The sequence below is a fragment of the Sorex araneus genome, chromosome 2 (genome assembly GCF_027595985.1).
Source record: "Sorex araneus isolate mSorAra2 chromosome 2, mSorAra2.pri, whole genome shotgun sequence".
NCBI lineage: Eukaryota > Metazoa > Chordata > Mammalia > Eulipotyphla > Soricidae > Sorex > Sorex araneus.
In genome coordinates this window covers 104,074,839-104,146,927 of record NC_073303.1, presented here as the reverse complement: position 1 = coordinate 104,146,927, position 72,089 = coordinate 104,074,839, and positions in this window count along the sequence as shown.

Genomic DNA, 72,089 nt, shown 5'->3' with positions numbered 1-72,089 from the left:
GCAGATGTCATTTTTCCTATGTTTTTTTGCATCCCCAGGATATAGTCTCAGAAGTGATATTGTTGGGGTCATATGGAAGCTCAATTTCAAGATTTTTGGAGAATGTCCATATTGTTTTTCAAAAAAGTTGTACCAGCCAGCATTCCCACCAACAAGTAAATGAGAGTCCCTTTCTCTTCGTACCCATGTCATAAAGTATATGAGAAAAAAATGTAGGCATAACCTGCCATGATATTGAAGCTAAAGGCATCTTTAAGGATGAAACACCACTGACCAAACAAGTGGAAACAAATGGGACTACATTAAACTAAGAAGCTTCTGCACCTCAAAAGAAGCAGTGACCAAAATACAAAGAGAGCCCATCAAATGGGAAAAATCATTTACCCAATATCCATCAGATAAGGGGTTAAATATTCAGGATTAATAAGACACTGGTAGAACTTTACAAGAAAAAAGACCTCCAATCCCATCAAAAAAATGGGGAGAAAAAAAATGAACAAAAACTTCCTCAAAAAAAGAAATACAAATGGCTAAAAGGCCCATGAAAAAAGTGCTCTACATTGCTAGTCATCAAGGATTGCAAGTCAAAACAACAATGAGACATCATCTTACATTACAGAAACTGGCACACATCAAAAAGAACAAGGATAGGCACTTTTCTTCACTCTCTCTCTTCCACCTTCTCTCTCTCTTTCTCTCTCTTTCTCTTTGGTCCTTATAGTTTGCAATACAGATAATGAAAAGTTATCTATCTTTACCTACTTTCAACATTCAGTTTCTGCCCAAAATGATCATTTCCAGCTATTATTGTCACCGTCATGTTTTCTTAACCATACCCAAGGCTCATGTGATTCTTAAATCTCCTCCCAGTTCTCCTCCCTGAAGAAAGCCCCCAATGACTTTTAAGATCCTTCAATGACCCTTCAATGTTCCTGGGATTATCAGGACTTTCCAGATGAGAAGTTGCCACTGGCAAGAGATATGACCCATCTTATTCTGATCTAAGATAGCTTATGCCCCTGCCTGCATATACTTAATTCCTTAAAAGCTGGTTTGGGACTCACCATTGATTTCAGTTAGTCTAACTCAAGTGCAACTGATGAAGAGGCAGTCAGGTATGGCCTTTGTCCAAAGAACTGATTTTCTTGGGCTGTCACCCTCCTAGAAACCTGGCCTCTCCTGCTTTACTTGTCTCCCATTTTTGTTGCGCTTTATTGTACCTGCCCATGTTGAAATGAGAGCAAAGGTCATAATGCAAAATTTCAGTTCCTGTTAAGCTTGCAAAAAGGTGATGAAAGATGGTAAAATTATCATCAGATATGCTCATTTATATAAAAGGCTGAGTTATCATATCTTCTCTAAATAAAATTATGCAAATTCTTTCTCTGCAAAGAGGGGGGAAGATGGCCTTTGGAGAATGAAGATAAACTAATTTTAGCTCAATTTGCATTTCTAGTACATTAACAACTTCCATTTGGAGTGTGGAGGGGGATTACAGAGGCTGACCCAGTTACACATTCTAAAAGGGGGCAGACCAGGGCTATGTTGGCAGATACTTACGTTGGGCATGACGCCTTTGCTTTGATCACCAGTATGTGGGTAGATGACGTTGCTTCCTCTTCTATACCCTCTCACCCAGGCCAGCTAACCTTCTACTTGAATTCTTAGAGGACCACCTAAAACAGAGAAGAGATTTCTTGCCTGGAGCACTATATATAATCCGCAGATTGCTGACACACAGCCCCTGAATTCCTCTTGATTTTCTGTCTTAAGTGAAAAAGGCACTAAGAGCATCATCCTTTGTTCTAATATTTGGTCTTTGGTGCTGGTTCCTGACCCCGGATATCTAAGTCCCTTATGCGATCCCTTCTTAAAATGCCTCTTAATCAGATGATACGAATGTCTTTTACTTAAATGAGGTGACTCTGGGTAGGCTCCTGGGTCACTCCAGGTTGGGAGCTGGTGATCACCAGAAAGACCAGAAACTTGGAATGTTTGTCTCTGCCCCCCATTCACTCACTGCAGAAGAATAGAAAATAGACTGAGAGATGTGGTGAAGCATCGGTAAGAATCTTAAGAGAACAGGATTCAGAGAGCATTTGGGTTGGTTGACACACACATCCAAGTAGTAGGAGGATGACACGCCTGAATTCTATGGGGACAGAAGCCCATGGTCTCAGAATCTTCCCTGACCTCACCCTATAGCTCTCTTCTTCTCTTCTTCTGGTGTTCATCTGTATCCTTCATCATACCCATTGATGAACTAGTAATAAGTATTTCTCTACAATCAGTGCGCTGCTGTAACAAACCAAACTTGAGAAAGGAGTTGTGAGAACCTCTCGATTATAGCCAATGAGTGGAAGTTAGGGACTACCTGGGGACCTACCACTTGGGACAGGTGTTTGAAGTGGGGTGTGGAGGAGGGGGAAGCAGTCCTGTGAAGGTCTAACACCGTCACAACTTTTGAGACAGTATCTGAGGTGATGTCAAAAAGTATTGTAAAGCACATGTTGTAAAAAACATGTTGTAAAAAAGTGTGTTGTAAAGCATGCCAGCTGGCATCCTGGAGAACTTTTCAGTATTGGGACAAAACCAGAACGGTCATAAGTGAGGTGTTCTGTGTGTGAAGTAATAAAAGATCCACAGGAGGAAGGGGTTATGGGGTCCCCCAGCCCAAGGGACCACGACTGCTGTGGCCCTGGCCCCCTCCTCAGCCCTTGGACGGTGCCATCTCCAGACTACTGTCAGCAGGGAGTTGCGTGGAACAGATTCAAATACATGATGTTCTGGAATGGGATGGATTCCTGAAAAGCCCTTCTCTCTTCCAAATTGTAAATTAAATAAAATGATACCAAGTGCACTCTGGTGCTCTTGCTATTTATAAATAGATTAATAAAAGAAAATCCACTGGGATTAATTTTATAAGGTGAAGCCTCAGCCCCTCGTGTCTCCTCATTTTAACTTTTTAAGTTTTCATGTAGAATAATAGATCCTCAAAATAAAAGAAATACAATGCTGTCTGAGAGGTTATGGATGGAGGAGTAAATAAGTATTCTCCTGTGTGTTACATACAGACTGAAATGAAACAGTCAAATTCGTCTATCTTTCCCACTGTGATTTTTTTTTTCAGAATAGATTTACAGTTTCAACTCTAACATGTAAAGAACTTGGATTTTGGTACTGAAGCGATAGTACTTGCCGTGCACATGGCCAATGCAGGTTCATTCCCATGTGGTTCTCTGAGCCCCACCAGAAGTGATCCCTGAGTGCAGAGCTAAGAATAAGCCCTGAGGACTGCCAGGTATGACTCCAACCCCTATGTCCCAAGAAAGAAGGAAAGAAGGAAAGAAAGAAAGAAAGAAAGAAAGAAAGAAAGAAAGAAAGAAAGAAAGAAAGAAAGAAAGAAAGAAAGAAAGAAAGAAAGAAAGAAAGAAAGAAAGAAAGAAAGAAAGAAAGAAAGAAAGAAAGAAGGGAGGGAGGGAGGGAGGGAGGGAGGGAGGGAGGGAGGGAGGGAGGGAGGGAGGGAGGGAAAGAAAGAAAGAAAGAAAGAAAGAAAGAAAGAAAGAAAGAAAGAAAGAAAGAAAGAAAGAAAGAAAGAAAGAAAGAAAGAAAGAAAGAAAGAAAGAAAGGAAGGAAGGAAGGAAGGAAGGAAGGAAGGAAGGAAGGAAGGAAGGAAGGAAAGAAAGAAAGAAAGAAAGAAAGAAAGAAAGAAAGAAAGAAAGAAAGAAAGAAAGAAAGAAAGAAAGAAAGAAAGAAAGAAAGAAAGAAAGAAAGAAAGAAAGAAAGAAAGAAAGAAAGAAAGAAAGAAAGAAAGAAAGAAAGAAAGATTTTCTCTTCAGTCCCTTCAGGAAGAATATCAGTTTCCGAGCCCCCCGAACTGTCTGAGGTGATTTTTGCTGGGTTCACAGAGGGCCCTGCTCAACCCATGATGTCTGGTTACTTCTAGCTGCCATAGCCACCCCCTTTGGCAGAGGCATCGCTGTCCTCCAGTCACCAAACTACATGGACTGAGAGCAGTTGTGGCTCCATGACATTGCCAGGAGAACAAACAAACATTCAGCCATCTCAACAGGGCCACCTCAACACACACCGCCTCACAGAAAGAGTCGGACAGAGGGAACGGACCCGACCCCGCAGGCCCCAGAATTGCACAAACACAGGCTCTAGGTAATCAGTAGTCTTGGGTTTCTTGGCGGCTTCATTCTTTTTGTTGAGCAGATTGGCTGAAAAATAGTCTAAATCTTTCTTTGCTAAACTCACTGGTGCTAGGGCCATAATTATCTGTATTTTTTGAAGAGTTGATGGAGGCAGATTTTTAGTGAGATCCCTGAATCGTTATTTGAATTTAATGATTATTAAATAATGTAGGCTCTCCTCTAAGATCTTCAAAATAAATGCATCCACACTTGAGAAAGCGACTCTTTGAATTTATTATTTAAAAATTCAGCCTCACAGCGGAGTTTTCTAATTCTGAATCTGGATCACCACCAATAACCACTGGATGAGCCAAACCAGGATGTTTTTAATCGAGTTCTTAAATTCTAAAGCCTGTGGCTTTAGTTGGAGACACATCTTAACATTCTGAATAATTAATAAGAATTGAACTTTGAAACCTCTGAATTTCTTAACAACATAGCATTTTAGAAAAAAATTATTCTGATGCACTTCGGCAGGCACCTGCTGAGATTTCTCTTAAGATCCTTTCTCGTCTGCTTGATGGAAGAAATAATTCATTAATAAGGATTATATCATGTCAATAGTTTGTTGTGTGGGGGGGAGGGGGGCTCACACCTGCAAGTGCTCAGGATTTATTCCAAACTCTGTACTCAGAGGTCACACCTGGTGGTGCTCAGAGGACCACATATGGTGCCAGAAATTGAACAGGTTCTGCCTTAACCCCTAAATACCTCTCCTGCTCTTGTGTTGATAGGTCATCGAGAACCTATAAACCAAGCACTTGAGAGAGTTGTTTCTAATCTTCATGCAAGAGGAAAGTATTTTGGATCCAGGTTTCTCCCAGGTATGGATCCACTGTTTACAAGGATGATTGATGCTGGTGAGACTTCCAACATGCAGGGCTAAGAATAGGAATGGAGAAGAATCTGCTTCTTGTCTCCCAACTCCTTCACCTGATTTGAAGTCAAGACAGACCAAGCGAATATATATATAAAAAAAAGAGAGTGATAACCTTCTAAACTCAAGCCGAGAGTGGAGGATTTCAGAGGGCCTGGCTGACTTTTAGAATGACTTCCGTCTCTCCCACCTGTCTGGGTCGGAGAATCCAGTGACCATGAAAGAAATTGCTGTCCCTTGCTCTTGCCTGGATCCGAACTTCCCTTCTCTGATTCCAGCCTTGGTAGATCCCAAAAGAATCGTGCTAGCACAGAGGGATGTGAACAGCAAAAGTGGAGAAGATACAGACGTGCTCCTCCTTCCGTGTTCATGGAAGTTCGCCTGACAGGAGGAGGAAGGTTTGAGGCTGTCAGCATCAGAGTTTGGGCTCCCTACAAAGATTCAGATGTACTGCGTTGTTGAGTTTGCGGAGATGTTTTCAGCCTTTTTGATTATCAACTGCCAAAATGTTTGCAAATAGACTCAGGCATGTGGGTTTGTCACAGGCTCAGAGACTGGCCCTGACCCTCTTCCCACCCTCTTGAACTCCTGACCACCACGCAAGGAATAAAGTTCAAAAGGATGTAGTAACAACAATGAAATCACTGCATCCACATGCTTGTTTAGTACCAACAGCATCATAATGCATAAACAATATCAACAAGCATAAACCTCCCATTTAATAGATGGGAAATAAAGGTCAGTGTGCTAAAATAGTGTTTTAGTTTTAGCGCTTTACTAAAATAGTAAACAAATATAAATTCACCGGTTCTTTTTTTTTATTGAATCACTATGTGGAAAATTACAATGCTTTCAGGCTTAAGTCTCAGTTATACAATGCTAAAACAACCATCCCTTCACCAGTGCCCATATTCCACCACTAAAAAAAAAACCACCAAAAAAACACTATACCTCCCATCTCTCCCACCCTCACCCCCCACCCCTGCCTGGGTAACTGATAAATTTCACTTTACTTTATCTTTACTTTGGTTACATTCAATATTTCAACCAAAAACTCACTATTATTGTTAGGAGTTCCCCACTAGAATCAGACCTGCTGTGAAGAGATATAAGGTCGCACGGCCACAATAGTGGCTATGCTAAATTCACCAGTTCTTCAGTTCTTCATTATGCTGTATGACTTATGATTATTCTGACAAAAGGGAAAACCATATGCTAGAGATTAGACATAAGAAAGAAATAGATTTTTAGCCAGGAGAAAGAAGTTTCCCCAAAGAAATTATTTTACATATCACTCATACTTTTAAAAGTCTCATTTTTGAACCAAAAGAAAAAATTAGAAAGTTAATACATATTTCATAGGAGTCTATCTTTAACCATTAGGTGAATGGCTATAGAAAATTCATGCTTTTCTTATTTTAGCAAAATGTTACACCAAAAAAAATTTTAATACTAATGGGAATTACCAAGAGAATCATTATCTCCCATAAGGAGCTCTAGTTATTCCCACTGCTCAGTGCAGTCATGCCTTTGGTTTAGACAATAGTCTTCTGCATCCATAGTAAGCTTATTCCCTTCATTCATGATAATCTAGAAGCAAGAGATTAGAAAGTCAAGATATATCTTCCCAATCAGCATTTTTCTTCCTGCAGACACCAGTTTGGGACAGTTTTTGTTTGTTTGTTTTGATTTGTTTGGCTTTTTATATCACACCCAGTGATGCTCAGGGATTACTCATGCTTTGCACACAGGAATTACTCCTGATGGTGCTCAGGGAAACATATGGAATGTCCAGGATCAAATCCTGGGCCAGCCATGTGCAAGACAAATGCCCTACCCTATGTACTATTGCTCTGGCCCCAGACTTTTTAATGGATGGCATGGTACTTCCTAACATAAGATTCCCATTCCATTTCTAGAGATCCATGGATGCAGGAACTCAGTGAAAAATCTGCACTGATGTATAAATGATAGTGAATATTCATCCCAAATATCTCTCCTAGGAGAGAAGAGTTATGTGAGCACAAAGGACCATAAAGAAGGGATGACTCATGCAATCCTGGAGTAAGAGTAGGAGAAGAAAGCTGAAGAAATGTCCATGACTTTCCCCCAACCTTGTTCAATTGCCAGCTCTCAGAATATTGTTCCTTTATCTCTCTGAACTAAAACTTTCCAGTGCCAGAGAGCTAGTACAGGGTTGACTGCAATGAATTGATGAGAGTAGTGTAACAGCACAGGCATTGTAACAGATATGACATAGGCAAAGTCCTCAATGCTTCTGGGCATTTCCTCTTTGGAGGAAATGCCGGGGTGTCTCCACAGCTGGGTGAGCATGGAAATCTGGGATTACTCAGCCGTGCTGAGAGGACTATGGCTATAGTTTTCTCTGTGGGGTTTGTCTGGAGCAGAGAAGTTATTGTCTATGAGTTCTGCCTTGCTGAACTGCTAGTTCTGGGAAATGAGAGTCAGTCTTGCATATGGCTTTTGAGTCTATGCCTAAGGATGTTTCTAGGTTGCTACTGTGGCTCAAGTCTGGGTTACCTGAGACAAACAGAACAAACTTTCAGACAACTCACTAGCCGTCACTGATTGGGTCCCTTTAAGAGTCTTCTTGGCTTGTTTTATGTATTACATCCAGGGGTTAGACTTCACTTAGCGGGTAAAATGTTCAATATTTTCAGACCCAGAAAACCACCCTCTGTTCTTAAATGTTGCTTTCAATGAAGCAACTTCATATACAAAAAACATTGCTCACATTATTATTATTATCATTATTATTATTATTTCCTTTTGGGGTCACATCCAACATTGCACAGGGGCTACTCCTGGTTCTGCATTCAGGAATTACTCCTGGCGGTGCTCTGGGGACCATATGGGATGCTGGGAATTGAACCCAGGTCTGCCGCATTCAAGGCAAATGCCCTACCTGCTGTGCTATCGCTCCAGTCCCCATAGCTTCACATTATTATAATTGTTTGATTATTATGCTATATTGATCAACAGTATTTTGATTAAATCAACTTTCACCAATGAATGTCTTCTCTATATATAACACTGAAGTAAACATCTAACTATCTAAATTCTTGTCCTACTCATAATTATTTCTTTTGGTTTCATTTACAGACGCAGCACTACTAACACAAACAACATGTTCTTGTTAAGATGTCTAAAATAGTGTAGCTTCATTGTTCTCCAGAGATTCATAAAAATTGTTGTAAATTATGCAACTGCCAGAAAACTTCTACACCTTCAGATAAAAACTATTATTTGTAATAGATAATCCAGTAAGCTAAAACACTATCAATTTCCAATAATTACCTTTACTTAGTTATTTGTGAAACTCATTTCTTCTTTATATTGTCATTTATTTTTAAATTGATTGAAGTTTTGTGATGTTTGATACTGTTAATGATGGTTTCTCATGCACAGATTTCTAACACCACACCCATCACCCATGTACCCACCTCCTTCCTCCAAACACCCAATGTCATTCCCTTTCCACGCCCACCAAACTCAGTTGTGTGGTTCACTTCTATCATTATGATGCTTTTTGTCATTGTTGCTACCTTTCTGTATATCTGTATCACATATGAAAGAGACTATTCTATATCTATCTTTCCTTCTCACCAATTTCAGTCAGAATATCTTCTAGTTCCATCTATGTCACAGCAAATTGCATAATTTTATTGTTCCTTAGAGCTAAATAATATCCCATTGTGCATATATACCACGACTTCTTGATCCATTCATCCATGGTTGGGCATTTGGGCTATTTTCATATCTTGGCTATTGTACTAAATACTGCAATGAATCCATTCAAATTAATGGTTTCTCTGTGTGTGTGTTTGGGGGTATAAATGCCAAGAAGTTATTTTACTGGGTTATGAGTGTTCTATTACTATTTTTTGAGAGATCTTTATATCGCTTTCCATAGAGGCTGAGCCAGATGACATTCCCACCAATAACGGATGGCGGTTACTTTCTCAAAACAGCACTGCCAACACTGACTGTTTTCAGACATTTTGTGCCACTCTCACTAGCTGATATGACATTTCATTGTTATTCTGATTCATCTAATCATGAGTGATGATAAGAACTTTTTCATATGCCTATTGTACATCTGTAAGTCTTTGGGAAAGTGTCTGTTCACCTCCTCTCCCCATGTTTGGATGGAATAGTGGATTTTGTTATTGTTGAGTTTTGTAAGTGCTTTTTTGGTCTTGGACATCAGTTCTTTATCTGATATATTGTGTGTAAATATTTTCCCCTATCGAATAGAGTGTCTTTTTATTATAGCTTGAGTTTATTTTTCCATGCAGAAGCTTTTTAATTTGATGAATCAATCCCATTTCTTTATTTTTGTTTTTGTTGTCTTTTCCTATGTGGTCATCTACTTGAAGATTTCTCTGAATTCAATTTCCTGGAGAGTTCTGCTAATGCTTTCTTTCATGTATTTAGTGAATTATGGTCTAATGTTGATATCTATAATCCACTTTGAGTTTACTTTTCTAAATGGTACAGTTCTACTTTCATTATTTCACATATGGTTATCCATTTTCCCCAACAATTTGTTGAAGAGATTTTCTTTTCTCCACTTCACATACTTAGTTCCTATATTGTAGATTTTCTATAAGTCTGAAGGTTTAACTCAGGACTCTCAATTCCAGTTCTATGAAATTCTTGGGTCTTATAAAAAAAAACTTCCACCCCTCAGAAATAAAGACTTGATCATTAATTGAAAGCATTGCTTAATTCTTCTAACTACTGACTTAAATATATACAAATATAAATATGTACACACAGAATCTGGGTCTGTTATAATTCTGTTTTCTTATTCTATGCCACAATGAGTCATTATCAGAATACAATTAGCTTGTTACAATTGGTTTGTGGTCAATCACAGAAGATATATGTGGTATAAAAGGCTTTGAGCCTGGTAGAAAGAGAAAAAGGCTTTTCTCAACAACTGTTACCAATACCCTCCTGGATTTCACCATCCTGGCAGTCAACAAATTAACAATAGCAATAGTGATTGACTTATATTTCCAAGTTGTTTTAAATCCCAGGTCCTTGAGGAAACTAAATCACTGTGTTCCCCATTCTCAAATTCTGGCTAGTAACTGCCTCCTATAACTACTACACTCATATCATCTGGACCCTATTGCTTTTCATCGAGTTGCCTACACTTTGTCATAAAGGTGACCCACCCCTCTTTGCTGATAATGTTGGCACCCAAGGACGATTAGTATCCAATGCCTTAAAAATAAACTTGCTTCTCCATGCTGTCTAATCTGGAGCTATTCTATTTCATCAGAACAAGCTGTGCTAGAAGTGCTAAAGAAAAATCTAACCCTTTGGAACATAAAGAACATGATGTCCCCCACAAAGAACAACTCACTCCTTGAAGTACTTCTAAATATTTTGGTCTTGCAGACAAATCCACAGATAAACGGCATAAAAGGTTTTAATTAATATTATTTTTTTCAACTTCTATGAATAAAAAAACCAAGAGAAATGTATAATTGTGTACATGGTATGTAACTTATTCCTAAAAGAACAGTACTTTCATTTTTCCACTAACATTAATGAAAGCAAAATATTAACCCGCATTTGTATCCATTTGATGACTAGTATAACTGAACACAGAGTAGCTTCTGGTAGCTTGTTGGTTGTTTCATGCCCATGAATTCTTCCCCACATTCTTCCTGGGCCAAGCCCAGGAATCTGTAATCCTATGACAATGCAGCCTCTGCCTCTGCCTCTCAGTTAGTGCTGAGGGTCTGACACAGAGGAGCGGAAAGATGGGAGGGCATTGTGACTTGCTCTTTGAACCTAGTGCACAGCATGCTGGGCACTCATGTCTCCTTATCATGTTCCCACAACTTACCTAATCATGTCCCCAACCACTGTCTTGATGTTTCACCTGATTTCTCAGCCCTGGTATATGATGTAGCTATTTCCACAAGAAAGAAATGCAATATATCCCCAGAGGTGTACCTATGCAAAGATGTGCAGCTCTATGACACTCTCTAACCTCAAACTTACCAGGGTGAGTTTTGCACTTGCAGTCATTGATCACCAGTTAGCTGTCAATTCTAAAACTGGCACAGGATCCCCATTCATCTCTATGGTCAGCACTTAAGTGCTCAGACTCTAGGATCAGGAAAAATGGGCTCTCCATACTTTAACCTTCAACTTCTCCAGATTTTATTAATTTTACATATATAGGCACTAAGGTTCAGGGGAATTTGTCTCAGAATGGCATAACCCATGAACATCAGGAGAGAGGCTGGGTCGAGACCTTCATCACCGTGGTCCCCACATTCTCTTTTGCTCTTTTTCTTTTTTCTTTCTTCTCCCTCCTTCCTTCCTTCCTTCCTTCCTTCCTTCCTTCCTTCCTTCCTTCCTTCCTTCCTTCCTTCCTTCCTTCCTTCCTTCCTTCCTTCCTTCCTTCCTCCTTCCTTCCTTCCTTCCTGCCTGCCTGCCTGCCTTTCCAATAAAGAGCCTGCCATTCCCAAATTCCCAGCTCATTGTACACATGACATCATTTAGATACCAACTAAAATCACGCAAGATTTGGATTCAGGCTGGGCCTGAAGTCTTCTCCACAAGTTTATCAATCAACTTTGTAGCTGTGCACATCTATAATGTTGTATCATGATCTCCATTTCACAGTTTTTGATGATGACAAGGCATCCTATTAGACATATGAAACATAATTTTAATGAGCTGATACTAGCACATTTTTAAATAATTTCTATAGTTTAATCTATAGAACCACTATTAAAAATACTATGATATCATTTTAAGTATATGGCTTTCCTTATTTGTCTAAGTATTCCCAAGATATTAATTCTGAAATGGTACCCACATCAAAAATTACTAAATAGTAATGTCTTTAGGATTTTGGTCTGAACTGCAAAATTGCTCTCTCAGCTATGACGCAGCCTCCTCCCACAGAAAGAACAGGAGGGGGGAAGGAAGGAAGGAAGGAAGGAAGGAAGGAAGGAAGGAAGGAAGGAAGGAAGGAAGGAAGGAAGGAAGGAAGGAAGGAAGGAAGGAAGGAAGGAAGGAAGAGACAGAAAGAGAGAAAGAAAGAGAGAAGGGAAGGGGAGAGGAGGAAAAACATAAAGTGTGTTAGGAACAAGTTACTCTCAAAGCCCAAATTCAGGAGGATTTTGAAACTCCTACCTAAAGTTATTCCTACATGTTCATTTGGACAAGTCATTAAATTCTTCGTAATATCTTGGAAATACTCTGGAAAATGTCAATTTTCTCATTACACCAAAAGAGAACATGTAATTCTTTCTCTTTTGTAATCCAGTAGGTTGCACTAAAGAACTGCCTGGACTCCTTCGAGCCCCAGAGGACACCTGAGAACCAGGCGCCTCCTTCAGAACTCAGTAGCAGCTTCAAGTATCTCTCTAAGAGTATGAAGACCAAGAGTTTTCTTGACACTGACACAATATTCAGTTCAACTTAACACAGACTGTTATTGACTTGTGCCAAACACTCTGGTAGGTAGCATTGCCATCACAATTAAGAATAGGAGGAACTGGAGAGATAATACAGAGATTCAGGTGCTTACCTTGTACACGGCCAACCCAGGTTCGATTACCGGTGCTGACACAGTCCCCTGAACACCACCAGGAGTGATCCTTGAGCACAATGCCAGGCACTTCCGATTAAATCCTCACTCAGTTTTGGTGTGACCCAAAACCAAAGAAAAACATCTGGAGAAGGGATCACTAAGTCAACAATGGTTGGAGGAATCGACCATTGGTCAAATGGTTGGAGATGGGAGATGTGTGCTTAAAGTAGATAAAGGACCAAACATCTCAGTATCTGCATTGCAAACCATAATGCCCAAAAGTATAGAGAGTATGGGGAAAATTGTCTGCCATGGAGGCAGGGGCGGGTGGGAAAGGGGGGGTATACTGGGGACATTGGTGGTGGAGAATGTGCACTGGTGGAGGGATGGGTGTTTGATCATTGTATGACTGAAACTCAAACATGAAAGCTTGTAACTGTATTCAATTAAAAAAGGGGGAAAAAAGTTCTGAGGCCAGCACGATAGTACAGCAGGTAGATCGCTCCCCAATCCACAGTTGGGGTTGGCCCAGATACTTTTTAAAAATTCTCAAACTACAATTAAGAGGGTGGAGAGTAAAGAGGACAGAGTCTGGAGCCAGACATTCTGGACCCAATTCATTGAATCTCAGTCATCTTGTCTTTTTTTTCTTTCAGTTTTTGGTCCACACCCAGTGGTGCTCAGGGCTTACTACTGACTCTGCATTTGGGGACCACTCCTGCAGGGCTTGGTGGATCATACGGGGTGTGAGGATCAAACCTGGGTGAGCAACCTGCAAGGTAAGTTCCTTATCAGCTATTTCCCCAGCTCATTCTTCTGTCTCTGAAATGGATGAGTAGTCAGGGATGAGTGAGATACAATAACAATAGCAAAAAAAAAAAAAAAAGCAGGAGTGGCAAAGACATTCACTCAGTGAATGTGGATCCCAATCACTTGCAAAAGATGCAGGCAGCATGCAAGCTGCTCAAAATTCTTTTTGCTATTTCAAGAGTCACTGATTTTCCACTTGACATTAACATGAAATTACATGCAAATAGCTGGAAGCAGGGGAGCATTTGTTCTCAGAAACAAAAGGTCCACTAACTGTTAAAGTGAAACTGTGCTAAGTTGGTGACAAGCCATTTTCCCTTGCCTGAACTGAAGACAAAGGAGTAAATAAACAAGTGGCAGCTACTCTCTTCTGAAAGTGGCTGGGAGAGTGCAGCCATGTTATTCTGTATCTGCGGTTTGTCTTCCCTGAGGAGTCTTTGCAGACTCCTTTTCCCAGAAAACTTGATACCTTCTATGATTCTCGGTGTTCTGCTTCTCAGAGGCCCGGACAGTTCTTGGATGGTCCATTTCGGTGGACCTGCTCCAGCCAGGGGAAGTCAAGCTGCCTTGACACCTGAGTCTTGGTGATACTCCTTAAAGTGGGCATGATAGCAGTTCCGGCCTTATAAAACAATTCCAAGTATTAAGTGGCACTTGCAAAGTCCTTAAAACAATGGTTAGCTCTGCATAAATATTTAGATTTGCTGTACACAATTGTTTCCTGAAGCAACTGCTTGCTGGAGATTTCATCCTCTCTGCAAGATCTCCAACTGCACACCCCGTTTACGCCACTCAGTGAGGTCCAGGTGTCTTTCCTGGGTTTAATAGTTCAATTTATAGCCAAACCTAACTCAGGAAGACAAGAGGAAATGCATTCACCGTCGAGTGCAATTGATAATAGTTTTTCTTTGGCTCTCTTCCAGAGAAGCTGTGGTTTTCTAAGTTTTGAACTTACATAAACCCTGCTTAAAATATTTCAAGTCAAACAAATCTAGACTTCAATAGGAGGAGATTTTGTTTGCTTGATGGGGGGTTGGGAGGGGTCACATCTAGCAGTACTCAGGATTTAGTCCTGGCTCCAAGCTCAGTGATCATTCCTGGAGGGACTTGAGGGCCCATATGTGATGCCAGCAATCAAACACGGGTCAGATACATGCAAGGCAAACACCCTACCCACTCTCCTGCCTTTCCAGTCCCTATAGGAGGGTATTAAGCATGAAAAAAATGGACCTCTTGACTTGGTAGAGCAGACAGAGGCAGAAGTTGAAGGAGTTGTGGTACTCCATATTTCAGTGTGTGCTTCATGGCAGCTGTCCTTGTGGTCCAACTATTCTACAAACAGCTATGTTTAGTGACAGGAGGAAGTGTAGTGGTTCCCACTGAAAGAGGAGGCCTCAGTTTCCCCTTGCCAGCTGCTGTGAGCAGCTTTTGGCTGGCCCATCCTATGTTTTTGACTCCCTGCAAATTCCTGGGCTTTTCTGATAAACAGGAAGTTAATGATTGCTTTTCATAAAATTCTTCCCCAGAGCTTAAGCTAAGATAATGGACAATAGCTGAGGCAGATGGCCAGAAAGACTCAAACCAGTCCGACCCCCTGAATATCCCCTGAATTCTCTGTAGTACTTGTCGATTGATAAGAAATGCAAAGCGCCTTTTAAAAGGCCTACACATGGGCTGGAGCGATAGCACAGCGGGTAGGGCATTTGCCTTGCACATGGCCGACCCGGGTTCGATTCCCAGCATCCCATATGATCCCCTAAGCACCGCCAGGGGTAGTTCCTGAGTGCAGAGCCAGGAGTAACCCCTGTGCATCGCCAGGTGTGATCCAAAAAGCAAATAAATAAATAAATAAATAAATAAATAGGCCTACACAAACCCTTACTTTTAACTTAAACCTTTGTTAAGTTCCTCCCCACACAGAGGGCTCTTTTCCTTTTTCCTCTTACTTTCCAATAAACTTTTCTACTTTCCAACTCTGAATCTGAGCATCTTTTTTTATGAAGACCGTGTCACTGTCACTGTAATCCCATTGCTCATCGATTTGTTCGAGCGGGCACCAGTAACGTCTCTCATTGAGAGACTTATTGTTGCTGTTTTGGCATATCCAATATGCACGGGTAGCTTGCCAGGCTCTGCCGCACAGGCTTGATACTCTCTGTAACTTGCCGGGCTTTCCAAGAGGGGCGGAGGAATCGAACTCTGGTCGGCCACGTGAAAGGTGAATGCTCAACCGCTGTGCTATCACTCCAGCCCATAAAGAACCTAGGAGTCACAAATGAACACAGAAACCCACCACCACTTCTGCCTCACCTGCATCACCACTAAGTGGATGCTACAAGTCGAGCGTCAATTAAAATCAGAGGATCTGGTAGTCTAAAGTTGTTCTCTCAGTTGAACCATGACAAGACACCAACTATAGCTGCCCCTCTTCTCTGAGCACCCCTCCTTACAGTCACACATAAATTAAGAATCTTAATCTCCAGGCGTGAATACTTCCCAAACTTGAACATGATTATGAATAGCTTGAGAAACCTGCATAATGATATTGGGTACTGGGAACGATTTTTCAAGTGCATCCTTAGAGATTTCTTCACAATATCTATTCACGATGGATGTTTATAAAGCCAGCTTTATGGACGATGAGAACAAGGCTCAGAGAAGTTGAGCTTCTTGGCCAGAGAGACGTATGAAGAAAAAAGTCAGAGCCAGCTTGCCACCATCCAAACAGCCCTCCTACTCTCTTATGTGAAATACTACCCCATTGCCTCATAAAGAGTTACTTTTTTTATTTTAGGAATTTATCATTAAATACTTAACAGATTGAAAGTATTAAATGGATAATTTACCTGTCCCAAGTCCGAAATATGGACATGTCAGAGAAGAAAGGCCTTCAAACATTCAGACAGCAGAACGTTGGGGGAGGGTGGGCGGGGGCAAGGGAATGACATGTTCACTGACATGGGGACGATGACCTGACCCGGAATCTGGAGGTCACTGGATGACATGGGTTTGTAGGTCTCTGACTGATGGTTAGAGATCTTGAGCTCCATTTTGTGTCCACCGTTCAAGTGTTTTAGAACATCCTGTGGCAGGATGAAGAAGAAGGCAGCAAGAGACATGAAGAACAAGAAAAGGCTAGAGAGAACAATGGCTATTTTAACACTCCTGTCTTATGTGACTGTTTCAGCCTAGATCACATCAGCATGCAATAAATACGGAAGTTTTTGAAGAACAGTAGGACTCTGGCAATAGGACAGAGAAGCCAGCTTGAAGGAGCCAGGGCTGGCTGAAAGCCCGGACAACTTCAGCATCAAAGTAATGAGTAGTAATTGATTATTAAGCCACTGCATAAAATAGGAATCCACGAACCCATGCACATAAATGAGAGGGAAGGGAAATTTCCTTCTTAAATAAGAAAGCCAACTAAGGAGTGCAGCAGGAATGATGGAAACAGAAAAACACATTTTGGCAACTAGCATCATAAACATTGACTCAGACATACATTGATATAGATATTGAAACTAATGGGTGAAAAAATTGATTAGTACAAGGGTATTAAATAGCTTCAAAACCTCCCCCTCAAAGGTAATTATCCATTACAAAGGCTCTCAGTAAACCTTGCCCATTTGTGCCTACAGCCCCCCACTGCGTACCTACTGGTCTCAGGGGTGACAGGTGACAGAGGCAAGAGCACATTCTACAGTGCTGTGTTACTGTTTGTTTTGGTTTGGTTTTGTTTTTGTTTTTAAGCTGAGGTTAATCACCTAAAAGCTTGGCTCTGAAAACTGGCTCTGCTGTTCTTTCTTTCTTGCACAAATTTAGACCAGTCAGTACATCTCTCTGAGTTTCTATCTTTATCCATAAAACGGTTTCTATATAGCCTGCCACTTTGTCTATCTTTCAGAGAAAGGATGAAAATAATACTAACAAGAACAGCAGCAAACGGCACGTTTGAGATGCCTCGTTTGCCTTGGACGAAGCCTGTGAGAGCTTTTCAGAAAAGTGAACTAGTGCACACAAGTAAGATTTTCAATCCAGAAGGAGTGTTTTTTTCTAATGAACCTTGAGTATTTTTGCCCACCTGGAAATTCCATAGGCTTGTGGGCTGTATTTACAGTAGCAAATCATCAGGGAACACTGAGATTGTGCCCAATGCTGACCCGCTTAGCTCTCAGCTCTCTGAACAGCAGCAAGAACTCCGAAGAGAGAACGTGACCCACAGTCTAAGTAGAAAATCAGGAGAAAACGTGCTCCACTGCTCAGTCAGACATCACAAGGATATCAGGGCAAAATACGGCAGAACCCACCAGTTATCCTCTACCAAGTCTTTCTCTCCCTTCCCAGCACAGACACAAGGACAGAGCCCAGAGCTCATTGCTAGTATCCCGAATTTCCCCAAGGAGGTATGCTAATATCTCTACTTCTACTCTCCCCATCACTGAACTCCCTTTTCCTCTTTCCACCCCTAGATCCCACTTTTCTCTCTGTACCTGTGAGTCACAGAGAAGTGTGCCCACTATTTCCTGGCCAAAGCACCTGTACCCATTGTGAATTACCATCTTTCTTGTACAGAATGATCTCTCATATGTGGGGCATGAATAAACACAGTTAGGGAGTAACCAGTAGTCAAAGGCAACAGAACATGAGAACTGATCCATAGAACTGAGCTTTCCAAGGGCAGAGGCAAGGTAGTGGGGGAGGGCTGGCGGGGGGGGGTGGCGGGGGGAGAGACTTGAGATAACAGTAGAGGGAAGTGGACACTGGTGGAGGGTGTGTTGTTGGCATGTTGTATACCTCAAATCATATTATGAACAGTATTATAAATCATGGTACCACAAATTTTATTTATTTTTTTTTATTTTTATTTTTTTGCTTTTTGGGTCACACCCAGCAATGCTCAGGGGTTACTCCTGGCTTTGCACTCAGGAATTACTCCTGGCAGTGCTTGGGGGACCATATGGGATGCCGGGGATCGAACCCGGTCGGCCGCGTGCAAGGCAAACGCCCTACCCGCTGTGCTATTGCTCCGGCCCCACCACAAATTTTAAAATAAGTTATCTTTCTGGGATTTGGGATTAGAGAATTCCCAGCTTGCACATCCTCACCACAGTCACGGTCAGATTCTTTCCATTATTGGTGTCTCTCTGCCTTCATACTTTCAGTCATCTTTGTATGCCACTGACATTTCTATATACTCAATAGTTTTCTTTAAACCCCGTTACTTTCTTTAACTTCTTTTTAAAAGGAAACTGGAGGACCAGAGAGATAGCGCAGTGGGTAAGGCACTTGCCTTGCATGCAGCCAACCCAGGTTCAATTTCCAGCCCCACCAAGAGTGATCCCAACCACAGAGCCAGGAGTAAGCCCTACCACAACCAGATGTGGCCTTAAATCAAAAAAACAAAAATTAATAAATGAAATAATAAAATAAAAATGTATATGTCATCAAAAATGTAAAGCCAATGTTGAGAAAAGTTTTACCCTGTTACTGGAATTCTTACAGCAACTGGGAGTAGCTGAGAGTGATGATTATGAAAATTGAGCAATGTTATTAGATTCTAACTAGATAGCTTTGCTCGTTGAAAAGACTGTTCCCCGTGCCTGCTTTTTCTAGCCATAATTGAAAAGATTGAAAGAAAATTGAAAAGGGAATTATTCCCTCTCTCTATTCAATATTGTTACATGTCTTGCCTATAAATCATCTAAAATTAGGAGGAGAAGAAGAAGAATACGTCCTATGCTTTGAAACTCCTGCTTTAAAAAGTGAACATCCTGTCCAGAGAGAAAGTAAAGAAGGTTGGACCCTTGATTTGCATACAGCTAACCTCAGTTTGATCCCGGGCACCTCACAAATTCTGCTGAGAACCATCAGGAGTGATCCCTGAGCACAGAGGAGCTATAAGTAAGCTCTGAGAACAGCCTGGTGTGGCACATAAACAAAAATAAAATAAAAATAAAAGAGAGAGATGAACAACCTTCTTATCTTCAGAAGGATGGCTTGACTTCCACAGAGCCTCACACCAGACCAAATTCCTCTTCCTTTCATTCTAAAACTTCCCACTTCCCCCTTTTAATAGAACCTGAGAGACCTTTCAATCAGCTGCTTCATCCATTACTGCCAGCTGTAAGGCTTCTAAAGTCCTTTAAGAAAACAGTAGGGGGCAAAGCAATAGTACAGTTGATAAGACACTTGCCTTTTACCCTGGGTTTGATCCTTGGCACCCCATATATTCCCCCTGAGTCCACCAGGAGTGACTACTTTTGAGCCAAAAGTAACACCTGAGCACTGTCACATGTAGCAAATATACCAAAATACCAAAAAAAAAAATTCTAAGTATAGAAAACTATGGTTTTCCACCCTTTTAGGATAAAGATGATTATTGTTGGGCAACATGCTCCCACATTTTTGTGGGGTCTCATGTGTATTCTCGCTCTTTGAATTAGTGTTTCAAAGAACCTCAGTGTTCCTCTCTTGTCCTCCAGCTTACTTTGCTAATAAAGCATGGGGGTGGGGGCGCGGTCCTCTCCTGGAGATGCCTCTTCCCTGAAGAAAACTGGGGAGAACATTCAGTCAAGTCTGAGTTGGGTCTTTGGACACACTCTCATGCTTTTTTTTTTTTTTTGGTTTTTGGGTCACACCCGGCGATGCACAGGGGTTACTCCTGGCTCTTCACTCAGGAATTACCCCTGGCGGGGCTCAGGGGACCATATGGGATGCTGGGATTAGAACCCAGGTCGGCCGCGTGCAAGGCAAACGCCCTACCCGCTGTGCTATTGCTCCAGCCCCTCTCATGCTTTTTTTTTTAATGTATTTCCCTCACCACTGAAGACACCAAGTTCTTGGTTGTGGTGGTATGACAGAAAGACCCCCAAACCTCTCAGTCTACCTTCTCTCGTCTCCACATTTTGATGTCCCTGCTAGAGAAAAGAAAACACTCATGTGCCTATACCAGGGTTTCATAAAACATGGAAGAAAAGTTGCTGCTGAAGAATGTCTTTAGAAAGATGGCACTCATCCGTGGAATATAAAAAAACAGAATGGGAGACTAACACCCAAGAGTGGTAAAGATAAGGACCAGGAGGTCTGCCTCATAGCTTGGAAACGGGCCTCACATGCTGGGGGAAAAGGCAGCTGAGACAGAGAAGGGATCACCAAGTAGAGGATGTTGGAAGGACCTATTCAGGTTGAAAGATGCATGCTGAAAGTAGACTATAGACCAAACATGATGGCCACTCAATACCTCTATTGCAAACTACAACACCCAAAAGGAGAGAGAACAAAAGGGAATGCCCTGCTGCAGAGGCAGGGTAGGGTGGTGGGGGATGGGGTGGGGGTGATGCGAGGGATACTGGGAACATGGGTGGAGGAGAATGGGCACTGCTGGAGGGATGTAAATGATCATTGTGTGACTGAAATGCAAACACAAAAGTTCATAAGTTTGTAACTGAACCTCACGGTGATTCACAAATAAAAATTTTTTTAAAAAAGAAAAGAATGTCTTGTGCTTTCTGGCATTACCCATTACACATATATTTCCTATGGCTAAAACACTAGTGATTTGGAGATCATAGGTCCCAAATACCCTCATTTCATTTGGACATTACCAATGTGTATTTATTTAAAAATGTCTGGACATACACAAAGTGTACCATGTGAATTTCCGTGGCATGTCAGGTAAGTTTTGTTTTTGCATTTAAAGTATTTTATAAATCTTTATATTCCATGGTGATTTTTATTTTCCTTTCACTGATCTGTATCTTCTAATTTTACAAAAAATTATTAGCCTAAAAAAGTTTAACTGTCACTGTGGTCATGACAGTAATATATAACCTTCTGTAGTATAAACACAAATTTCTTTCTGGACCCTAATGACAAACTCTACCATTTTAATTTCACTTTTATAATCATGTTAACTCTTATAGGTTGCAATAGGGCCATTTCAAAAATTCCAATGATAATTTTTCAAATCTAGGTTTGTTTTTGGTTTGATTTGGATTTGGGGGACAAACACCTGGCAATCACTGGGGCCTAGTCTTTGCTTTGTCTCAAGATTTTCCCCTGGCAATGAGCAGGGAAACAAGCATGATCACCCCCGGCCTCTTGCATACAGAGCAGGTAAAGCATATATTTAATCTGTTGAGCAGTCTCTCTGGCTGTAGGTTCTTTTAAAATCCCAGATCTTTGGGGTCAGAGAGATAGTACAATAATAGGGAACTTTCCTTGCACATAGCAGATCCAGGTTCAATCCCCAGCACCACAAATAATCCCCTGAATTGAACACACAGTATGGAGGAGATCACCAGGAGTGATCTCTGAGCACAGTCAGGAATAAGCCCTGAATACTGCTGAGAGTGACCCCAACACAAAAACAAAATTAAAATAATAATAATAATAAATCCCAAATTCTTTTGTCCCATACAATCCCTAGCGAAAGCACATCAAAATGAATGCCCCAGAAAATACAATTTTGAAAAGATTGATCTGGTCCATTTTCCTCTTCTCTTTTGTAGCCAATACAACTATACCATTGAGAGATGAAGGGACTCATTCAAAGATTCTCAGAGGCATGACGAGATGGAATCAGAGCTTGACCTTGCCTTCATGCAAGCTCAGTGTATGTGTATGACAGATATGCCCTCACAGCTCCACAGGACACAGGCACATTGCAGTCTCTGAATAAGATGCCTCCTGGAGTTGTGCAGAGCACAGCTGTGTAGCTATCTGGCACTCAACACACAGCATTACTGCCATTCAGGGGTACATCTGAGCCTTGTTTGTCTGAACTCACAGTAGAGAAAATCCTGGATTGAACAACTGAGCTCCTTTCTACTTTTATTTGAATCAATAAAATGATTTCTGACAGCTTTGCTCTTCTTCAGTGTAGCAGTGTAGGATCTGACAGAGATGGTGCTTTGAGAATAACAAAAATGCTCTTTGTCTCAAGGGAGTTGAGGCAGAGAGAGAGAGAGAGAGAGGTGGGGGGGGAGTCAGGAAGGCAGAAAAGACAGAAAAGAAGGAAAGGAGGAAGGGAGGATGGGAGGGAGAGAGAGAAGAGAACTATGGCATACTAAAATGTGTGCCGCCAGCAGGTCAGCCTGTACCTGTAGGGCAAGTGCATTAGTGGCCTAATGGTGCCTTCAGGCTTCCTGATAAACCCTAATTTCCACTGTGCCTTTGGCCAGACCTCAAAAACTTGGGTTAACTTTACCAAGAAATTAAATGGCCAAAACTTAGGTATGTGGGAGCTACACCAATAAACTCCCTCTGGCTCAGCTATACAAGCTCATTTATTGGCCTTATTTCAGAGACCCTTAAATAAACCTCAAAAAAGATGAAAAGTCGCAGTAAATCTCAGACCCCCACATAGCTGAAGAGTCTGGGGTAAATCCGAGCGGGGTGGATTTGTCTGGTGCCTGCCCAAGCAGAGCCCCCTGCAGCCACTTGCCTCCATAATCCAAAATCGCCACCATACCCCTGGCCTGACTCCACCATTTCAGGAATGACCTCACCAAGATAGAGTCTGCTGAAAATTTGGGTATGTGGGTTTTGTGACTGAAATCTCCAGGTTTTCACGGATTTGGGATGGGCTACCTCTCCCCACCTCCCAATACTCCTGGAAACACTGGCAGTCAACCTCATGAACCAAATCCAGCACCACTATGTAAGCTCCACTACCGGCCTTGCTTCAGAGACCCATAAGTAATTCTCGAAAGAGATCGAAAGCTGCAGCTAATCTCTGACCCACACAAGGCTGAACAGACCAGGGTAAATTGGAGGGGGAGGGTCAGCCTGGAGCCTGCCCAAGCAGAGCTTCTTGCAGCCACTTGCTCCCACAATCCAAAATCGCAGCCATACCCCCCGGCCCGACTCCACCATCTCAGGACTGACCTCACCAAGACAGAATCTGGTGAAAATTCTGGTATGCGGGTTTTGTGAATGAAATCTCCAGGTTTCTCAGGGTTGGAAAGGGTTACCTCCCCCGACCTCCCTGCACATCCAGAAGCCTTGGCAGTCTCATTCACACCCCAAAGTGACCACCAATTGAAAAGCTACTTCAGCCTTACCATCCCAATAAAAATACTGAATGCCCTGAACAAACCTATGACCTCTTGGCACCTGTATTGCAAACCATAATGCACAAAAGGAAAAGGAGAGAAAGAGCAAGAACGGGGTGGGGAGGATGTTTGGAAATGGTGGTAGGGAAATGGGAGACATTGGTGGTGGGAAATGCACACTGGTGTAGGGATGGGTGTTGGATCATTGTATGACTGAGACCCAGTTATGAACAGCTTTGTTCTATCTATCTATCTATCTATCTATCTATCTATCTATCTATCTATCTATCTATCTATCTAATCTATCTATCTAACGGATTCTCAATTTTAAAAGTTTTTTAAAAAGTAATGTGAAGTTTGATTCAATCAGTTTAATCAATGGCTGAATAAATAGCAGCACTCCTACATTAAAATAATAATAATGTGTGCAAAGCTTTGTGCTCTCAGACAGGCCTCCACAGAGCAATTGTCACAGTCATTTACTTTGGAACAAAGTTAACCAACCCTTAAGAAATACCAATTTCAGTGGCATTTCACTAAAATTTCACTAAAGTTTCCATTTTCTTTCCCCCTGCACCAACTGTGCTAAACCTTCCTAATGGCAATCAAACAACCAAGGATATTTTATCATATTTTTCCTCTTCTAGCTTACCTGTCTCTGTTACAAACAGGCCACAGCATCCCTGGCATTCATATCTTTCTTCATCTCGTTTTGTCAGCCCAGGCTTGGAGATGACACACTTCTCTAAACGAAGAAATCAGGCGGGTGTTCCCTTTTTGGGGGAGGGGGTCCTTTTTGGGTCACACCCAGCAATACACAGGGGTTATTCCTAGCTCATGCACTCAGGAATTACTCCTGGCAGTGCTCGGGGACCATGTGGGATGCTGGGAATCAAACCCGGGTCAGCCGTGTGCAAGGCAAACACCCTACCTGCTGTGCTGTCGCTCCAGCCCCAGTGGGTTTTCCCTTGCCACCATTTCTAACCCACATATAAGTGCCCCAGAAGCCCCCTCCAGCAGGTCCATGATTTCTCCTATTACTCATGGCCCAAATCCAAGTGAATGCCCACCATGGCCAGGTCCTTGTTATGCCTCTGCTTGCCCCTGGTTGGTCTCCTGCTCCCGGTGGGCACACCCCTGGGTCTCTTCTCCCTTCACCTTCTACCAATGTCCATCTCTTTTCATCCTTTAGCCTTCAGTTTAAGTAGGTATTTTTCTCTACTGGCAAAAACCCCTCCACACTGTGTGTTCAATCCAGTGCATTATTTGTGTGCAGGGAAGCCATTTGCCTTGATTGGCTTCCTACACTGAAGCTCAGCACCAGAAAAAGCTTAGGGGTCTCCTGTCACTCTGTGACTTAGAACAAGTTAATTAAGTTTGCTCTGTCCTCTGTCTCTCTCTGTCTCTCCCTGTCTGTATATCCTCTCTCTCTCTCTCTCTCTCTCTCTCTCTCTCTCTCTCTCTCTCTCTCTCTCTCTCTCTCTCTCCTTTTAACTTAAAAATGGAGTAACTGACCCCTATCTCCAAGCTTATTTGGAGAAGTAATTAAATTCATTTTGCAACCTGCCTATAATCATGTTTGGCCTTAGGAAATATTTGGTTCTTTCCCTTTTGCCTGGGAGAAGAGGTGAAGTGGGATTAATAATGGTTATTAGTGAAACTCATTTGAGCTAACTGAAGCCAGAAGAAAAAAAAAAGCTATGTGTCAGTGTTTCACAATCACTGAAAATGTAAATAGAAGGTGAGACTAGGCACTTAACTGCTCTCCACTGCCCCCACTCTCTCCCTCTTGCTCTGTATGTGTGTGTGTGTGTGTGTGTGTGTGTGTACATGTATGAGCATAGTCTCTGCTTCTCCTTGTTATTTTTATTCTCTCAACTGTCTGCCCTCCTAAAACAATAAATTCCTCTCTGCGGCACTTTCCCTCTCTTAAGAGTTTCACTTTCAGAGAGATATAATGCTTCTTTCTCCAGAAACCCCCCCAGAAAGAACTCTGATCACCTTGACTTGGGTCATATCACCAGGGTCAAGAAAGTGAAGGCATACAGATTTTGTTCAGAATAGGGGACGGTGTCCTCGAAGACCAGCTTCGAACTGTCAAGGAGGTAGGACAGTTCCAGGCATACGGAAGAACCAATGTTCACCATGAGAAACTCAACATAGCATAAACAGTGTGTCCATGGCACAGGGGTTATCTCTGTGACCTCTCCAAGCTGTACATGTGTCCCCCATGGGTTTTTTGCTGGTATCTGAAGCTTTCCTTATGCCCAGCATAGCAGGGGTGCCCGAGGCAATGAAGGCAAGTGTGCAGCTTCAATAACAAAGGAACAATATAAGCACCAGATCCTAATTTCATCTTATTTGTGCTTTTCAGCTCAAATGGCTTCTCGTATCCTGGTCCAGAAAAAGGGTTACATAATGTCCTGCAAAGAAAGTCCAAGAAATTTGGCTTCTCTCTCACCCGTTATTTGCATCTTAGAATGGTCTGTCTCACTGAGACTTGCCCATTCTCCTTTGCCTCGCTTGGCTTCTTCTATGAGTTTCCATGTTCCTATTTATAACTCTCAACTGAGCCCAGTTCTTGGGCCTGATTTGCTCCTCTCTCCTGGCCTTCCTCAGAGGGCAGAATGCTTTGGCTGTCCTGAAGTGGAGTTCATTGGACTTCCCACCATTCGTGGCAATGTGCTATAGCTCTATCCAGCTCTAAACGTCTTTCCTATTTGTCCAAGTAGCTTCTGCATCAAGGACCAAAGGACCACTTGGCCACTTGCCCATTCGAAGCTCAAAGATGATAAGGGGAAACTGGATCAGGGTCTCAAAGTCCCAGACTCATCCAGTTCAAGGTCTTGTAAGAACCAAGAGCAGAGCCATGGCTACATGTGAATACTTTTCCTCATCCCCTATAAATGAAGTCTGCCACTTTCCAAGAGGGAGAGGGGTTTTTTTCATCCAAGACCTTGCATGGGGAGCTGGGACGTTGTAATGACTTGGTTCAGATTTTCCCCTCAAAGGTTCACATTCAAAGCAAGAGGTGTCAAAGGGAAGCCCCAGAAGGCTAGATATCCTGTAAGTGGTGCTGGAATGAGCTTAGATTGATCATAACATTCCCCAAGGGTGCAAATACCAGGAAATTGAAACAACTGAGGAAAAAATCTTATAGTTGGGGAGATAGCTCAGGATTCTAGGGTACATGCTTTGTATGCACAAAGACCTGAACTTTGTTCTTAGCACTGTATAGCCCCCAGGCACCACCAGGTATAGCCCTGGAGGCCTTTGAGCACCAGTGAATGTGGCTTTAGTGGACATGAGCCACCACTGTGCCCAAATAGCAACACATTGCAGATGTAAGCACTGAATTGTCTAGCCTGATTGGTCAGGTATCATTTGGGGTGTTTCCAAGACACCCTGATCACTTCTTTGGCATTCCCCCAAACTAATAAACTTATTTATTGTAGCTATTAGAATTTTAAATCCAGAAGGATCTTGATTATAATCTGGTCCTAGAGTTCATAAGACAACAAAGCAGAATTACAATTGTCCAATAAAGTAATTACCAGGCTGTGCTAACTGCTCCCCAGGAGGCAATCATAAACTGAATATCATTTTCAGTTGTAGAAAGAAAAATAAGCATTAATGCATGAAACCCTGAGCCACAAATGCCTTTGTCACATGATTCCCCAATAATGACAAGGGTGGGGTTTTGTGGTGCTGGTTGTTGCTTTCAGTGTCAGGGACCTAGTAAGGAATGTGCCATAGTGCTACAGTCCTGAGCTCTATCCTGCCTGAAATGAGTATTTTCATTTCACTTACCACTGAGAAAAGGGCAGCACATAGATATTAAGTGACAACCCCAAGGTCACTCCACTCCTCTGGTACATGATGGGCAGGGGATTTGAACTCAGGCTTATTTCCAATACCTCTATTTTAATAAGAATGTAGTGAAATTGTGTTTAAAACCCTGAGTTCTTTTCCTATATTTGTAATGAAGAAAATATATGTGTGACCTGGGACATGTCTTCTCATTTCACTGGGACTTAATTTCCTGTCCTGCACAAGAGGCAAAGTGAGCTCGATTGGCAATGGCACGGATTTGGCCCACCAAAGGCCATGCTCTCATCCTATGACCAAGACAGATATGATGATAAGACCAGGCTCTGTTTCCCCTGGTGTTCAAAGTGAACTTCTACAGCCCAATTTCACACAACCACTCCCAGGCAATTGCACAATGGTTGGCCCAAAATGACTTCTTTGTCACCTTTTGGCCCCATGAGCTCTCAAGTCATTCCAGCTCTCTTTGGCCCATGCAAACTCTGGTCTTAAAGTTTTAAAAAGACTCTATTCTCTGCACTGCTGGAAGAAAAATGGGATATTTAAGATTCTGCAGACTGGGATCTGGTCAGCTGAAAAACCCTACTGTCCTCTTGACTGATCACAGAGCTGTGTCCAGGACTCCAGAGGGTCCACACCACCTGGGAAGGAGCTACACTTGGCTCCCCGTGCTGACTCTTTCTTCATGCCTGACATTTACTGCACCACCACCTCGTTCTCTTGTGAAACAAATCTCTATTGCTGAAATGGCTTACTAGCAAGAAGGCAGCCTGAGAAGTATATGGAAAAACACCAGCACCCTCCTCTGCGCTGATTGGCATTGAGGCCAGAGGGGTGGTGGCAGATGGAGGAAGGGAGGGCCCGGTCAGAGAAGCACTGCAGAAGAGATCCAGAAACGCCAAGCCAGGTCAGGCGGCTGCGCCTGGGATGAGAAGCGATGGGCATGGAAAATGAAAAACAACATTGACATCTGACACTGAGCTGACAGGGGCTGTCAAATTCCATGCACGAGGGCTGTCAGTCGGGTCATCCCTGTCCAGGCCTCAGCACTGTCCCTTCAAGTAGCAGGCATGGGGCAACCCACCCTGCCAACAACGGAGGGGACATAAACGTCCGCTCCTGACAGTGTCGGTTTGAGTCCAGGGCGAAAATAACTCAGGTGCTCGGTGAGCACAGACATAGCCCTGGTCTGGCCTGGAGGCGAGTCTGCCCCTGAGGAAGACAGCACCCCTGAGCCAGGGAGTGGGCAGGTTCTACCCTGAGACTGTGTGGACGAAGAATCCCCTTTCCAAATGAGCTCAGGATCCCCTGGCTGGCCTCACTTCACAGAGCTCTATTTCGGGGTGCTGTCTTATACCCCCTTTCCAAGTTAGCCTACTCCCCAGTAGCAGAGACCATGCCAACACATTTGGTGGGTCCGTGATTCCTTGTGTCCTGGGGCGCCAGGATAAAACCTTGAGGTGATACTTGAGGGTGACCCGTAGTGTCCACAGGGAGCACGTCACCCAGGCACAAGGGAGAGGGAAGTGTGAACTCAGAGTTCCCACTGTCCTCCGACTAGAAATGTCAGTGTGTGCCTGTGAAGATGTGTAAAGGGCATTACAGGCCAGAGTTTCACATTGTGTGTTTGTTCCTTTTTGAATCGGGACAGAAACGCTATAAAGCCTGGGTGTTTCTTCTGTGTTAGGTAGGTTGTTTGTCTCATTGAATCAAACAGCACCTCAGAGCTGTTCCTAAAATTATTCCTCCTTAGCAAATGAGGACACTGAGGAGTGCCTGTTAGTCAAAGTGTAAAGTAATGCAACTAAGAGGTGGCTATGGTGCACATTCAAATATCCATGGCAGGCTCCTGAATCCATAACGATGTTAGGTTTTGTGCCATGGGGAAATAAGATTGTACCTGGAATTATGAAGTTTCTTATCAATTAATCAAGAGATTAACCTGGAGAATCAATCTGAAAGGCCCCGTTATAATCTCAAGGGTCTTTAAAAGGAGAAGAGGGAGACTGAAGAGGGAGATACTGTGCCACAGGGGATTGTCGGAGATGTAGCACTGGCTTTTAGGGAAGACAGGACCATGAGCCAAGGCAAGCGAGCAGCCCCTAGAAGCCAGACAGGAAGTAGATTGTCACCTAGAGTTCCAGAAGGCTTGCAGTCCCTCCACACACTGGCTTTAGCCACCCAAAATATGTCATCTTTCTTAGCCATCAAATTATTTTTTAAAAAGCCATTATTGTTTCCAGCCACTCAGTGAGAATTTATTATGATACTAGACTGGAGCCATAGCACAATGGGTAGGGCGTTTGCCTTGCATGTGGCCAACCCAGGTTCGATTCCTCTGTCCCTCTTGGGGAGCCCAGCAAGCTACCGAGAGTATCCCATCCACCACAGCAGAACCTGGCAAACTACCCATGGTGTATTCAATATTCCATAAATAGTAACAACAAGTCTCACAATGGAGATGTTACAGTGCCTGCTCGAGCAAATTGATCAACAATGGGACAACAGTACTAAAGTGCTACTATTATTACTATCATAATAGTGGTAGCAATGATTACAAAGAAATGTTTTTTTATTTAAACTTGTAAAGGTTCACTCCTAACCATTAAATAAAATTGACCTGGCTTTGAAACTTGTTTCTACCGTTTGCTAGATGTGTGATGTTGGCCAAATAAAGAGTGAATTGAAAGAGATCTTAGTGGATTTATGTGGACTAGGGAATATGTATTTGATGGCATTCCGTAGGTTTATTTATCTGCTGATGGAAGTCTATTCTTAAATTGGTAATGCTGTTTAAAAATCCAGAGTCACAGTGCATAGTGAATATACCTCTGGATTTCAGCTCTTTGAAGCCAATTGATAGTTTGTAGGAAAACGAATCTTGCTAGAATGAGTATCAGAAAGATCTTTGGGATTTGCATTAAGTCCTGATAAAAGAATCATATCAGAGACCTCTAGTTTTAGAGAAAAGTCATGTCTCTTATGCAAATAATGATTCTACTCCTGGACCCAGCAAGAAAATTCATAAACTGGCTATGTGGCACATTGCAACTAAAACAGCTCATCATGCACTAAGTTCAGATTATTCACCCAAAAAAAAGAAGGAATATTCTGACCCAGAAATTTCCTTGAGGTGTCAGGAGCCTCAGGTACAGACATTTTATCAAGACATAACTGTCCTGGGCCAGAGCTATTGTTCAGCATGCAGAGTGATTGCCTTGCACATGGCTAACTCCTGGCACCCCATATGGTCCCTCAAGCACCACCAGGAGTAATTCTTGAGCACAGTCAAGAGTAACCCACGAGCATCACAGAGTGTGGCCTAAGAACAAAAATAAAAGACATTTTTTCTTATCTCCAGTCTTTCTACAGTATATCATCAATGTTACAGATCCCCCTGCTAGCCTGGGAGCGAAAAGTTGGCAAATGTACTAAGTTACAGCTTAGTAATGTGGGAAATGAAGAGTTGGTAAATATACAAAATTATGGCTGATTTGCAAAGTTCATATAGCCTTGAAGCAGGATGATGGTGTTATACTACACTCTCTTATTTGGTAAAAACAAACCAGTTTGTCTCAACTTTGTATCCTTTTTGGGTTATGTTTTTTAAAGTCTTATAAATTAATTGCACAGTATCAGGATCCAGGGGCTCTATTGCTTTGCTGCAGCAAGAAAATTTTGTCTGGCTCAAGTACTGCAAAAGGAGTCTCATCCTCATCGCTTAAGCTTTTGATAATCCTTTGTTCTTTCCAACCTCCAAGTATCTTTCTGCACCCACGACAGAGGTGCTGCATTATATAGTGATAGGACAAAAACAACCACCTCTGTATATTTTTATTTTTTTGTTGATGCAGTTAATTTTTGCAATTTCTCTGCAATGTGTGTCTGCTTTTGATTTGCTAGTCTATGGGAGAGGAAAAGCTCTGGGGCTTCTATTTTATCTTTCCCACAATAACATCCTCTATTTCATGGTTGGAGTCAATATGGGATTCCAGTAATGGCTGAGTCAATGTATTCTAATTATACACTCAGGGTCTGGAAAATAACCGCAGGGTAAGTTCAAGACCCTAATGAGTTCATTGCAAAGAGTATAAAATTTAAATGGAGTACAAAATTTAAATTAACCGACACTGGGTAATTATCTATTTGGGGGGTGGTAATTATCTATTGAGACATATCAAATGACCCCAAAATGTAGTAGCTGAAAGCAACAAACACTTGCTGTCTGATGTTGTCTTCAGGTTGGGAACGAAGAAGCTACCTTGGTAGAGGTCCTCTCCCATGGGTCACAATGCTATCTCCCATGGGTTCCAGTGCTGGTATGGGTTGTGCTATAGTCATGCTAAAGGTCTTCTGGGGGATTGGCCAATTATAAAGCTCTTATATAAGGCACCAACTCCCTTCTCCATTTTCTCCATTTCAGGACCCTTTGTTTACACCAATTATTCAAGATCTGATTATGTCCACTTTACATTCTATATGTTCCAGACTTGCCTTACCCAGTGGTCCATCAGTTGAACAACTGATTTTTTCCAGGACACTGACCACATCTTACTAATCTCTCTCCCTCTCCACCCCAGCCCTAGCTCTGATATATAAAAAATGGCCTCTCAGTAGCATAAATGACTATGTAAAACCATCCTCAGCAATATTGATGACTTTTGATGAAAGAATCAATTTTAAATTAGAAAAGTCAATACTTGTCCATTATTAATTTAATTGACTAACTCACATAAATTTTCTCTGCTCCAAATTAAAAGATTAAGTTGGATCTCTTGGGGTGACCCACATTTTTAAAGTTAATCTTGCTATAGCTATCATCAGCTCTTCCCTGAGCGCATACACAACAAAGAAAGGGAACTAATGAGTGATAGCTCCATTCGTCTGTCACCTGGCAACTTGTTAGTCTGAGTACATCATGCTAATGGCTAGTGTTGGCATCTGAAGCTCATTGCTTAGGCTCTGAAACCACGTTGATTCTAGTTGTGCTTGATTCCTCAGAATTCCTGAAAACTGAGAAAAAGATCCACAGCAAAGTGAAGTATTGGTTGTCAAATGCCCCACTCTGTTCAGAGACATCTCCCTGGTCTTCCAAATGCCTTTGCTTGGTTAATACGAAGTTAGAAATTCAGTGTTCAGCAAGGATTATTACCTCATTGTCAGCCAGGAGTAGTAACAGAGATAAGGTGCAGGCTTTATCTTAGATTTAACATTCACATACTCTTCTGCCAGAAATAGACTAATGTTCTCTTCTCCTGACAACAGGAGAATGAGAAGATGCCTTTAGTTGGCTATGAAAAATGTCTGTGAACTCATTAGATACCAACATTTCCACTCTCTTTAGCATATAACCGTGGTTTCCTCTGTGGAAATTTTGGTAACTGGAATAGTTTTTGTTTGAACTATTCAGTAAATCCCAAATTTAGAGCTGAGAAAAAAGGAGAAAAATTCTTACAATGAAGTGTTGCAGTGTTACAAGAGGACTCCAAGCAGCCTCACTGCTGTCTATCCAACCCAACTTCCAAACATCACCTGAAGTCTTCCTCATTTCCCCCTTTCCAAGATGTGGCTTGGTGCAAGTCACACTCTCTCTCACCAGAACGGCTGCAGTTGCCTAAGTGGTGCTTCACTATTGCCCCCTGACGTATCCTGACGGTCTCTGAAAAGGGTATGCTAGACTGTACATCATTCTTTGTGTAGACCTTCTACTGGATCCCCATGGCACTTAGAATAAACACTAAGCTTGCTCTGGTCTACAAGATCCTAAAGGTCTGGCCCCTGCCTCCCTCTAACCTCATCTCCTCCCATCTCCTTCCTACCTCTTCTACTCCAGGCTCACAGACCTCTGGGTGTCCTTGGAACATGGCAAATATGTTGCCACTCAAAGACCTCTGTACTTGCTCTTCCCTTTGCTTGGAACATTTGGAAGCATGAGGTAGAAGGGAGGGGGAGAAGAACACATCAGGTGATCTTCAAGAGTTACTCTTAGCTCTGTGCTCAGGAATTATTCCTGGTGGTGCTTAGGGGATTATATGGGATGCTGGGTATCTAACTTGGGTCAGTCTGAAAATGGCCTAGGTCTTCATTTGATCCAGACCTGCCCTTGAGCAGGTAGATAACTGTGTGCTCTGTTACTCATGATCTGTTACACACATTTGTGTCCCCTTTTGGAATTCCCCATAACTCCTCCCACGCTGAAGGTATGGCGCTATCAACACACTCAGATACAGTGGGGCTGAAGGATAGCTCACTCCCCCAAGGGAAATGAGTGTTGCACAAATGTTTTTTCCAATTGCTGGTGGCTATTGACAAGTTTGGCTCTTTTGACCTCTAGTCAAGTCAAACTTCACACTGCCCTTTCTGAGTGTCTCTGTCCTCCCATCTAGGTCTCTATTGTCTCCCTTTGCTTCTTTTTTGTAAGAATATTTATGGAGACGGGGGCTGGAGCAATAGCACAGCGGGTAGAGCTGCCTTGCACACAGCCAACCCAGGTTTGATTCCCAGCATCCCATATATCCCTGAGCACTTGCAGGAGTAATTCCTGAGTGCAGAGCCAGGAGTAACCCCCGTGCATTGCCAGGTGTGACTCCCCCCAAAATAAATAAATAAATAAATAAATAAATAAATAAATGCAAAAGTACCTTTAAAAAAAAGAATATTTATGGAGACACACACAGAAATCTCGGACCTGAGCAACTTGAGGCAGAGATGGCTTGGGACTTTGCAATAGGCCTTCTCCACTGGGCTGCTCAAGTCATGGGCAGGTGCCGTCCCACCACCTGCCCCCAAGAGTGCCAGCAGTCGCTATTTTCTAGAAGCCAGCAAGAAACACCAGCTCCCACGTGGCCACAATCCAGAGACACACACAGGAATCTCGGACACGAGCAACCTGTGGCAGCAATTTCTTCAGACCCTAATTCTTAAAATCTTAGAATTCCTAAAGCACGTGGTCACTCTTGCGGCCACATGACATTATATTATATCCATAACAAGCAATACAAAACACATTGTCTAGCAATTGTGTTTTTGGTAGATATGAGGGGCAGTAGGACTGGTCTCAAAATATTGAAGGTAAGTAAAGTAGAGAAAGAATACCTTGCAAATTGTCTGCCACACAAGCAGGGGGAGGTATGGAATGGGGAGTGGGGAATACTGGGGATTTTGGTGGTGGAAAATATGCACTGGTGAAGGGATGGTGTTGGATGACCATATGATCGAAGTTCAAACATGAAATTTTTGTTGCTGTATTTCACAGTGAATTAATAAAAAAAATTTAAAAAAATTAAAAAAGAAAATTTATGAAGTTCTCCAGGCCTCACCTAGAGAATTTCAAGAATTTCCTGAACTCAGGAGCTTTATCTTGATCATAACTGTTCCAATAAAAAGTCATGATCACTCTTTTTGGTATTCAAGGTAATTTTCATAGGTCCTGGAGATGAATATACGGACCTTTATGGAGAACATTAAGCCTACTAAAAAAGGGGATTCACTGGGAATGTGTTTGGGGAAAGGGGTTTTGCTTACTTCTTATTCAGGACTCAAGTCCTGATGACATTCAGTTACTAGCTATTAATCTCTTTACAATCTCTCTAGGAATCCATTCATGATCCATCCTGCTCAACTCCAATATTTGAACACCCCACACTCACTGTGTCCCTAGAATCATCATATATAAACAGGCTGCAGAATAAGTTTGTTGAATGGCAGACAATACAAACAATAATGACTAGATTATACAATTGGAATAAAGAAAGGAAATATAAAGAGAAAAATATGTTGGCTGGCATTTTCAAAGAAATGATATGGGTTAGAAGGACCAAGTCTTGCATCATTTGGTCTTACCTTATGTACCTAGGTATGAACTGAGTCATAATTAATCTTTATTTTCAATGTTAAATTACCTTGATGCCCTCAAACTTGTTGAAATAAAAAATTGCTTTCCATTCCCTGATCCTTATCAAGGGAGAAATACCATGTTAGACAATAAAATAAAGCATCAAACATGTTGTCGTCTGTGGATTTGGAAAATATATCACCAGTTACTTGGATCTATGAAGAATATGCAGGGAAGTTGGGAGAAATGACTTTTTCTAGGGTAGCAGAGACCTCAGAACTTGCTTGTTCATGGGTGGATGGGAGTGATAGTAGATATCCTTATCTTTCCTCACACTCCATCAACCTGTGATCTTTTCAAATAACCTCACCTCTCATGGGACTCAATGCTCAATATTCTCATTGTAAATGAGAGAATGTGGTAAGATGTTACTATGTCACCTTCAAAAATACAATCCTATAACCTTGGAAAGTGGCCCTAAATGGCAAAAATAACTTTACAAATGTGATTAAAGATCTTGAGATGTGAGATTATTCTGGATGATCCAGATGGACCCTAGATAAGGTTTCCCATTAAGGGGAGCAGCAAGAGGTAGATTAACCATAGAAGAAAAATGCAGTGTCACAAATGAAGACTGAGGGATGCAACCAAAAGCCAAGGGTTGCCTGTAGCACATGTTTCTCTGGAACCTGCAGAGGAAAGCAATCCTGTTGACATCTTCCTGTTAACCACACCAGATTTATTTCTGGGTTCTGACCTCTAGTACCATCAGAGAATGCATGTCTATAGCTTTTATTCACTAAGTTGTGGGCCATTTCTTCTACTGGTAACTCACATCAGATGATAGACTGTATACCTGTCCTAATGGTAATTGGAAAAGTTATTAAAGACTTAGTTTTGCTAAGCTATGCAGTAACAGATTTTATATTTACACTCCAATGAAAACATTAATCCTGAGAGGTTAGTGTTATTAAACTCAGGAAACTAAGAATTACAAAGGTTAATTAAGTTTCACTTGGGCTGGGCTCAGAATCTATGATCCACTACCTGCTTTCATGAGCAGTAGAAACATTTTCTACCTTGTCTTCCTAAAATGTAACTCAGTAGCTTATATCAGAGTCATATTCACATTCTCACAGAACTAGTGTGTACATGCACATTACATGTACAACATAATAAATAAAATATGGTGTACATGCACAATTTTATTAATGAAATATGGTATACATGCACAATGATTCTGTTGAGACTGAAGCGGTCATTGAAGGTGACCTAGCCTAACAGGGTGTTCAAACTCAGTACATAAGGATCCTCCATGAGCTGTATTAGGGATTCACCACCAGGATCTCACCATTCTACAAGGAAATGATCATCGACAGAAAGAGAAGGGATCAGCAGGGCGATACCATTTCACCGAAACTCTTCAGTGCCACCCTCGAGAACGTCATGCGACGACTGGAATGGGAAGGAATGGGAGTGAAGATAGACGGTCAGCAACTACACCACCTCCACTTCTCTGATGATATCGTCCTAATAACACCAAATATCAGCCAAGGGGCACAAATGCTGGCCAACTTCGACCATGAGTGTGGAAAGGTCAGACTGCAGCTGAATTTCGCCAAGAAAATGTTCATGAGAAATGGACTATTCCTGATGTTCCATTTGCCCTCAATGGAATGAACATCTCCGAATGCAGGAGTTACGTGTACCTAGGCTGAGAACTCAACATGACAAATGACCTGGCTTCTGAACTGCAAAGGAGGAAGAGAGCAGCGTGGAATGCTCTTCGAAGAGAGCGTCAAAGAAATTGCTAAGAGGAGGAAGAACCTCCAGCTCTGGGCACATCTTTTTGACTCCACCATTCTTCCTGCACTAACATACACCTTAGAGACATGGGCCCTATGAAAACAGGATGAGAATACTATTCGGGTATCCCAAAGAGGCATTGAAAGAGCTATGCTTGGAGTATCACGTTTCACTCAAGTGAAAGAAGGAATCCGGAGTTCCGACCTCCACCAACGACCTCCATTGACGATCAAGGATCAGGGATGCTGTCTCATTTGCCAAGGCGTAGAAAATCAGATGGGCCGGACACTTAATGCAATTTAGAGATGACCGCTGGACTAGAGCTGTTACCAACTGGATTCCATGGGACATCAAAAGACCGCGTGGCCCGTGGCCGCCCACCTACGAGATGGTCAGACTTCTTCGTCAAGACCCTGAATGAACAGTTTGAGGCTCTTCATGTTCCTGGAGCGAGCAGATGCCATTGGGCTACACTAGCACACGACAGGGATGAATAGAGATGTTACTGGCGCCCACTCGAACAAATCGGATGAACAACAGGATGACAAGCGAAACAAGTGAACAAGTGATACATGCACAATGCCTGTACACTATAGTAAATAAAAATCACATACATAGTGAAATTTCTCAAAAATTTGAGACTTGCAGATTTTTTATATGGGTGATATTTATCAATGCCTATCATGTTCAAAATAAAAAATAAAAATAGTTTCTAATTCATATAGTTAATAATATTTAACCCATGTTATGTTGGTGCAAATAGTATTTGGGGGGGTTGAACCACATCCAGCAGTACTCAGGACTTTGTCTGGGCTCTGTGTTCAAGAGTCACTCCTGGCAGTTCTTGAGGCACTATGCAGTGCTAGGGACTAAACCAGGTTTGACTGCACAAGGCAAGTACCATAACCCCTGTCTATCGGTCCAAGTAATGATTTTTATGAACAAAAAAGATATTTGCTATCACCAATAATTCAGAGAGAAGAGTGGCAGTGTTTTGCACTTTCCGTAAATTTTTTCAGTGTCTGAATAAATAAAAGACCCTTAGATCTTCATCTTCTGTATCACTCTAATATTATACATTATTTTGGTTGGAGTTTGCAAAGAACATCTGTCCTTGCAGATAATTGTGGACGCTCATTTCTGATACCATTCCTAATTTGTCAAAAGGTGATTTCTTAAAAATTACTAACAATAGGGGTCTAGAGAGAGGATGTACAGCAGATACAACTTGTCTTGCATATGCCCAACCCAGGTTTGGTTCTTGGCATTCTGTATGGTCCCTCAAACCCCACCAAGAGTGATCCCTGCACACAAAGACAGGAGTATGCCCTGAGCACTCGGGGTCTTGCCCAAAAAAGCAAACAAACAAACAAATAAAAACAATGGCAATATGAAACCTAACGAAATCTAAATGAAATTTTTGAAACTTTAAAGTGAGAGATGGGGGCTGGAGCAATACCACAGTGGGTAGGGCGTTTGCCTTGCATGCGGCCGACCCAGGTTCGATTCCCAGCATCCCATATGGTCCCCCGAGCACCACCAGGAGTAATTCCTGAGTGCATGAGCCAGGAGTGACCCCTGTGCATTGCCGGGTGTGACCCAAAAACCAAAAATAAAAATAAAAAATGAAGTGAGAGATGTGTCTATAGTTCCATTGACCTACTATAGGCCAATCTCTCACTTCAAAGATAGTTCTTAAAGTGATTTAAGAGTGTTTAAAGTGATTTAAAGATAGCTCTTAAGCTCTCTCACTTAAAGATAGCTAGAGAGTAACAGGAGGTAGGGTGCTTGCCTGTGAGCAGCCAACCCAAGTTCAACCCCTGACATTCCATACGGTCCTCCAAGCCCACCAGGAGTGATTCCTGAGCACAGAGCCATGAGTCAACCCTGAGCACTGCCAGGTGTAGCCCCCAAATAACAAATAAGCAAATAAATAAATTAAGAAAGCTTTTACCCTTCAAAGAATTTGTCCCAACATTCATTGATCATTTGGAAAACATTGGTTCTGATTTATACAGATGCTCTCAACATTAACACAGTTCATTATACAGTAATAATACATCACATTTCTTAATCTAATCATGAGTGCTATATAAGGAAAGGTAGTTAGTGAAGTCCATAGGAGTTAATAATTATGGACATGAATTTTCATAATTGAATTTTCACTTGAAAATGCATGTTTTACCACAGCAACGCTGTTAGTGTTTCCTTAAAAAGGCAGAGTCTCATCACTCAGAAATGGTTTCCAAATACCCAATTCTAAATAATCATAATTTGATAGTTTGTCATATTATTATTATTATTTTATTTATCCAAAACGGTAGTACAGCGGGTAGGGCATTTGCCTTGCACGCGGCCGACCCGAGTTCGATTCCTCCGTCCTTCTCGGAGAGCCCGGCAAGCTACCATGAGTATCCCACCCGCACGGCAGAGCCTGGCAAGCTACCCGTGGAGTATTCAATATGCCAAAAACGGTAATCACAAGTCTCACATGGAGACATTACAGGTGCTTGCTTGAGCAAACTGATGAGCAACGGGATGAGAGGAGGAGTATTTTATTATCCAAGAGAGTCTCTTGCCCCCGCACCTGGCTGTCTTCACCGGGCCCCCTCGGAGGGGGTGAGTTGAGTTTTCCTCCCCGCCCAAGCAGAGCCCCCACAAACAAAGACCTCCGGAGCCCGGCCACAGCCATGCTCAAGGCCCCTCTCCACACACTCAGATGAGCCTCACGCATGAAGGAACCAGCAGAGGAAACCAGGTGTGTGGGACTAAGGGCTGAGATCTCCAAGCCTGCTTGGATCGGGACTGGGCCTCTTCTACCCAGATCTCCCATTTTCCAGTAGCGAGGCGGTCACACCCAGAAGCTTCCCCATCCCCCCACACCCCGTGTAATCCCATCAATGACCAACATCCAGAGACTATAAAACCAAGCTCCTGGAAGACATCTCATAGCCTAGTTCTCCCTCTTGGAAAAACTGGCAAGCTACCGAGAGTTTCCTGCCCACATGGGAGAGCCTGGCCAACTCCCCATGGCGTATTCATATGCCCAAACCAGTAACAATGATGGGTCTTATTCCCCGGACCCTGAAAGAGCCTCCAATGTGGTACCTTTGGGAAGGACAAGAGAGGCATCTAAAATCTCAGGGCTAGGACGAATGGAGACGTTACTGAGACCACTCGAGAAAATCAACGATCAACAGGTTGGTGATGATGATGATTGTAAAAAACTAAGGCTCACCAAGGGGCGAGGGGCGTGTGCACTCACGGGCTCTCTGGGCAGCTCTGTCTCAGCGCCCGAGATCGGTGCTCTGGAACCACTGTGTATGGGCTGGATCGAGACGGCCGTTGGCCAAGGACAGGCGAAGGAAGAACAAGGACCAAGCTGGTTGCTGATTAGTTACCGTTTATTCAATCTTCCATCTTTCTCATCTCCCGCACTCCCAGCTCCATCCTCTTTCTGAATCTGCTTCAGCCTCTTCCCTTCTCTAGTCTCTCCTCCTACTTGTATCTCCCACCTTGCCCTCTAGGCTACACCCAGCCAGGTAGCAAAATCAACATAAGAAAGCCCTTCCTGAGGGCAGGGCATTCCAAAACCCTTCCTGACTCTTAAGGTTTTTTTTTTTCCTTTCCTTAGTCCAAACACTTATTAACATCTTAATACTGGTTATTTTTGTATGGACATAGTAAGAGATACATTGAGGCTTGCAAGGCAGCTCTCCTGGGAACATCTTGCCAGACTCAACTACAGCACTCAGGCCAGATTAATCATTCCTCATCCTAGCAGGGTCCGAATCTAATTATCACTGTTTGGATCATGACAACATTTGTCTATGACCAAGTTCTTAACTTATAGTTAAGCATCAGGCACTCTGGCCAGGCCCATCTTGATGCCAGGGTAGCACACAACTAACCGCTTGACCTGGTTCCGTCTCGTCCCTCGTCGGGACCCTGGTTTTGGGGGTGCTAGGAAGTAAGGGCAGCTGAGGCTTAGGTCAAGAGAACAGATGCCCAGGAGGAAAATATCATGTAGAGTCAAATGACTCCCAGGTTACAAAAGCATAGCATTTGCTAAGTCTTCCTGGGTCCATACAAAAAGGACATGGCTCTGAATAAACTATGCAAAGGACTCAAGGAGAAGAGAAAAACAATATTTACAAGTCAACAGAACACTAAGAAAGAAGCTACAAATAAACACAGAGGAATGTGAGCACTGTAATGGGAGTAATCGATGATGATGATGATGATGATGATGATGATGATTTATCCATTAGATTTTGGCCTTGCAGACGCACCTGAGAGTGATCAGGGCTCTTCACAGGGATCACTCTTGGCAGGGCTCAAAGTACTATATGGGTGCTAGGGTTGAACCCAGGTCAGTCTGCACGTAAGGCAAATGCCCTACACATTCTACTATCTCTCTGGCCTCTATAGTCATTCATATTTTAAGTTAAAAAATTATATTTCCTTAGGAAAAAATGGCAAGTTCAGTGCCTAATTCCAACAACCACACAATTGCTATATAGAACCACCAGCTTTCACTTGAGGCAGCAGAATTTTAACCACGCTATACTTCACTGCACAGAACACGTGAAAAGATGTTTAAAAGTCCAGATCTCGCTGAATTAATGCTTTTTAAAACCTGCTTCAAGGACATTCTTACGGGAACTGGTATTATTTTTTATAGGGCATAAGTGGCAATAAAGAGTACACCCCAAAAGGAATAATAACCAGTCAAAGGCTACAGGACTTGAAAACTGATTTACTGAACTAGATTTGCCACACTTGGGGGTGGGAGCAGGGGACGCTCTGGCAGAGGGTCTGGTGTCGGAACACTGCATGTGTGAAACCCTGTCGCTAACAGCATTGTAAATGACAGTGTCTACATTACTCACGATCACGAAATCCCGTTATTCATCGATTTCTCCAGCGGGCTTAGTAACCTCTCAATTCGTCCTTTCCCTGAGATCTTAGAAGCCTCTCTTCTAAGAGAAGACTAGGCCCTCCCAACAATGTCACACTGGGGGCTCTTTCAGGGTCAGGGGAATGAGATCCAGCTTGTTACTGGATTTAGCATACGAATACACCATGGGAAGCTTGCAAGACTGTCCCATGTGGGCAAGAAACTCTCAGAAACTTGCCAGTTTCTCCCAGAGGGAGAAGTAGGCTACAAGATATCGCGGCCGCGCGCTTCTGAGAGCTTGCTTTTAAGTCTCTCTCTGGATGTTGGCCATTGATGGGATTACACATCAACATTATTAAAAATATTAACAAATGACTCTGGGGTCACATCACTGCCCTGCAGTGCACCCGACCACCACTGTTCCCTGCATCAGCTAGCCTCCTCAGTGCAAAATGTCAACACTACAAAAATGCATAAGGATGGTGGGAGCAGAGAGTATCTCTGTGTTACTGGAAAAGTACATTTGGCTCTCGTTGGCCCTTGAGGGGGTTTCCAACTCACACAGAGGCAGAGACTCTTGGAGAGGCTTTGTGCGCAGATGCTTCCTAACTGAGAATCCAGGCACCTTCCTTACCACCGCAGTCTCTAGAGCATCATATCTATATGAACCATCATGACACACACACACACACACACACACACACACACACACACACACACACACACACACAAAGAGTGGCCCCGATATTCCCTTCCTTCCACTGAGGTTCTAAAGCACAGGATCTAAGGGGGGGGGCTGGAAATAAAGAAGGATGGGGTTTTTCAAATGTGAATCTGCCAGAAAGTCACCTGCATGAGTCCTGAAATCTAGAAACCAGCGGAGGTGACCTCTGTGGAGGTTCCTGGGACAAGTCCCTTCCAAGTCTTTCTGGACAAAGTCTACACAGAAAGCATCCACTTTCTGCAGGAGTGTTTATTTCTCTCTTTCTGATTAATTCCTCTTCATATCTAACATCAGATACCTAAGCAGTGACTTTAGATCTGGATCAGCCACTCAATAACTATTTATAATCCTGCAGGAAGTAATTACTTGTTCCATTTCATGATGACTGATCTAAAAAACTAATTATAGCCATTTGTAGAAGCAGCATTCCAAAGGGTGTGTTGAGGACAGAACCAGGTAAATAATTATTTCCTCTTGTATCTAGCTCTCTTTAACTACACAGATGTCTTTATCGCTGCCTTTTCAGGCCTGCCCACTAGGTTTTAAGAATTAGCTGGGATCAGAAGACCGAGGGATCAGAAAGAAGGTAAGATTTGCATCGTGGCCCAAGGTTTTTAGGGTATTAATAAATGTAAATGCCTCCTCTGAGGACAGCAGCACAGCTGCAGAGTGAAATGTATTTCAAAGGTGTCTGTAAGGAGACTCTGAAATAAATGTCAGAGAAGGGACTCTTTAGGATTTGGCATTAGTTTGAAAGTGATAAGATTTCAACACAGTAAAAATAGGTAAGTACAATCCATCTCAGTCTTCCTCTGCATTCCCCACAAGGGACATTCTCCATGACCTTTGGATTTCATCAAATGGGTAGAAAAAAGGTTAAAAAGTTTCCTCAAATCACATGGTGATTCAATTTAAAAAAATTTTTTTAAGTTTCCTCAAAGAGATCCATACAGCAAACTAGGCACTGGAGACAATATCAAATTATCAAGAGAAATAAAGCCCTATGTCTGAAGAAGTTCCCAGCCCTTAATTTTCAAATACATCCTACCTCCCTCAAAAAGGTACAAAACTCAGGGCTGGAGCAATAGCACAGCAGGTAGGGCGTTTGCCTTGCACACAGCTGACCCAGGTTCGAATCCCAGCATCCCATATGGTCCCCCCGAGCACTGCCAGGAGTAATTCCTGAATGCATGAGCCAGGAGTAACCCCTGTGCAACGCCGGGTGTGACCCAAAAACCAAAAAAAAAGGTACAAAACTCATAAAAACAACATAAGGGGGCAAATAATTCTACGACAATCTGTACAGTGATTAGAGACTAGTTCTTGGGCTAGAGAGAGTTCTAAAGGCTGCAGCACAGACTTTGCATGCTGGAGCCCCCTTTTTAATCCCCGGTATCACCACCAGGAGCAACCCCCAAGCAATGAGCCAGAAATAACCCCTGAACTCTGCTGTGTGTGTACCACAATCAAAACAAACAAAACCATAGATCTCACACTTCTTAACTATGTGGCATTGGGTCCACCACTATTTAAACTTTCGGAGCTTCAGTTTCTCTTCTGTTAAGTGGAGATAACCCTAGTACACTTTACAGAGGGGTGTTTTGGTCTTTTAATAGAAACAGCTGGGGGTGGGGATGCAAAGAGATAGTGCAAAGGGCTGAGCACATGCCCTGCATGCAGGAGACCTGGGTTTAATCCCCAGCACCACCAGCCTGAGCACAGAATCCTGAGCACCACCAGTAGTGATCCCCAAACCAAAACAAACAAATTAAATAAGGTGGGTCAAGTGCCTAACACAGAGTCTTTTTTAGCACTGCAATCACGAGACCATAGGCATAGCGGAGCACGGGAGCTGCCGGAGGCCAGGTCACAGGTAGGGACGCACCTTTATGGAGGGTTTGTGGGCGCAAACTATTGCACGTGTTAAAGAAGCCGGAACAGAGCCGCAGCCTGCCAGCTTCCTGAACAGAGGCGATCCCAGCGCTGGGGGCCCCGCCTGCGCTGTCCAGTTGAGGCTGCCAGCTGCTCGCTGCAGGGATCACCAAGGAGGGTGGCGGTGAGGGCGACCTGCCCAGAGCCAAGCCGGCATGGGGCAGGAAGGCAAGAGAGGCAGAGAGGGCACTCAAGGGCAGCACCTTCGACCCGCCCAACAGCTGGCTGGGAGACCAGCGCTGGCAACACCTCCCTTCTCCCCTGCTCAGGCACTAATGCAGCCCTCCCTTCCCGCCTCGACACACACGCAGACACAAACCCCATGCATATGCTCTACACACCAATCACACACAAAAAAATGGGCACAGACACTTCACACACACTATACACAAATGAACACACACAAATGAACATAGAATCTTCATTCTCAGCAATGAAAAGAAATTATTAAATGATGCCTTTTCAGCAGGCCTGATTGTTGGGGGAAAATTCCAAACAATAATAGTGAGTCCTCTATTGAAATATTGAATGTATTCAAAGTATAGAGAATAAAATAAAGATCGTTGGCTACTTAGGTAGGGGCTGGGTGGGAGGGGGTTATATTAGGCTCTTGGTGGTGGAACATGTGCACTGGTGAAGGGATAAGGGTTCAATCATGGTATGACTGAGAATTAAACCTGAAAGCTTTTGGAAGCTAGCCTCACACGCTGGGGGAAAGTCATCCCAGACAGAGAAGGAAGCACTAAGTAAAATGTGGTTGGAAACCTCGAGCGGGGAGGGAGATGCATGCTGAAAGTAGACTAGAGACTGAACATGATGGCCACTCAATACCCCTATAGCAAACCACAACACCCAAAAGGAGAGAGAGAGAACAAATTGTAATGCTCTGCCACAGAGGCGGATCGGGGTGGGGGGGATGGGATAGGGGGATGGGAGGGATACTGGGTTCTTAAGTGGTGGAGAATGGACACTGGTGGGGGGATGGACTCTTGAACATTGCATGAGGGAAAAACAAGCACGAAAATGTGTGAATCTGTAACTGTACCCTCACTGTGACTCACTAATTAAAAAATAAATAAATAATAAAAAAATAAAACAAAACCTGAAAGCTTTGTAATTTTTTCTCACGGTGATTCAATATAATAAAATTTTTTAAAATCTCATGTTTTCAGATTTGAGTCTGTGTTTTGGATATATGTTATATTATTCACCCATCTTACCAGTGTAACTAAAGCCCTGAAGCCTGTTCACCCATTACTTCCCATTCTCTTCCTCCATGCTGTAATAAAAGGGAGATACCTAGATCACACTTGACCCCCATGTTCAGAGAGAAAGACAGAGAAGGAAAAAATTTCACTTAGTAGTTTCTAAGAGACCTAACTAAATTTGGCTCAAATGTCTGAGAGAAGTAGGAATTCTTTCTGCAAAATACCCCGTCCATAGAACTTTGTAAGTTCCAGGCACTTGAATATTTTTTAGCAAATTTTGCCTCTAATTCATACAGAAGTGACTTGGCTCTTACTGCCCCACTCTGTGGCTGGGAAATCTGGGGCTAAGTACAGGCTTCGGGGTTGGGCTAGTCCCTGGGCTTGACTCTCAGAGCTACAGTTTACTATGTAACCCACGAGTCATCTCTGTGCCTTTGCTGTGTCTTTAGCAAGTGAGATATATAATGCGCCAGCTTCCAATAATTTAGAGCAAGACGTTTGGCTTATGCAAGACATTTGGCAATAGACTGGTTATTCAGAGAACCCTTAATGAATGCGAACTGTCAACATTCAGTTACTTATTCAGACCACACAGCAAGGAGCAGGCCAGGCTAGCACTGCATTCTCTCCAAAGATATATTGCTTGTGGTTGTAAATGCTGTTCTTGTGAAATATTACTATATTTAAGTATATAAGTTGAATATAACTACTATTAACCCAAAGACCTCCCTGCTTGCCATGATCTCCAAAAGGCAACAGTCATCAATGATCAAGTGTCTGCTGAATACCTCCTGCTTGCCTCCCTTCCTCCTTCCTCCTTTCCTCCCTTCCTCTTTCCCTATTTCTCTCCCTTCTTCCTTCCTTCTTTCCTTCCTTCTTTTCTCCCTCCCTCTCTTCTTCCTTTCTCCTCCCTTCCTTCTCCTTCCCACCCTCTTACTTCCCTCCTTCTTTTCCTTCTTCCTTACTTCTTCCTCTCTCTTTCTCCTTCCCCCTGTCCCTTCCTCCTCCTTCCCTCTCTCCCTCCTTCCTTTCTTTCTTTTTCCTTTTTTCTCTCTCTTCCTTCCTCTTTCCTTCCTTCTTTTTTACTTTGTCCCCCCATTTGATTTTGTTGAATTTAGGTTAACAAAGACTTTTCTAAGTATAATGCATTTTTAGTCTAAATTTAAGAATATCAACACTGGTACCAGAGAGATAGTAAACCTAGTAGGGCACATGCCTTGTGCTCAGCCAACTTGGCTTTGCTTCCCAACACTGTATATCATCCCCACAGTACCAGCAGGAGTACTTGAGGCAGAGGCAGGAGCAAGGCACTAGGTATGCGTCCACCCACCCTACACACATAATAAGACTACAAAGCTAGAAAAGACTTCTGGATAAAATGGGTTCATAAACCTCTTTAAACTCCTTGTGTAATATAGGTTGTCAGCAAGGTAGAAAAATGTCAACAAATAAATGGATAAGGAAAATGTGATATGTGTATAAAATGGACTATTATTTGGTCTTTAAAAGGAAGGGGGAAAGGAAGAAAATTATGACTACACTGCCAGACATATGAACCCTGAAAGTACTATATATGTAAATAAACCCATCACAAGAGAACAAGTATTCTATGACCCCACTTAGTTGAGATATTTATTTTGTCAAACTCATAGAGATAACAATAATAAGGTGGTGATTTTCAGGGGTTATAAAAAATTATAGGAAGTCAGTGTTACTAGGTAGACACTTTGAGTTTTGCAAGATAAAAGGTACTCCACAGAATAATGGTGGCAATGTTTGTGCAGCAGCGAGAATAAATTTACTGCCTCTGAATTACCCACTAAAAGATAGTTGCAAGGGCAGATTTTGTGTTTTGATACTTGATCACAGGTTAACTTTTTCTTTCTTATAGACAACTAAGGGCTTTATAATAATGATGAAACCTATAAGACATGTGCAAGTTTCTTGTTTGGAATCAAGCTTGGAATGGACTGTGGATGAGTCCAGAGGCCTGGTGGGCTGCTAAGAGATAAAAAATTTGATGATTCCTCAAGGATTTCTTACCCTGCAATGCTAAGAGCCATAAGTTGACAGACTCCAGAAATTATAACACCATCACTGAGATTCCCCCAAAACAAATCATCAGCTGCCAGATAGATTGACTCTTAAAGAAGTGTTCACAATGACCACCTAAAGTTTGCAAATAGGAGGCAGGCAGGGATATGCCCTTCAACCAGCTGTTCACTGAAGGCCTCTTTACACTAACACTAACCTCAGAGCTACTGAGAAAAACAAAAATCTTTTTTTTTAATTTATTTATTTTTAATTAGTGAATCACCGTGAGGGTACAGTTACAGATTTATACATTTTTGTGCTCATGTTTCCCTCATACAAAGTTCGAGAACCCATCCCTTCACCAGTGCCCATTCTCCACCACCAGTAAATCCAGCATCCCTCCCACCTCCCCAGTCCCATCTCCCCCCACCCCACCCTGCCACTGTGGCAGGGCATTCCCTTCTGTTCTCTCTCTCTAATTAGCTGTTGTGGTTTGCAATAAAGGTGTTGAGTGGCCACTATGTTCAGTTTCTAGCCCTCATTCAGCCCGCAACTCCCTTCCCCCGCATGGCCTCCGACCACATTATACTTGGTGATCCCTTCTCTGAGTTGCCCTCTCCCCAGAATGTGAGGCCAGCCTCCAAACCATGGAGTCAACCTCCTGGTACTTATTTCTACTATTCTTGGGTGTTAGTCTTATAGTCTATTATTCTATATTTCACAGATGAGTGCAATCTTTCTATGTCTGTCTCTCTCTTTCTGACTCATTTCACTTAGCATGATACTTTCCATGCTGATCCACTTATATGCAAACGTCATGACTTCATTTTTTCTAACAGCCGAGTGGTATTCCATTGTATAGATGTACCAAAGTTTCTTCAACCAGTCATCTGTTCTAGGGCACTCAGGTTTTTTCCAGATTCTGGCTATTGTAAACAGTGCTGCGGTGAACATATAAGTGCAGATGTCATTTCGACTATACTTTTTTGCTCCTCTGGGATATATTCCCAGCAGTGGTATTGCTGGGTCAAATGGGAGCTCAACCTCTAGTTTTTTGAGAATCGTCCATATTGTTTTCCAAAAGGGCTGAACCAGTCGGCATTCCCACCAGCAGTGTAGAAGGGTCCCTTTCTCCCCACATCCTCTCCAACAGCGGTTGCTTTTGTTCTTTTGGATGTGTGCCAGTCTCTGTGGTGTGAGGTGGTATCTCATGGTTGTTTTGATCTGCATCTCCCTGATGATTAGTGATGTAGAGAACTTTTTCATGTGCCTGAGGAAAAAAAATATTAAAGGTGAGGTTGTGGGCTGGAAGGGTTACCATCAAGTGTGAAGATGCAACAATATCATAATCAGAATTCAATACAATGCTAAATTGTGCGGGCTCAATAAGGAATGCATATGAGATTTAGAAGTGGGAAGTTTTGTGCCAACTTATCTAGGCTGGAATTCAGCTTCCCAAAATCTCCTTCTCTGAATGATTCCAGGGTTGAATTCATCAAGCGAGACCTGCAATTTTGGGAAACAGTCATGCTCAGGTCAGTGTCCGGATCACAGGTCATTCCGGTGTGCTGTCAGCAATCCTCAGCTGGTGTTGTAGGTGGGCCCCCAACTGTCCAGGTCCCACCAGATGTCCTCCTCCTCTCTGAGTCTCAGGAAATGTGCATACCCATGTCTGTGACAGCTTCTTCCAAAGCACATTCACATCATCAGCATTCAAGTTAGCAAGAGGAAAGACAAGTTTCAACTCACCTGCCTGCGTTCTAATTGGCCTTCATGAGTCTGGTGTATCTTTGCACATTCCAAATTGCCCTCAGTCTTCTCTATTTTATATCTACCTTTCCTTCCTGGCTGCTGGCCTTGTGGACCTGAAGAACCTCCAAACCAATTCTTAAGTAAAAGTAAAACTCCCACAGACCTCTGTACTGCTCCCCACAATTATGTTAAGTCCAATCCCTGTGATGCATCCTTTACCCATGACACTCATGGTGGAAATGCTACCCTGATAAAGAACCATAATCGATATACGAGCATAGAACAGTAGGTCCAGCAAAGAAGAAGGTTCATGTGATCTCAGTCTTAAAAGCTTGCTTCTTTACATAAGTGATTAGTGACATGATAATCACCTTCTAATGCTACTTTCCAAACACCGGTCATTCAAGCCTCTGGGATGGACTTTGCTCCATTGCTAGCAATTTCATCTCAAATCTTAGCAACCCCTAAGCTATCTTCCTGAGTCAGTCCCAGGTTATCCATTTTTACAATCTACCTAATCATGAGCAACAGATAAAGCTAATATTCACATCAGGAAATGGGGAGGGGAAAGTTTGAGATAATTATATTCATACAATTTAGTACAATCATCAATATGATATTTGGGCTTTGGAAGGACCATTTGGCCAGTTGAGAATGAATCTTGGAGCCATGCTTCTAACCATTGGGATTTAGCCAAGTTGCTTACCATTTCTAAGCCTTAATTTCTGCAAATGTAAAATTGGGAGGTAATCCCTTTGTAATAAGATTTCTTTGAAACGAAAGCTAGAAAGCCTGTATAAAGTATTGACTATAGTGCTTTTAAAATGCTCAATAATACATCAAATATGTGAGGATACAAATTCACACACACTAGCACTCACACACACACTAGCACACACACACACACACTAACACACAGCCCATCTCTCCATGATGACTTCACTGGGGTCCATTTGGGGAGGGGGGGGGCACTGTGTTTTATCTCCAAAAATGTCACCATGGAATCAATAAGTGGGTGGATGGGTAGCTGGAAGGACTTTTGCTTTGCTAAACATCTCCAGAATAAAAGGGCCAACGGGGAAGAAATGGACCTGAAAATCATGACTTTGAAGCAGTAGCTAAGGCAAGGGCATCGCTGCAGAGAAATCACTCACAACTGCCACAGCATGTTGCTCTGCCAGTGCTTTGTCCTTGACTCCCCAGGGTTTGTTCTTTGAGCCCCACACTGCTCCACATTCCTTCAGTGACCCATAATCTTCAGATCCCATTCAGGGACCTCATGCTATTAGATCTCTGCAATCAGCCACGAGAGCAGGAAGCATGAATCTCAGTGTCCCACATAGTGCTGAAACTCCCAAGGGAAGGAGTTTTAAAGAAGCTGAGTCGTGTGCTCTGGCACCTAACCAAAGGTTGGTCTGTCAAGGGCCTGACCAATGTCACTGGGCAGAGGCAAAGAGGACCCACACAGGTCATGGGCAAAGCTGTTTTTCCTACTAGCCCACACAGACTGCTTCCTGGTCTTGTTTAACGAGCAAGAGGCTTCCAGAAAGGGTGTCAGGGTCTGGATCTGTTTTTATGAGACTCCAGTTGGCAAGAAAAGGGAGAGAGTCATGGACTTTGCAGCCAAATAGAACTGTCTGAATCCCAATTCTATTACTATCTGCAAAATCTAATTTTTCTTCTCACTTTTAAAAGAATTCCAAGCACTATCTACAAAACAATTAATGGTAGGGTTTCATACACAAAACATACCACCAGAGGGTCCATGTCCCCCCATCGATGTCCCTGTTCCCCGCACCCCACCCTATTCTCTCCACCACTCCGTGATTAGCTTCCTACTCAAGACTAAATCTCAGTTTCTGTTGCCTTGGGGCATCTGTTACTCCCTTACTGTGTTTCTTTATATCCCACAAACATCCAGTGTCTGTCCCTCTTCTTCTAACTAACTTCACTCAGCCTGATATTCTCCAGATCGATCCACATTGTGGTAAATCGCATGATTTCATCATTATTTTAGAGCTAGGTAGGATTCCATTGTGTTTATGCACAATATTTTATTTATCCAGTCATCTGATCGGGGATACTGGAGTAGCTTCTGGTTTCTGGCTATTGTGAGTAGTGCTGAATGAACATAGAAGTAGCTGCACAATCTCAGGCAGCTTACTTCATCTCTTTGACTCACATAAATTCTATCTAGAACATTAGAGTATGATCCAATTTTTAAGTATAGCAGTGGTGAATTAGGAAAGTACCTAGAACTAAGAGGAGGGTCTATCGAAATTCAGTCAACCCCTGTTTACCCATCTTCCCTCTTCATGGCAGTGAAGAAAAATATAGAGAAGCTTAACAGTCAGAGTAAGAACTTTGGAGACAATCTGCCTGGGGTTCAATTCTAGCTCTGAAATTGATGTATTGTGTAGCTTTGGAAAAATTATTTAAAATTCTCTGTGCTTCAGTTTTTCCTGCTGCAGACTAGGCTGCAAATAGTGTCTGCCCCACAGCATTGTGGTCACAGGTAAATGAGCTAACATTTTAACGTGTTTGGGAATATTCATTGGCATATTGTAAGCACTACAGAATTTTATTTGGGAGTTAGGGGCATCTCCCAGGAGGTGCTTGGTAGACCTGGGAGCCCACTGGCAAGTCTTGGCCAACTAGACCAATGTTCAACTGGAGGGCCCAAGGATGAGATGCTGCCTGGGAGTACTGAGGCATCTCTTCGACACCAGAAGTCTCCAAGGTCACGCCTAGAAGTGCTTGGGGGCCTCAGGGATGCACCCAGCAATGCTGAGGGGATCTGTATGGAGCTGGGGATGGAACACAGGTAGGCCACGTGTTAGACAAACACTCCAACTCTTGTACTATCTTCTGGCCCCTATATTTTCTTTTTAGATTTTTTTTAAGTTCCACAGAACTTTTTTGAGAAGAACAGCTGTATTTTTTTTAATTGACTGACAGAACATATGCCATAGGTCAGGGCTGTTTTGTCTTGTCTTGTTTGTACAGGGACCAAAGTTTAAACCTGGAACCGTATGGTCTCCTGAGCACTACAGAAGTGGGGAGTCCTATAAGTCTCCAGCACTGCTGGCTCGAGCAACACCTGATTTGGGAGATCTGAGCATTAAACATCTCTGTGTGATTGACTGAGAAATCACTCCAGGCCCCCCTGAGAATTGCTTGGTAGGTCCCCCAAAAGAATTTTTTAATTTGGGGTGGTGGGTTTTTTCGGGAACTGGATGATTCTTTGGTTTGAGTTTTGGGGTCACAGCCTATGGTGTTCAGGACTTACTCCTGGATCTGTTGTCAGGGATCAATCCTAGTGAGCCCAGGCATGCCAGGGATTAAATCCAGGTCAGCCATGTGCAAGATAAGCGTTCTACCTGCTGTACTATCACTCCAGCCCCTATGTTTTGGTTTTTTTTTTATTAGAGAATCACTGTGATGAACAGTTGCAAACTTATGAACTTTTGTGTTTGCATTTTACTCATACAGTGATCATTTACCCATCCCTCCACCAGTGCCCATTCACCTCCACCAATGATCCCAGTATCCCTCTCACCACCCCCACCCCATCCCCCACCACCCACCCTGCCTCTGTGGCAGGGCATTCTCTTTTGTTGTCTCTTCTTTTGGGTTTTGTAGTTTGCAATAGAGGTATTGAGTGGCCTTCATGTTCGGTCTATAGTCTACTTTCAGTTAGCATCTTCCAACCCAAATGGGTCCTCCCAACATCCTTTACTTGGTGATCCCTTCTCTATCTGAGCTGTCTTTTCCCCCAGTATGTGAGGCTCATTTCCAAGCTGTGGGGCAGACCTCCTGGTCCTTATCTCTACTACTCTTGGGTGTTAGTCTCCCACTCTGTTATTTTATATTCCACAGATAAGTGCAATCTTTCTATGTCTGTCTCTCTCTTTCTGACTCATTTCACTCAACATGACACTTTCCATGTTGATCAACTTAAATGCAAATTTCATGACTTTATCTTTTCTAACAGCTGCATAGTATTCCATTGTGTAGATGTACCAAAGTTTCTTTAACCAGTCAACTGTTTTGGGGCATTCCAGTTTTTTCCAGACTTTGGCTATTGTAAGCAGTGCTGCAATGAACATACAAATGCAGATGCCATTTCCATTATACCTTTTTACCTCTCTGGGATATGTTCTCAGGCGTGGTATTCCAGCCCCTATGTTTTTGAATTTAGGAGAATTCAAGAAAGGGAGAGATGGTTTGCAATACAGATATGAGAGGCCATCATATTTGGTCCTTTATCTACTTTCAGCACACATCTTCCATCCCGAGCAATCCCTCCAGCCATCATTGACTTTTATCCCTTCTCTGTCCCAGCTGCCTTCTCCCCATCTCATGAGGCAGGCTTACAACTATGGAGCAATCTTCCTGGCCCTTGTTTCTACTGTCCTTGGGTGTTAGTCTCATATTATGATATTTTATATTCCACAAATGAGTGCAATCATTGTGTGCCTGCCCCTCTCTTTCTGATTCATTTCACTTAGCACGATACTCTCCATGACCAACCGCTTAGAAGCAAATTTCTCGACTTCATCTTTCCTAACAGCTACATAGCATTCCACTGTGTAGATGTGCCAAAGTTTCTTTAACCAGTCCTCTGTTCTAGAGCATGTGGGTTATTTCCAGATTCTGGCTGCTGTGAACAGTGCTGCAATGAACATACATTGCTAGAGAGAAAGGGAGAGAATCCCTTGAAGTAACAGATTGTTGAGAGCCCTTACCATGCCACAGGCATTGAATCAGCTACAAAAAATATTAAGTTAAAATCATCCACTCAGTACGCTTGCCATGGGCACCATGAGCTTTGCTGAGGCCTGTAAAACCCACCATGGGTAAGAGCCCAGGCCTCCACCTTAGTGCACCTGTTGCTTTGGAGAAGGGAGGCAGAACATTTTGGAAAAGAAGAAGAAAAATAAATAAAATAATTACAACTTGTAATAAGAGTTTGGAAGGAAACATTGGTTGTGTTGCAATCAAAGGCAATGGTGTAAGGGGATAGTCTACAAATTTTCTAAACTTCTTGTGAGACAAACCCACTGAAAGATGAAAATATTGTTAAGTGAAAAATACATCAAATGCACATCACTTACCAAATATCATAGACTAGTCCTCCTTAAACAAGCTCAGATCACTTACATTAGCCTGCAGCTGGACACAGTCTTGTCATTTCTTAATAAAGTACTGAGCTTCTCCCAGCATTAACCAAATACTCTACTGGATGCACACTGGGCCTGGGCAAAGTCTAAAGCAGGAAACTAAATGAATTGCTAGAGGATGGGGATGATGACAAGGTCATCAATTTCTGATGAAGCTGGAGAAGAGTTGGTAAAGGCTATGGCACACAGCTTGTGGGCAAACCCGTGGGCAGAGAGGAGACAGGGGTGGCGGCTGAAGGATACAGTCAACAACACAGGGGGTGGACTTCAGAGACAAAACCACTCCTAGCCTACCCCAAGGAAAGCTCCACCCAAAGGCGCCTTCTGCATTCCAGCCTCCGTCCCTCTGCTGACATGGGTCTCTGAGTCCCCTCTCGCCCACCTCCCAGATTTGGTGCCCAGGCTTGGAGTTGCCATTCTGTTTTCCCAAGGGTGGCAGCCCACAACCATTAGCATTCCTAAGGTGTTGCAGCATGGGTCTGCAAGACTCAACTTCTCCTTCCATCAGACCACTCTGTTTGAAGCACTTGGCAAGCATAGGTGGTTACATGATGGAGCTGGAACCCATGAGGGTGAGGTGCCAGGAGGTGCCAGCAAGCAGGTATTGTCTCCCCAGTCCAGGTACAAGGAGGGTTTGACTCAGCGTGGAAAGAGATGCGAATAAGAGAAGGGAGCCAGGGAGGAACAGCAGACTTCATCCCTCAAGTGTGTTTTATTTGCCTACACCATACAGGCAAATAAAGGAAGCCCTTGTTTTATTTTATTTTTAAATGTTCCTTCATTTCATTTTTTTAAATGTCTAGTTACCAAATACGTTATCGCAGGTCATCAAAATGCTTCAGTGAACAAAACAAACAAAAATCTACCCACAAGATAATATTTTCCTAAAGGTATTAAAGAACTAAGGGAACAACTAGGAGTCCAATTACAGCGAGTGGGGCTCTGTGCCCGGAGGTGAGCTGTACAGCTGGGCGAGTGGGGAGGTCTGATCACCTTGGTGGTCCCCAACACTGCATCCTCAGACTCTAGCATTGAATCATCCCATTCAGTTGTCCTAGAATCACCAAGCATGCCCCTGAGAACCCTGGGTGCTGCCCCCTCACTTGCCGTAATCAGGAGGCCATGGGAGGACAATAGCTTCCTCTCTGCGTGGAGGGAGTGTTTGTGTTGGAAACATTACATAACGTACACTTAGGAAACAGTCATAAAAGTGTAGGGGAGAGAAGGTGATTTCAATTGGGTGAACTGGGGCAGCTTTAAAATTCAACTTCTTAGTGATTCATTAAAAAATTTTTAAAAGTTTTTTGTTTTTTGGTTTTTTTTTTTTTTGCTTTTTGGGTCACACCCAGCGATGCTCAGGGGTTACTCCTGGCTTTGCACTCAGAAATTACTCCTGGCGGTGCTTGGGGGACCATATGGGATGCTGGGGATCGAACCTGGGTCGGCTGCATGCAAGGCAAACGCCCAACCCGCTGTGCTATCGCTCCAGCCCCAAAAGTTTTTTTAATTTAAAGAAAATATATAAAATTCAATTTCTCTAGGGCAAAGCAATAGTGGAGCAGGTCAGGCAGTTACCTTGCACGTGTCCCACTAGAGTTTGATTCTTATTCCATATGATCCCCTACGAACCACCAGAATTGATCCCTGAACATAGAGCCAGGAGTAAGCCCTGAACACTGCTTAGTATGCCCCAAACCAAAATAAATAAATAAATAAATAAATAAATTTTAAAAAATAATAAAATTCCATTTCTCCCCCAGAGCGGAGAGCTATTCTTAACATAGAGTAGATGTAAAATTTAAAATATTGGTTCATTGGAGGGACCAGAGCTATAATACAGTGGGTAGGACATTTGCCTTGCAGCCAGGTTCGACCCCTTGCATCCCACATGGCCTCCTGAGCACTGCCAGGGTTAATTCCGGAGTGCTCCCTGAACATCCAAAGTGAATAGCAGGCCGGAGTGATAAATCTATCAGGGGTTAAATGGTCTTGTGTTGTATGTCGCCAACCCTGGTTTGAAGCCTGGCACCATATGTGGTCCCCTGAGCTCTGCCAGGAGTGATCCCAAAGTACAGAGTCAGGAGTAAACCCTGAGTACCACTGGGTGCGCTCCTCTTGTGGGGGAATTGGAGATGGGACAGACAGAAACAATAGCAAGTTTCCCTTGGCTCAGCCCCAGCCAAGTGGCTGTCCCTCCGCATCACCGAGGCAGGGCACACTAGGTGAGGCTCTGCAACCTGCCCAATGGTAGGGACGGCGCTGACCCAGCTGCAGCTTTCGTCCTGACGGCTGAGCAGGCAGCCCTGGAAGTTGAGCACAAGAACCCCGAGTCTCATCAGCCTGAGCCAAGCCCTGCAAGAAAGAAACCTGCATGCTAGGTAAAGTCACAAGAATGGAAATACCCCACAGTTCCGTTACTGCGCTCACTTTTGATGTTTTGAGTAACTGCAATATCAAAAGAACCTTCCAACGTCCCTGCCAGAGGGCTGCCCTGCGTTTCAATCCAGAGACACTGGCGAGATTCAAAGAGGCAGAAAGATGATGGAGGGACTAGCCCAGCTTCGAAGAGTCAGAGAGCCTAGAAGGCGACAGAAGTTGCTGTGAATGTGAGAGGGAGGGGGAGAAAATGAGTTTACCAGAGACAGAACCATGCACGGGGCTGGGTCAGAGGTGCAGATGTTCCGTTCCCCCCAAGAAGCATGAAAAGTGCTCACTGCTCCAAGATAAAGCCTTTGAGTCTCAGCGCTGCTTGGAGTCAGGGTTCATGAACCAGGATTGCCAGACACTCAGAGACAAGGGAAGGATGAAGACAGACCCTCTAAGATAGTCATCACCACTGCACACAGCAGGAGAGAAGGAATTGCCACCTCCACCTTCCTACCTGTGTACGGCGGATGATCAATGACTCGTCTCATGAGGCTGAAATACATCTGCATTAGGCTGATTAGAGAGTGTTCCCTGTCAGCTAAACCACTACAACAGAAAGGCTGCAGAGTCTGGATCTGGACCAGTTCTGTCACCTTGGGACAACTCTGTAACCTCCAATCCTGTTCCCTTGTTGATGAAACAGGGACAATGATGCTCCACTCTGCTGGGTTACCTACTGGTGTGGGTGAAAAGTGTAGGCTGGAGCAATAGCACAGCAGGTAGGGCATTTGTCTTGCACACGGCCGACCAGGGTTTAATTCCCAGCATCTATTTGGTCCCCCGAGCACTGCCAGGAGTAATTTCTGAGTGTATGAGCCAGGAGTGCATCACCAATTGTGACCCAAAAAGCAAAATTTTTTAAAAAAGTGTAGGTGAAATGCTGTGTTCTATGTACAGAGGGAAGCAAATGTCTCCCTGTCCCCTCCTAAATGGATCATTGGGTCTAAGTGGATATAGTAGAGCATTCTTGCTGGCTAAGCTATTTACCAAATGAACTACAGACACCTCCAGAATTCCTACAATTGATTTAAAGTTGCTCCAAGTACAACTGAACTCCAGAGAGTCTTGTTCTGTGATATCTACAGATCTGTTGTATTTATCACTATAATAAAAACTAGGGTTTCCTGACCTAGCCATGAAAAGGGTGTCCATTACCTTAATACATACAAGTCTCTGTGCCATCACCAGGAAAGCAGTCCTGTCCATGCAGCTATTTAAGTTCATGGATTTGGAAGCTTGTGCAAACTTAACTTGTCCAATTTACATTTTGTGTTTAGTCTAATGTCAATGTTCCTTACTCAGTAGGGACTGTGGAGCAGTGTCCTTTGTACTCCCACTGTTTAATTTCATATTTATCTCATAGACAAGACTCAGTTCATTGTTTTCAAGTCTAAGTGTTATTGTTTGAACTGAATAGTTCCTTATACTTTAACTAACTAATTTTTAAAAGTAAAATTCAATGCAGCCCATATGGTCACTCTTAGCAGTGAGGACCGCCAGGGGTAATTCCTGGGTGCAGAGCCAGGAATAACCCCTGTGCATCGCCAGATGTGACCCAAAAAGAAAAAAAAATATTATGGTGAAATTAAATGTAGAGTTAGAGTGCTTAAGAACTATGCAAAAAAATCTTGCTAGTGAATATAAATGATGCCACATACTCTTTTGCCTTAAGGGACTTAAATTTTATTAAACTACACAGGCATGAAATTCTTTGTAAACCCAAACACAATAATCCATAATGCATAAAGCTGTTTGAAAAGTCATGATAATGAGATTAATATCAGTTTAGAGGCTTCAGATTAAAATGATGGCCTCGGGTGACATTTAAGATGAAAAACAAATAAGAAGAAAAATGGCAAGTCTATTAATCATCTGTGAATGCTGACAAGGCTTGACCTGCTTCAGTGGATTATCTGACTCCTTTCCACAAGGAAAAGAAGGGATCAAGTTGGATACCCTTTGACACCCAAATGGCAGCTGGTCATGTCACTGGAAAGTTCTATTTCAAACCCAGGAGGTTGGGACACTTATCCAAGACTCTTTTCCATGGCCGCTAAGTGGCTGTGGGCTTCCCATTATCTAAGCCACCTACTGGGCTGACTAGATCAGACTTTTCCTGAGTACATTCTGCTTCAGCCCAAAAAGCTTTTTAGCATGTAGCAGATACGCTATGCCCTTCCCAAGCTCTGTCTCTGCTTAAGGAACACCTGCTTCCTGAAATGCATGTCCCACTCCTTCACAGCCAACCTACCATCCTTCAAGGCTCAGGTCAAACACATGCCGAAACCCTCCCCTCATCCCCTCTCCATTATCACCACACACCCTAAGAAGTCTGCAGTCCCTCCTGTAAACTGCCAGAGAGTCTTGTCAGCATAGCTCCTGGACTCCCCACACTTTCCCTGGCATTTCTGTTTGATCTACAAAGGTGTTGTTTCTGTGGCTGGGCATTGCTCAGCTTGGAGGGAAAATCCACATAGGATCTAAACCCGGGACCACATAGCTTACCCCTCACAAGAAATGGGACAGACGGCTTGGAAGCCGGTCTCATATGGTGGGAGAAAAAACCTGAGATAGAGAAAGGATCACCAAGTAAAGGATGCTTGGAGGGCCCGCTCGGGATGGGAGATGCGTGCTGAAAGTAGGCTATAGACCGAGCATGATGGCCAGTTAGTACCTGTATTTCAAACCATAACACCGAAAAGGAGAAAGAGAGTGAAAGGGAATGTATGTGCCTCCCATAGGAGCAGGGGAGGGATGGATGGGTGGGGCGTGGGAGGGATACTGGGAACATTGGTGTTAAAGAATGGGCATTGGAGGAGGAATGGGTACTTGACCATTGTATGACTGAAACATAAGCACGAAAGTTTGTAAGTCTGTAACTGCACCTCATGGTGATTCATTAAGAATTTTTTTTTAAAAAGTGGAGGGGCAGGAGGACTTCCCATTGCAGCCTCAGGGGCTTTGTCTGAAGAGCTGAGTAATAGAACCCCTCCTGGCTTCTCTCCCTGTCTCTGTCTCTGTCTCTGTCTCTGTCTCTGTCTCTGTCTCTCTCTCTCTCTCTCTCTCTCTCTCTCTCTCTCTCACACACACACACACACACACATACACACACACACACACGCACACACACACAATTAATTCAGCTTACTGGGACTTTGTAGAACTCACCAACAAGGCATGTAATAGACATACATGTAACCAGGAACCGTTCAATTAATCAAAGAGCTATGGGGAAATGGAAAAACTGGATAAGATCAAAATAAATCATTGCCAAATGTGTCACCATCTGTCTTGTCAACAAACAAAGCTCACAACAGCCCACTCAGTCTGCCAGTGAGCAGGCGTGAGAAGCAGAGAGGCTTTGGGAGATACTATGGGCCCCTGCAGTTGCCTGAGGGGAATTCCATTGACTACACTGACATTTACTGGGCGTCCACCACACAGGTCTAATCTGCTGGGTCTGGGTGTATAACAGTGGTAGAGGTCTCAGGGACCAGCAGGAGAGTCAGAGTCATACAGAGATGGGGAGGAACAAAGACCAGCCGAAGAAATCCTGTCACTACTTTCCACCAGAGACCTGGGTGGGTGAGAAGGAAAGTGGAAGGAAGTAGGAGGGAACCTGGGATATTGGGGTGGGAGGGCGACGGGGGAGGAAAATTGACACTGGTGGTGGGGTTGGTGCTGGAACACTAGATGCCTGAAACTCAACTATGAGTAACGTTATCATTCATAGCACCCTAACTAGAAAATTAAGTTAAAAAATTTGTACTCACAGGCCTGGCTCCTGCTCTGAATTTCACTGGTGCTTTCCACCTCTGACTCAGAAGCCCAAGGGTATACTTCCTCCCCCGATACAAGTTTTGTGGCAGATGGACAGCTAAATATTCAGAGCTCAGAGAAGTAAATTCATGCTGGAAACCTTAGATCATTAGAAAACTGAGCTAAATGCATTCAATTTCCTTCCTCTTTTCCCAGAGAAATGAACCACTTTACTGCTTTAAGCTACAATGAACCATTTTACTGCTTTAAGCTACTTAGGATGTTCCCCTCAAATTAAAATATTATCATAGGTCTCTAAGACTTAAATCTTGGCTTCTCCATCAGTGAAGCAGCAATGATAGTAGCCACCATACAAAATGCTTTGAGAAATGAGTGAGGTAATATGTAGATCTATTCAATAAATGAAAACTGAATCAATGTCCATGGTGTGCCAGTGCTGTTCTAGCTGCTGGGGTTATAGCAGTAATCAAAACCAATCTTTATAACCCTTGTCTTTTCTAGTGGGTGAGTAAAGGTAACAATTGTCAGCATGAAACAATACCATGTCACCTCTCAAGTAATATATCACGGTGCAGTTTCATCATTATGCAACCAATATAGAGTGTCCTTACACAAACTTGAATGGTGCTGCCTGCCACATACCCAGGCTGTGTCATCCCATCTCTCATGTCAAGGCTAGGGTATTGTACAGTAAGTCCCTGAACTGAATGTGTGAGCCATTGTAACACATTGGCTTTGGTGTCTACGCATAGAAAAGGTACAGTACAAACATGATGTAACAGATTAATGGTACACAGCTAGGATCCATCCGGAAAGGTGGAGCTTGCATGACCAGAAGTCAGTCTGAGCAAATGGATGAGTGAGTGAATGAGTGTGTATGAAACCCTAGGACATTGTCAGGCACTACAGTGGACTTTCTTGGGATTTTTCAAAAACTTGGGAGTTTTTGAGCTACATTCTAATACTCAGGAGTATCGTCTGGCTCTACGCTCCTGGATAATTCCTGAGCACAGTACACAGGGTAACATATGGGATGCCAGGGAACAAAGTCAGATTGGCCATGTGCAAATAAATGCCCTACCAGCTATACTGTCTCTCCAGTCTCACTACAGATGACTCTTAAAACACCATACAGGACCAGACCAATAGAATAGCTGGTAAGGCACTTGCCTTGCACATAACCAACTTGGGTTCAATCCCTGCATCCCATGAGTCTGGGTCTCTGAGTCTGCCAGGAATGATTATTAGTGAAGAGCCAGGAGTAAGCCCTAAGCACGGTGCTGGGCATGACCCCCAAACAAACAAAAACAAAAACAAAATAACCCCACTGTATACTCAGGTTATACTAAAATTATAAGAAATGTTTCTCCTTCAGAATAAATTAACCTTAAGCTTACAGTAAATTTTTAACCTTCTAACCTTCTTAGTTTATCTTTAACTCTGGGCTGTTTTATAATCACGCTTACTTTAAAGCATAAACAACATAATATAACAGTACAAAAATATTTCCTTACAATGCTGGTTACAGGGGGAAGGGTGGCAAGGTGGGAGGCATGAGGAAGGGGGGTCTCTGAGAGGGTGTGGCGCTGCCACTTTAGAGTGACGAGTCTGACATACATATAGAGGTAGAAAGCTAAACTCCTGAAATTCTGTGATATTATAAAAACACTGTTATCACTTTAAACACAACCCAAGTGTCTTAGAACAGACGGCTGGTTAAAGAAATTTTGGTACATCTACACAATAGGATACTATGCAGCTGTTAGAAAAGATGAAGTCCTAAAATTTGCTTATAAGTGGACGGACATGGAGAGTCTCATGCTAAGTTAAATGAGTCAGAAAGAGAGGACAAACATAGAAGGACTGCACTCATTTGTGGAATATAAAATAACATAATATGAGACTGACACTAAGGACAGTAGAGACAGGGTCAGGAATATTACTCCATGGTTGGTAGCCTGCTTCGTGAGCTGGAGGAGAAGGCAGCTGAAATAGAGAAGGGATCACTAAATCAGTGATGGTTGGAGGGATAGTTCCGGATGAGAGATGTGTGCTGAAAGTAGTAAGGGACCAAACGTGATAGCCTCTCAGTATCTGTACTGCAAACCATAATGCACCAAAGTAGAGAAGGAGTATGGGGGAAATTTGCTGCCATGGAGGCAGGGGAAGGGTTTGAAATGGGGGGTATACTGGGGATATTGGTGGTGAAGAATCTGCACTGGTGGAGGGAGGGATGGGTGTTCAATCATTGTATGACTGAAACTCAAATATGAAAGCTTTGTAACTATATCTCACGGTGGTTCAATTTTTAAAAAGTAATAAAAAATAAAATAAAATAATTAAATTCTTTTTTAACTTTGTATCCATCCTCTATAAGTTTTACCTATTTTTAAACTGTTTCAACTTCTTTCAATATGTTGTTAGAAATGAAGAGACAAGGGGGCAGTAAGGCATTGCCTTGCACTCGGCCAACACAGGTTCAATCCCCAGCATCCCTTATGGTCCCACAAACACACAAGGAGTGATCGCCAAGTGCAGAGCCAGAAGTAACCCCTAAGCATTGCTGGGTGTGACTCAAAAAAAGAAGGAAAAACAAAAAAGACATGAAAAGACATGAAGAGACAAATGCACACATTAGCATAGGATAAGCAAGGTCAGAACTTTGAAGGCCACCGGCACCCACATCTGGCACCCATATCTACTGGCAAGTCTTCAGGGCCAGTAACTTGCCTGGGGCAGTCAAGTTCTATAGGAACAATGCCTTTGTCTGGAGCCTTCTGTTCCGGTAGGATAGGCCTAAGGTTCTTCTTGAAGAGGTATTTTCTTTTTCAGAAATATGTCTATATTGGTTTGTTTAGTTTCTTTTCTTTTACCAGAGATTTTTCTAGCAAGTTTAAGTGCACAACGAACACTCCTCATAAGAAAACCTTTTTGGTGTTGGAGGCTCACATCTTCAAATTTATAATGAGCTTGTTTGAGTCTGCAAGTCTTTCTTTTAAAAAAAATTATTATATCATTGTGAGATAAACAGTTCCAAAGTTGTTCATGATTGGGTTTCAGATATACAAGGTTCTAATACCCATCCCTTCACCAGTATACATTTCCCACCTGCAGCAGCAGTGTTCCTAATTTCTTTCCTTCCAGATCCCCACCACCCAATCTGTTTCTGTCTGTTTCTCTGTCTCTGTCTCTGTTTCCCTTCTCTGCTCTCTCTGTCTCTCTGTCTCTGTCTCTGTCTCTATCTCTGTCTCTCTCTCTCCCCCCCCCGCCCCACCCTTTTAGTCATTATGGTTGCAAACCCTTCTTTTTTAAATATTTTTTATTAGTGAATCACGGTGAGATACAGACTTAAAAACTTTCGTGCTTGCGTTTCAGTTATACAGTGGTAGAGTGCCCATCCTCCACCAGTGCCCATTTTCTGCCACCAATGTTCCCAGCATCCCTCCAAGGCAAATCCTTCTTAATAAAGCCTTTGCTATATTTTCTTTGAAGTTCTTTTCCTTCTCCTGCAGTGCTGCTTTCTCTTGCCTCCTCTTCAACTTCATTGCTCTTAGTTCTACAACTCCTCTTTAGTAAATTCCCCAGGAACTGCCTCTAGGATTTTTTTTCTTTTTTGCTTTACAGACTTTATCTTTTTTACTTCAAAAATTACATGTATAGGTAGACTTTTATAAAAACTATACCTTCACAAGCAGAAGCGTATGTCAAAATTCCACAGATTATTTAATGATTTACATTTTCAGAGCTATTAGTTTACAGTTTCGTGTACTCTTTGTTTAGCTTATTTTGGAATTCAAATATTTGAATAATTGAGGGTTTTTCTAGGATCTTCTTGATCTCTTCCTCAGACATCCCTACATTCAAGTTGTGTGTCATCCTAACCAAAAGTCCTATTGTCTTTTAGAAGCTCCCCTTGCTAGGTAAACCCTTTGAATCCACAGACAAACCTCTTGCTGCCTTCTTCTAGATACCACACCTGTGCTCTTTGGTAACACCAGCCCCATCCTGAGTCTGGCTCTTGATGCTGTAACAGACGTCCCTATCCTTCAATAATTCTATCAGTGTCTTCCTTCGTTACAGTCAAAGTCTGGGCAAAGATTCCCTATGTAGGATCTTTAAAAGCTGCTCTAGGTTGGGACGGAGGAGATACGAAAAGTAAATGAATAAATAAAAGCTCTCTAATTCCTTGATATGTTGGTAGGATCAGAGATAAAGGAAGAATAGCAAATTGTATTAGGATGATAATTACCAATAAAAAGGACGTCTGAGAGTATTATCAGCAACTTCAAAATCCTGGGCCAGAAAGATAGTGCAGCAGGTAAGACTCTTGCCTTGCATGTGGTGGGTTCAATCCCCAGCACTGCATATGGTTCCCTGAGCCCCACTGGGCGTGATCCCTGAGTGCAGAGCCAGCAGTAAGCACTGAGCATTGCGAAGCGTGGCCCCAAAGCAAACAAAAAAACAATTGAGGGGCTGGAGCGATAGCACAGCAGGTAGGGTGTTTGCCTTGCATCCCATATGGTCCCCTGAGCACCGTTAGGGGTAATTTCTGAGTGAAGAGCCAGGAGTGACCCCTGTGCATCGCTGGGTGTGACCCAAAAAGCAAAAAACAAACAAACAAAAACGTGGTGTCATCTTTAAAAAAAATGAAATATTTAGGGATAAGCTATTTCCAAAGAGCACTTCCTATTTCACTGGAATGTCAACTTAGGAGGACATCTGAGAAGTGGAGCTAATTTTTTCCATGACTTTTTTTTTTTTTGAGGCAGATAACAATTTTTTCTTTTCTTTTAAATTTTTTTATTGAATCACTGTGAGATAGACCCTTACAAAGCTGTTTGTGATTGGATTTCAGTCATACAGTATTATTGCTCCTACAATCTGCTGACAGAGTGTACCCAATAATATGCTTGAAGAACTTAAGATTTTCACTCTGTCACATCACAAGGGGTTGTAAGTTATAGTCTGCAACACTGTTCCCAAGTAAGATCTCTTCTAAAATCTGGCAGTGGCTTGGTCTCTATTGATAAAAGTTCTTTCAGGCATCTATTTACAGATGAGTACTATTTCATCCATATTGAACATATTATCCTGCAAGTAATTTTTTATACAATAGTTTATCTAAAGTCTCAAAAACTTTTTTGTTTCCTTCACATCAGCACCAGCAGACTCAGCTTTCACATTACATAAATATTTTTTCTTTTTTACTTTTTAATTATTTATTTCTTTTTTAAAAATTTTAATGAATCACCATGAGGTACAGTTAAAGATTTACAAACTTTCGTGATTATATTCCAGTCACACAATGATCGAGTACCCATCACTCCACCAGTGCCCATTCTCCACCACCAATGTTCCCAGTATCTCTTCCCCCACCCCAAGATGTTTTAACTCTTTATACCACCCAAAGCTAGGAGTTAATTTAACATTGTAGTTAGGCCCAACATCTTCTCCCAACATTACCAAGTTTTTGTCCTGGTCATAATCAACACTTCCACGTCTGCAAATCAGCAGAAGTTTGTCCATCTAACATGACCCTTCTTGAGTTTTTGCTACTCTAGTTGCTTTCAATGAAACAAATACATTAACCTTCTGTTGCTCTCTTCTTGTTTTTCAAGATCGTAGCTCTGCTATAGTGGAATGTGGCTGTCCGTCATCCAATGGCCATCACTGATTTTCCATGTTTGCAATCCTCAATCACTTTTACAATTTGTTTCCATGTCAATCACTCAGTGTGGCCTCTTACTGGCAACATTAGCCATGGCCTCAGCATACTTAGGAGACTTAGTGAACAAAATCACATGAGATTAAGTCAAGTCTAAGGAAAATGATGCTAGCAGGGGACATGATAAACAAGGGGCTACTGCAAGCATAAAATACAGTTGTTATAATTGCTCCACCTTCATTAGGCAATAGAAATATGGGACACACCAAAGCTTAGTCACGTACACAAAACTCTAACTTCTTTTTTTTTAAAAAAAAAAACTACACACATTTAATTTATATAACTTGAGGAGCTTGAGCATATGCATTAATTGGTGGAGCCACTCCCACAATTAAAGTGACAGATAAATCCAGCATCTCTTAAAATTTTCCTTGGGTCTCTTGCTGTTGCTGATACAGTTGCTGCAAGAGCAGTGAACATGAGCTCTATCCTCCCACGGCATGTGTGAGTCCAGCACAGTACAGTAGTTTTCCCTGCAGACATTCTGTGCAGCCAATCTCCTCTTGCAAAATTGAAATTTCATATCCCCCAAATTGCCCACTTCCTCCTCCTCTAGCCCCTGGCAGTTCCAGGCTCTGCTGCTCTGAGTTTATCTACTTTAGATACTATTTATTCTTTCAGGCTCATCTCTTGCATCAAGTTCCCCCTTTACATAAGTCAAAGACTTTCATGTGTTCTTCTATGGATCCTGCAACCTTTAACTTCTACCTCACATTAGGCATTTAACACATTTTCCAGTGTTATTTTCTTATGTGCATGTTTTTCTTCCTCTCCTCCCCATAATTTTATTGCAAACAGGAAAAAAGCAAAATCGCCTCTATATAGTTCCAACCATATAGTTTCTCAGTATGTGTTTATATCATTGTGGTCTGGGTTACCTAAATATCAAGACTTTCCTAGGACTAAATTAGATCATCATTAACAAGTAGGTAATAGAGGAAGCTGCACTATTTCAGAGTTCTTCCGGATTCCTATGGCTGTCTTATAGAAATCAAGTGGACCAGAGACCTTGAAAAAATTTAATGATATCTCACACTTTCAGCATCAAACAATAACTGTTCTGTGAGAAGAAACACAGAAAACTTCTGTTTTGGTGTCCCCATTTTACAAACAAGAAAATATCGTGTTAATTCGGTTACTCTTTCAGTTAGATCTGTCACCAAAGCTAAGCATTGTGAGGGCTCCAGCCCCCTCTTTCTGGAAAAGAAGCCCTGGGCTCATTTGCAGTATGGTGGGGTGGGGGGGAGTTGGTGGTTATCAAAGTGGGGGTACAGAAGCAGTTCTTCATCTCCCCTTTGCTCTTCAGGGAGAAAACTGGGCCAGAACCTGTTCAGTTCTAACAGACTTTTTTTTTAACCCTCTGTTCAAATTAGACATTTTAAGAAAAGGGAAGGGCAGCCACTTGTCTCTCTGGGGTTAGTCATACTCACGAGTTCTCAATCAGCAGCCAGCAAAGGCTTCTCTTGTTCCAAGAAGGGAAGGAGAATTTCTGAGAATCCTTCCTAGAGCTGGAAAGCAAGTGTTCAGGGAGAGAGAAGAGTTAGCAGCCCAGCCTGTATCTTGAAGCTCTTGGGTGATGGTTCTGACATACCCTCCCGGAAGGACACAGGACAGTCTTAGGGAGAGCAGAATTGTCAACCAAGGTCATTTGAAAGACTCCAGACCAACCTTGGATGCCAAGATACCTAAGTCTCAATGCCAGAAGCAACGTTTCCATTTTGGTGTTATCATGTGAGTGCTGAAAAGTCTGGGCTTCAATTTACCATGAGACCCCCAACATGTCATGAGATAACCTCAATTTCAAATAACTTGATTTATGCAGGGGGTCTGTATTTGCACTTTGCCATTTTATTGGGTGTTCCCAACTGGGGCCTTGATGTCTTTTTTTTTTTTGCTTTTTGGGTCACACCCAGCGATGCTTAGGGGTTACTCCTGGCTTTGCACTCAGGAATTACTCCTGGCGGCGCTTGGGGGACCATATGGGATGCCGAGGATCGAACCCAGGTCGGCTGTGTGCAAGGCAAACGCCCTACCCGCTGTGCTATCGCTCCGGGGCCTTGATGTCTTGATGCCCTTCTTAGAGCTATATTCCAGGGGCCTGACACATGCAGAGGTTAAAGCACTTGCTTTTCAAGCATCTGACCCACATATGATCCCCTGACCACTGTCAGGAGTGATCTCTGAGTGCTGTCTGGTGCAACTTCAAAACAAAACAAATCAAAAAAAGATTTGGGACCCAGAAACAGAAGAGTGTTCAAGTTCAAACAGGGACAGAGCAGAGACCTAAACCAAGTCTTGGTTCAGGAATCTCAGCATTTCACCCTGAGTTAAGAGGTAAAGAGGACATAAAATGAGTAATTTTCTTCTCTGTGTTATCCTTCACCTCAGCATTTGGGGTAAAGTACATAAAACAAAGTCATAGCCCTTTTTCTGGATGAAAACTCACATTTTCAGATGGCTCAGGGGGTAAAGGTCAGAGTTTCTGGGAGCTGTGACCTGCTCCTCAAGCCCCTGGTTTCGGTCAGTGGCCAGGAGCAGGAGGCACTGACCCTAGGCGCAGGTCTTCTGGACCTGCGGACAGGAGAGAGAGGTGTGTGCTGGCTTCCTGCCCTTTCTGTGCCCACATATGCTCAACCAACAGGAAGGACAAATACTCATGACTCCACTTCCTTTTTCTAGATTCTGAATCACAGTAAAAGCTGAAGATTCAGATTTTATTTTGAGATAAGAAAGGTCAGACTGAAAAGCTATTTTTACAGGTTAGAAAAGTTACTTTTCTCCAACCCACCAGGAGTGATTCTTGTGTTCAGAGTCACAGTAAGCCCTGAGCACCACCAGGTGTGACCTAAAAATTTGGGAAGGTGTATTTAACTCAAACCACAGCTCACACAAATCACAGGCAATTGTAAAAATAAGTTGTACTGGCAAGAAGTTCAATACAGCACCCAGACATATGCCAAACCTTAAATCTTATCCTCAGTTGTTTTAAACCAAGGTTGATGGAATAGAAACAAACCACCCTAGACCCCTTAGCTGTCAGAGGCCATTTTCCAGAGGCTGGGGCTTTTATTACTTTAAAGTCCAAACACACGAATCAGAATTATCCTGAGGGCTTTAAAAACAGACTGACAATGGACTACTATGAACTTTAAGAAAGAAAAAATCATGTAATTTGCAGCGACCTGGATGGAACGAGAGGATATTATGCTGAATGGCATCAGTCAGAAGGAAAGGGACAGATACAAAATGATCTACCATATGTGAGACTTACAGATACACAGCAAGAATGAAAAGAAAAGAAAAGATAATCCAATGTCAACACAAGGAAAGAATTGACCCACACAACCTAGTTGGTTGGGAGATGATGGTTTTTAAAGAGGGTCCTTGGTGGAGGGAGGTGGGTACACTGGTGATTGGTGTGCTGTTGGGATTCTGTGCATGAGAAACCATCATTAACAGTGTTGTAAACTACAAAATTCTAGCCAATAAATTTTTTTAAATAAAGTAGCACTGTCGTCCCATTGTTCATCGATTTGCTTGAGCAGGCACCAGTAACATCTCCATTGTGAGACTTGTTGTTATATCGAATACGCCACGGGTAGCTTGCCAGGCTCTGCTGTGCAGGCAGGATACTCTCGGTAACTTGCCAGGCTCTTAAACCTGGGTCAGCCAGGTGCAAGGCAAATGCCCTAGCCCCTACGCTAAATAAAGTAAAATTTAAAAATAATAAAACAAGCTGATAGACCCTAGCCCTGGGGTTGCTGATACAGAAAGTCTGAGAGAGAGCCCACAAATTTGCATTTTGTTTTATTTTGGTTTTGGTTTTTTGAGTCACATTTGGCAATGCTCAGGGGTTATTCCTGGCTCTGCATTTAGGAATTACTCTGGATGATGCTCAGGAGACCATATGGGGTGCCAGGCAGCAAACCCGGGTCAACCATGGGCAAGGCAAACACCCAACCTGCTGTATTATCTCTCCAGCCCCAGGAATTTGCATTTTGGACAAGTCTGCAGAGGCTACTATTCCAGGGATAAGACTTTTGAGAAATCTGCCCTATGGAAAAAGCAGCAATTATATAAACCTACATGTTGAAGAACAGAAGAAGGGCGGTTGAAGGGAAAGTCCTTAAGAGCAGCTATTCAGTTTTTTGGTCGGAAGTGAAGATAACCTCTGAAGCAGTGCTTAGGGACCCCTCCTAATAATTCTTGGTCAGCCAGGGCAGAGGTATAGCAATTCTCAAACACACACACACACACACACACACACACGCGCGCGCGCACACGCACACACACACACACACACACGCACGCACATGCACACGCACACATACACCTGCATATGAGCCAAGACAATTATTTGTGAGCAATTATAATCTTCAGAGACAGGAGAAGGGAGAAGTTTTCTAGTTAGTCCAGAGCGAAGTTCACTCTCCAGGTTGGTTGAGGACAAAAGGCCAAGGCTGTCATGTGTTCCTGGGGTCAAATAAGGAAAAGTCGGTGAAGAATAGAGAGAATAAACCGCAACATCACAGTAGCATCCCTGACCTTCCTAGGTGACCCTGGCAAACACTGAACCTTAATTGCAATTTGTGGCTATTAACACAAGCCATGCCCTGTGTGACTTCAAGTCTTTTCCTCCCATGTTTGTCTAGTTTCCTAACAATCTGAACATTAAGGAAGGTGAAAACAAAGAGGTTCCAGAAATCAGCCCCTGTTGGCTGCCCCCCTCTTATATTGGAAGGGATATCTGCAGACTTGGCAGAGTGCCTGCTGATAGCCTGAATTCAATCTGTGATTTCCTAATCCACAAGCTGACCATCAAAGCACTAGTTCCCGCAGGGCCCCAACACAGTTAAATGCAGACAGATGTGCCGCTGCAAATGGCATATGTGACTGGACTGCTGGTTCCATTTTCAGGCACTGTAAATGGAAACATAGCCAATATTTTAGGGGAGAGGAGCAACAGTCCAGCAGGGAAGAGTGCTTGCTTACATGCAGCTGACCCAGATTCCATCCCTGGCACCCCATTTGGTCTCTCCAAGACCCCCCCAGCAGTCAACCCTGAGTGCAGAGCTGGGAGTAAACCCTGAGCACCACTGGTCCAACAACAACAACAACAACACCCTAGTATTCTAAAGTATACAGTTTGGAGAAATTATATCTCAGTAAGATTCTTAATCCTTTAGATGATGTTGCCAATGAAAATCATTCTAAATGATTTCGCTTTCCAAATTTTTCTAAATCATTCTAAATCTACTCACTTTCCTCATCACTGTTGCCACCAGCCACAGGCAAGCCTCCCTTATTACTAGATGGATTACTGCAATCACCAGCTAGCCAGTCTTCCAAGTTCCATAGTTGTCTCCCGAAAGAATGGGTGCCTTGCATGCAGAAGGGCCAAGTTCCATCCCTGGCACCGGAGGGTCT